This window comes from Henckelia pumila, chromosome 4 (genome assembly GCF_033568475.1).
Source record: "Henckelia pumila isolate YLH828 chromosome 4, ASM3356847v2, whole genome shotgun sequence".
In the NCBI taxonomy this organism is placed as follows: Eukaryota; Viridiplantae; Streptophyta; class Magnoliopsida; order Lamiales; family Gesneriaceae; genus Henckelia; species Henckelia pumila.
The window spans coordinates 160,877,121-160,948,922 of NC_133123.1; the positions used below are offsets into that span (position 1 = coordinate 160,877,121).

Here is a 71,802-nt window from a genome sequence, read left to right on the forward strand (position 1 = left end):
AGATTTTCTAGTGCAATCTATCAGAGGGATTAAATCTCTGTTCGTGGACCTGATTGAAGAACAGTTCGTCCATCAGTTCCTGGGAGATACAACAAGAGCAGAGTAATCTGTTGGTGTCCATAATCTCGATTCGAAATTGGAGGTAAAAATTTATAATTGTTATTTAATTTTTACACACACAATTTAATCGTAAAGTTTTGATACCCATTATGGAAACGTTCAATATAAAATTTTTAAACTTCCGCTGCACCGGGTATCAATTCTGATTGATCTGATCGCCGTTCTCCAACACGAATGGCGTAGTGAGTGCCGGGCTGGTCGGACTTTAATTTGACCACGAATGGCGTGGTAAGCGCCGAGCTGGTCGGGATTTAATTTGACCACGAATGGCATGGTGAGCACGAGCTGGTCGGGCTTTAATTTGAAAACGAATGGCGTGGTGAGCGCCGAGCTGGTCGAGCTTTAATTTGACCACGAATGGCGTGCGCCGAGCTGGTCGGGCTTTAATTTGACCACGAATGGCGTGGTGAGTGCCGAGCTGGTCGGGCTTTAATTTGAGCATGAATGGCGTGGTGAGTGCTGTGGGGACCTCGGGTTGCTAATCTCATCTTAGGGCAACTAATGATTAATTAAAAAATTAATCAAACAATTAAAAGATAATAAATCAAGAGCAGAAATTCTTTTTTTAAAAAAATTTTGGTCAGGATCGATCCTGGGAACTTCCAGGATCGATCCTGGGACTTTAGAAAAGTTTCTGCCCAGCATCATTTTGTGCCAGGATCGATCCTGTGAAATTTCAGGATCGATCCTGGAGCTCTGTTCTGAAAAAAAATAATGTTTCAGAAGAATTCTGGTGCTGTCAAATTCGTGCACCAACAATCTAATTCACCAAAAGCATGCTACAATATCTAGGAACATGCATATAATCATATATAACTACTTGAGCATATAATCATACAATTCTTACATCAAACAGATAACGTAAAAGACATTAAATCACAAGCTACACCAACGACATAAGTGAGCTTCAAGTCTCAATTCTTCTACTAGGTTTGATGTACTCTAATACATATTCGTTCAGCTATAAACCCGAGTTCTCACGTGCTAAATCTCACTCCCAAGCTGTAAATGTCATCTCAGACCAGCTCCTACCTCATCTGTTGTGATGCACACATACAAAACAAAACAACAGCCGGATAAACTCCGGTGAGAAATCATTCTCATTATAATCGACATATAAATGCGTTAAATAAATTCATATCTACTCTAAACATGTCAACTCAAGAATAGAGTAAAAATAACGCATATATCGACTCAAATTTCAAATTAATACTTCAATTTATATAGCGCGCTTATCTCAAGAATTGATTCTTATCACTTCATTGCCATCAAGATTCGTAAACGATCTTGACATGGATATCCATCTATCGTAGCCATTTCGGGCTAGAAAATAAGGTTAACCGCAACCTTGGCATAGAATCAATTCAATATACAATCATATCGACTCAAAATCAAAGATCCACTACCTGCGATGGATCGACAACATCAAATATAATCAAAACATCTCAAGTATGTGATTTTCGCGGGCCAACTCAAGAATAGTCGTTCTTGAGTTTCAAAGTCCCTAACTCGTGATGTCGTCATTATACCTTTCATTCTCGAGTTTGTCATGTTCCACCTCTGGATAGAAAGTACAACAACTCATAGCAAATCTGCTCATTCAATATCAATCAATTTTCAATCAAATTCACGTCAATCTTGATCACTTCTTCTTTGGTTTCAAGTTGAGGTTCTTGAGTCAATAGTCTCCTATTAAACTCTGAAACATAGCATAAAACATGCATATCAAACTTCATTCTATTCAATCATTTCAGAATCGAATCAAAATCATCAATATAAATTCAATCAACATCATTTCAAACTTCAACTTCTTCTTATTCGGTACAACTCGGAGTCGTGAATCGTTAGCCTTCGAAACTCATCTAAAACTGAGAAATAAAAATGCTATATCATCGATAACATTTCAAACAATGTCTTATATCAGTCATAGGCTATCAAAACGATCCAAAAACACGAATCGACGGCATAGCGATTAAAAATCGGTAACCGACGAAATATCGAATTCGAAGCTAACTTCTTTATCTTCTTACCAACTTCTAATCAAGTCATATCATTCATACTCCTCATATCAGCAGCTATAATCGTATGCTAACAATACAAATACATGCTGAAATACTCAGAAGTTCATATAACAATAAATCATCATTCTGGTCTCGACAACGAAACACATATAAGATCAAGAACATGAAACGATATCAAAGTACTGATCTCTGCCAAATTTCATTCTTCAAAACATGCCGAGATGATTAAATACTTACATCAAATTGAAGGCTTCGTCGCAAGAATTCCAGAATTCTTTTCGGAATCGAAATCGAACGATCGGATCAAAAGTTACGGGGTTTTGAACAAATCGAAATCAAAAGAAATGAGAAGTGTCGACTTGCTCTGTTCTCCTTCCCTTCCTTTCTTTTCTACTTGCACGTAAGTGTGCTGAGTAATCCATTTTCAATTTAGATAATTTCAAACAATATTGCAATTTAGTCCCTCAAGTCTTCATTAATTGCAATTCAGTCCTCGGCCTTCTTTTAATTCAATTTCAATCCTAAATAATTTAAGAATATTAGAATTAAAATCAAAACTCTAAATATTCCAAAAATTAAATAGACTTGGATTAAAATGAAATAAATTCAGATTAAATCAATAATCCTGGCCTTTTGCACTTTAGCCCTTCAAACTTTGATATTTGCAAATCAACCCCTGATCGGGTTTCATCTTCAAAATTAATTTTCTTTAATTGCCGAAATATGGAATTTAATCTCAAATTCCATAAATATGCAAATCGAATATTTATTCTTTTAATTTAAGAATTCTCGAAATTTAAAATCTCAAAATCCGAAAAATTCTACATTAAATATTTTCGGCTCGGAAATTAAATCTATAATTTCTTTCACTTCTTAAATCAATATTATCCCATAATATGGAATTTAATTCTCAAATCCCATAATTAATAATTCAATATTTTCGGGCCTTACAATTCCTCCCCTCTAAGAAATGATTTCGTCCTCGAAATCACATTCAATCGAACTATTCAATCTGATAGACTGAATGATTATCTGAAGTGATTCTCACTTCAATTATCCAATTCTAATCTTCGTATCTTATCTCTTCATCTCTTCCTTTGTACTTTAATTCACTGAAAAGAATTCTCTTTGAGCTGTTTCTTTCTTCAATCAAGGATTTGTCGACTAATCGACTTAAATCAGAATCTTTTCAATATCTTTCTCATCTGATGAAAGTACATAGGAAAAAAAATCGAATTGATACTTCCTTCACATAGATACATGGAACAAATCAGATCCATCATATCAAGCTGACCAAGAACATCATCAATTCTGTCTACCAATCAGTCAGAGAAATTCAACTTCATTGAAAACTTGTTTTTCTTTGAATATCATTCGATGTTCTGTATAGAACATATATCAATTCTCTTTGAGCTGTTTCTTTCTTCAATCAAGGATTTGTCGACTAATCGACTTAAATCAGAATCTTTTCAATATCTTTCTCATCTGATGAAAGTACATAGGAAAAAAAATCGAATTGATACTTCCTTCACATAGATACATGGAACAAATCAGATCCATCATATCAAGCTGACCAAGAACATCATCAATTCTGTCTACCAATCAGTCAGAGAAATTCAACTTCATTGAAAACTTGTTTTTCTTTGAATATCATTCGATGTTCTGTATAGAACATATATCAAGTCTACGCTGTCGTTCAGTTCATCGCTTCAAGATCAGTATTCAACTTCATATTTTGAATCTGTAAATTCAACTCTGCTCTTTCTCTATTCTGAATTGAATGATGTTTCAACAATAACTTTTCTACTTAACAAATCAGTTTCAGCTTCAAAAGTTATATCTATCATTCAATTACTAATTCTAATAATTCTTCTCTGTTTGCATTTCATACAGATTCATCTTCAACATCTTTGTGTCTCTCAAATCAAATCTGATCTGATATTGACAAATCATGTCTGGTCTGATGTCATATACCTCAATAGTATCATTTCAATACAAAGAAATCGGATTTCTTTTCATCATATCATCATAGCATTATCTCAAAATCAACTCGATAGCTGTTACAGGAATTATAATTATCAAGTGGCAACACATCAAGTCAAGTAATATCGAATCAGGTATTAAAGTTCTGAGAATATTCTCAACATCTGGAAAATCGACTCAGATAACCCATCAATCGAAGAATGGTATAATGCAATCACATATAACCAACTCTCAGAACATCAGTAAATCAATTGATGCCACATTCTGTCGAATAAATCTAAAGTCTTAATCCTGACAATAGATTTTAATCATTCCTGTAATTTCATCATATCTCTATCTTTTTCACAGATCTGAATAGATAGTTGTTATTCATATCTCATACAGTGTATTCTACAAATTTGATTAGTCTATTCGGACTATCTAGTAATCAGAGTATATGCTGTATTCACAGATTTCAAAGTATTCAAAGTTGTTGATAATTAGTATCATGACAGATAAAATTCATTTTCGAACTTCGATTCATCTTCTCTGACTATTCTTCCAATTCAACAATAATATTTTGTACCTTTACCTCAAAACGTACTCAAAGTCTTCTGATCATTTGTATTACAATTTCATAGTAAACCCAATGTTTCAATCTGAAACATTATTTCGTGGCTTACTGTTCTTATTGCAACGAATCTAATAACAATTCAGTGATTTGATCATACAAACAGATTATACAGTAATTTCAATAAATCATAACTACCACCTGTTTACTTCATCTATACTGTTTCATCATGGTAGTTTCGCAAAATATTCTTTCAAATCATAATCTCATTTCAATTTCTGGAGTTTCCAAACTATCACTTAACTCATCTGGTCAACGATTTTCAAATTCATCGGAAACTCTCTGTACGTTTAACTTCGAAAACGTACTAATTCTGTTACTTCTATTTGCTTTATCGTCTGATAAAACAATTATCAGATGAATATTGAATTCATTGTTGTGCAATTCTTCAAATTCTGATATCTCTTTTCGGAAATATCAGGCACAATCAAATAATCAATCATAATAAAATTCATTTATTCTGATTTGAGGCTTCAATTCATATCTCTATATTGCATTCTGTATTGAATTCTCATAACTTCAGTTTACTTTCTGTGTTTCTTTTATCTTCTGAACAGGTTTGGCTTACTTTCAATCGCAAATCATTCTGATTGGTGATATATTCGTCTCAATATTAAAAAAAAAGACACAGAAATCTGAAATCAATTCATCAGATGTCTATTTCATTTCTCATTTCTATCTCCAAATTACTGACAATTCATGTAATCTAACCCAAAAATTATGGATCATATTCAAATTCTTCTATCAGTTACAAGCCAAAAATCTTAAAATATGCTGAAATATCATTAAAGGATCAATAATTCTCAAAATCAAAAAAAATAAATCAAGATTGAGAAAGTCCCTCAATCAAGGTCATCCAAAAATCAAAACTTCTGGATAACAAACTCTGCACAGTGAAAACAACTCACTTGCATCTCATAACTCCGAATGAGTGAATAATTCAGGCGCCATGAATACTCAATATCAAATATTTCAAGAATCATATCTCCATTAATGTATCGATCCAGCATAATTAAAGAAAAGACTCAATTGCAACTGATTTTCATAACATCTTCTATCTTCTAAACCTCAACATCAATATTCAGTTCATAATCTCATCAAGTCGGTAATTCATAAATTCATCAATTCATCAATTCACTACTGAGTTCCAGTTCACAACTTAAACTAACATCGAAAAGCTAATTAGCATACTTATCAATGCTAATTAGCTCTTGAACATATCTAGTGCATCGAATATACTGATTTCGGAATATTTCTATAATCAAACATCATATAGTAAACCGAAATCACAGAATCTTAATTCGAGATTCTATATCATATCATCATATTCATAAGCACATTATGTTCTTACTGATCTAATTTCATCGCTTCTTCTCATTAATTCTTCTGCAAATCTGTATTCAATTATTGCATCATCATCCATCATGCAACATAAACAGATATCTCAAATACGAACACAATCATATTCAGTTTCATTTCTTCAAAGCAAGATCATGTTCAGTCTTATTTCATAAATTCAGTAGTTCTATTCTTCAGTTCCATTCACAAATTCTCTTTTCTGATACAAAGGTGATCATATCATAAGCTTTCAGCTATCATGAATCTATTGCACCAATAATAAACAGGTCAAAACAAAATAAATCTGTTATTTGCAATTTCATTCTCAGGTGCAATTTCATTATGATCCTCTGTATATTTCTGGAATAGAAATTGTAGCTAAATATGTGTCACACACTATGGCATGTCTACAATTTCATTCTTTCTGCCTCATCATTCAAATTCAGTTCTCTTAGCCTTATCTATGTCTTTCATAAAATGTTTCAATCGTCAACATTTAGTCAGACATAATCCTCGAATCCAAGCCACAACTAATAATTCAATGTTGAGCTTCTTCATCATCATCATCAACAATTCAAGAATTGTAGTAAACTTGAAAATCAAATAAGGCATTCTCCAAGATTCAAAATATTCAAAATATTCGACTTCTAATGGGTATATTTGTCTTTCTGATCATTTCTATCTGTTGTGGCAAAGAACTATAAACAAAAATCATGTTCTCAGCACTTACCAACAAATTAATATACCTCTGTTCTTTCATCATTTTCTCCGTCAAAATCTATCAGCTGGTTGCTAGGTCTTGAAGTTGGTAGACAGTCGATCTGATATAATATTCATCTGTATCTGTCAGGTATTTGAACAACTGATCAAGTACTTCAGGCCAACTTCTACCTGCAATACATCTATTCATTTGCTGATATTCTGTTCTGTTCAATCAGAGATACTTCTTTCAGCTGAGCAATAATACACTTCTGTTCAATCTGACCATACCATTCTGTTCAGTCTGGCCATACTATACTGTCCGTCTGGGGTGCTTACATCACCCAAAGAACACTCTTCTCTTCGATTCTGGGTGCTTACATCACCCGGGAAAATTCTTATAATAACATCGATAAGAATTCAAAAATTTACAAATCAGTAAATTAATCAGTTCAATTTCAAAAGTAAGATCAATAGCACATGCAATTTATTAAATCATCGAATCAAATACTGCATAATCATGCAATACTATAAATGCATGTGTCTCACTCTACCCCGCTCAGCTTCTATCTCAGTTCCAGAACCTAGTCTCTGATATCACCTGTTGTGGGGACCTCGGGTTGTTAATCTCATCTTAGGACAATTAATGATTAATTAAACAATTAATCAAACAATTAAAAGATAATAAATCAAGAGCAAAAATTCTTTTTTTAAAAAATTTTTGGTCAGGATCGATCCTGGGAACTTCTAGGATCGATCCTGGGACTTTAGAAAAGTTTCTGCCCAGCATCATTTTGTGCCAGGATCGATCCTGTGAAATTCCAGGATCGATCCTGGAGCTCTGTTCTAAAAAAAAATAATGTTTCAGAAGAATTCTGGTGCTGTCAAATTCATGCACCAACAATCTAATTCACCAAAAGCATGCTACAATATCTAGGAACATGCATATAATCATATGTAACGACTTGAGCATATAATCATACAATTCTTACATCAAACAAATAACGTAAAAGACATTAAATCACAAGCTACACCAACGACATAAGTGAGCTTCAAGTCTCAAGTCTTCTACTAGGTTTGATGTACTCTAATACATATTCGTTCAGCTATAAAACCGAGTCCTCACGTGCTAAATCTCGCTCCCAAGCTATCAATGTCATCTCAGACCAGCTCCTGCCCCATCTGTTGTGATGCACACATACAAAACAAAACAACAGCCGGATAAACTCCGGTGAGAAATCATTCTCAGTATAATCGACATATAAATGCGTTAAATAAATTCATATCTACTCTAAACATGTCAACTCAAGAATAGAGTAAAAATAACGCATATATCGACTCAAATTTCAAATTAATACTTCAATTTATATAGCGCGCTTATCTCAAGAATTGATTCTTATCACTTCATTGCCATCAAGATTCGTAAACGATATTGACATGGATATCCATCTATCGTAGCCATTTCGGGCTAGAAAATAAGGTTAACCGCAACCTTGGCATAGAATCAATTCAATATACAATCATATCGACTCAAAATCAAAGATCCACTACCTGCGATGGATCGAAAACATCAAATATAATCAAAACATCTCAAGTATGTGATTTTCGCGGGCCAACTCAAGAATAGTCGTTCTTGAGTTTCAAAGTCCCTAACTCGTGATGTCGTCATTATACCTTTCATTCTCGAGTTTGTCATGTTCCACCTCTGGATAGAAAGTACAACAACTCATAGCAAATCTGCTCATTCAATATCAATCAATTTTCAATCAAATTCACGTCAATCTTGATCACTTCTTCTTTGGTTTCAAGTTGAGGTTCTTGAGTTAATAGTCTCCTATTAAACTCTGAAACATAGCATACAACATGCATATCAAACTTCATTCTATTCAATCATTTCAGAATCGAATCAAAATCATCAATATAAATTCAATCAACATCATTTCAAACTTCAACTTCTTCTTATTCGGTACAACTCGGAGTCGTGAATCGTTAGCCTTCGAAACTCATCTAAAACTGAGAAATAAAAATGCTATATCATCGATAACATTTCAAACAATGTCTTATATCAGTCATAGGCTATCAAAACGATCCAAAAACACGAATCGACGGCATAGCGATTAAAAATCGGTAACCGACGAAATATCGAATTCGAAGCTAACTTCTTTATCTTCTTACCAACTTCTTATCAAGTCATATCATTCATACTCCTCATATCAGCAGCTATAATCGTATGCTAACAATACAAATACATGCTGAAATACTCAGAAGTTCATATAACAATAAATCATCGTTCTGGTCTCGACAACGAAACACATATAAGATCAAGAACATGAAACGATATCAAAGTACTGATCTCTGCCAAATTTCATTCTTCAAAATATGCCGAGATGATTAAATACTTACATCAAATTGAAGGCTTCGTCGCAAGAATTCCAGAATTCTTTTCGGAATCGAAATCGAATGATCGGATCAAAAGTTACGGGGTTTTGAACAAATCGAAATCAAAAGAAATGAGAAGTGTCGACTTGCTCTGTTCTCCTTCCCTTCCTTTCTTTTCTACTTGCACGTAAGTGTGCTGAGTAATCCATTTTCAATTTAGATAATTTCAAACAATATTGCAATTTAGTCCCTCAAGTCTTCATTAATTGCAATTCAGTCCTCGGCCTTCTTTTCATTCAATTTCAATCCTAAATAATTTAAGAATATTAGAATTAAAATCAAAACTCTAAATATTTCCAAATTAAATAGACTTGGATTAAAATGAAATAAATTCAGATTAAATCAATAATCCCGGCCTTTTGCACTTTAGCCCTTCAAACTTCGATATTTGCAAATCAACCCCTGATCGGGTTTCATCTTCAAAATTAATCTTATTTAATTGCCAAAATATGGAATTTAATCTCAAATTCCATAAATATGCAAATCGAATATTTATTCTTTTAATTTAAGAGTTTTCGGAATTTAATTCTCAAAATCCAGAAAATTCTACATTAAATATTTTCGGCTCGGAAATTAAATCTATAATTTCTTTCACTTCTTAAATCAATATTAGCCCATAATATGGAATTTAATTCTCAAAACCCATAATTAATACTTCAATATTTTCGGGCCTTACAAGTGCCGAACTGGTCGGGCTTTAATTTGACCACGAATGGCTGTTTGACAAAAATATGTCATTTTCTCATAAGTAATTTCTAACATAAATCTCAAAAATTAAGAAAAATAACAAAAAGGACTACTACTACTATCAAATTTAAAAAAAAAAAAAAATAACTCAAAACCCATTACTCCTAAGAGGTCGAGTAATTCCCCAAATCTGGTCGAGACTCTAAGAGTAATACTTCTTCAAGTGTTGAGAATTCCATGGCCTTTTCCCTCTCTTTCCTTGGGCGTTTTCCAAATAATAAGCGGCCACTCCTGCTTTCCCTATCACCTTGAAGGGTCCTTCATACTTTGCATCCAGCTTCCCTCTCTCTCTCTCCATGGTGTTGAATTTTCCTCATAACCAAGTCCCCTTCTTGAAAGGCTCGAGGGTAGACCCATTTGTTATAGGCTCGGGTCATTCTTTTGCGATAAGCTGCCAACCGAACTACTACTCTAGCTCGATTTTCTTCAATCAGATCCAAATCCATGGCCCTTAATTTATTGTTGTCAGGGCCGTAGGCTATTATTCGAGCGCTTTCTTGTCCAATCTCGGCGGGCAGAACTGCTTCAGTCCCATACACCATATTGTACGGTGTCTCGTTCGTCCCGATCCTTGTTGTAGTTCGGTAGGACCATAACAAATATTGAAGTTCATCCACCCATTTTCCCCGAGCTGAATCTAACCGGGTCTTGAGTGTTTGTACAATAGTTCTATTAGTAACTTCTACCTGCCCGTTACCTTGGGGATAAGTGACAGACGTAAAAACTTGTTCAATCTTCATCTGCTTGCACCAAGATTGGACCTTAGAACCATAGAATTGTCTTCCATTGTCTGATATGAGCCTGCGTGGTATTTCGAACCGGCAAACAATATTTTTCCATAAGAAATTTAGCACTTCCTTTTCCGTGATTTTTGCCAAGGGCTCAGCCTCGACCGACTTTGAAAAATAATCAACTGCTACTAATAAAAATTTTCTCTGACCCGTACTGACTGGGAAAGGTCCAACAATGTCCATTCCCCATTGATCGAAAGGACAAGAAGCCACTACTGCTTTCATAAATTCAGCGGGCTTCCATTGCAAATTAGCATGTCTTTGGCAATTATAGCATGAGTGGACCAGGGCAGATGCATCTTTCCTCATAGTGGGCCAGAAGAAACTGGCTAGGAGAGACTTCCGAGCTAGGGCTATACTGCCCAAGTGATTTCCACAACAACCTTCATGTATTTCTCGTAAGACATAGTTAGCTTCGTCCGGGCCGAGACACTTCAGAAGAGGTTGAGAGAATGACATCTTGAAAAGTATTTTATCAACCATCACAAAATGTAAGGCTCTTCTTTTAATTTCCCGGGCCTTCTTGTTGTCGTTCGGGAGCTCGTTCTTAGTTAGGTATTTGTGTATGTCATACCTCCAATCCCCTTCCAGTACATCCGCTATTATGTCATCTAGACTTTCAAGTTGAGATATCATTTCTTTTCCCTTCAGTCTAGGCTCAGATGGTTCCCCTACGAAACTCGCAAGACGGGCCAAGTGATCGGCCTTTGTATTTTCAGTCCTCGGGATCAATTCCATAATGAGTTCGGTAAAGTCTTCCTTGGCTTTGTCCAATGCTTGAGCATATTTTATCATCTTTTCATTCTTGGTTTTGAACTTCCCCTTACTCTGTTGTATGGCCAACTGTGAATCTGAATAAAGGGTAGCTCGGGATATACCAAGATTCCGAGCAGCCTTTAGTCCGAGCAAGAGTGCTTCATATTCTGCTTCATTATTAGATGCTCGAAAATCCAACCTTATTGAGATGTTAGTTTCCTCACCCCAAGGTGATACTATCACAATCCTGACCCCGCTTCCTGTATGACAAGATGATCCATCTACAAATATCTTCCAATGGTCTTCTTGTTCTAACTGGACAGTCTCTGCTAAGAAGTCAGCTAGGGCTTGAGCTTTGATAGCAGTTCGGGGCTCAAACTTTATATCATACTCAATTAACTCTGTAATCCACTTGATCAATCTTCCCGATGCATCTGGGTTGGCCGCAAATTTTCCCAAGGCGCTATTGGTAAGAACAGTGATCGGATGAGAGAGGAAATAGGGCCTTAGCTTTCTGGCTGTAATGACGAGGGCCAAAGCTAACTTTTCTCTTGTCATGTAGTTAATCTCTGCTCCTTTCAAGGCATAACTGACGAAATAGACAGGTAGATGATTCACCCCCTCCTTCCTGACCAGGACCGAGCTAGCAGCTCGGGGTATGACAGCTAGATACACAAAGAGCTCTTCTCCCTGTACTGGTTTGTTCAACACTGGTAGCTCTTTTAGATATGTTTTCAACTCTTGAAAAGATTTTTTGCTTTGTTCATCCCACTCAAATTTTTAGTTTTTCTGAGTACTTTGAAGAAAAGAAAGCTTTTGTCCGCCGATCTTGAGATGAACCGCGCCAGTGCGGCAATCCTTCCTGACAGCCGTTGGACTTCCTGAATTTTTTTGGGTGACTCCATAGAGATAATGACCTGAATTTTTTCCGGATTAGCTTCAATTCCTCTCCTGGTGACCATGTACCCCAGAAATTTCCCGGTTTGAACCCCAAATGTACACTTAATCGGATTCAACTTTAGTCGATAATCATGCAATGTCTGGAATGTCTGAGTCAGGTCGGCAATGAATTGTTTAGCTGTTCGGGTCTTGACCAGAATGTCATCCACGTACACTTAAATATTTTTGCCTATCTGTTGTTTGAACACTTTGTCCATCAATCTTTGATAAGTGGCCCCAGCATTCTTGAGCCCAAAAGGCATAACCACATAGCAATAAGTCCCCGCGAAAGTGACAAAACTCACTTTATTTTGATCTTTATTGGCCAAGGGGATTTTATGATACCCCTGATAGGCGTCCAGGAAGCACAACAACTCGTGCCCGGGCGTAGAATCTACCAGCTGGTCTATTCGGGGCAAGGGATAGCAATCCTTTGGACATGCTTTGTTCAGATCACGAAAATCTATGCACATGCACCACTTGCCCGAAGATTTGGGTACCAGTACTACATTTGATAACCAGGTCGGGAAATATACTTCTTGAATGTGTCCAGCTTTCAGAAGTTCCTCAACTTGTCATTGAATCACAACATTTTTTTCGGGCCCGAAGTGTCTTTTCTTTTGAATAATAGGGCGGTAATCCCGCATAACATTTAGCCTATGCTCCATTACTTCTCTTCGTACCCCCAAGAGATCAGATACAGACCATGCGAAGGCGTCTTTGTTCTCCATTAGACATTGTATTAATTGCTCTTTAAGAGAGGCTTCTAACGTCCGAGCTACCTTGACCGACCCAGTCGGAGGGCAAATCAAAAATTCTTCGCACTCTTCTTCGGCAGTAAGAGGGGTATCTTCTTCCAACAAATTTACTCGTTCCCGACCTACAGGTCCGGGTCGATCATCATGATTAATTTTGACTGCTTTTTGTTCTATCCGTACCTCTTCTACATAGCACTTTCGAGAAATCTTCTGATCTCCTTGAACCTCGCCCACTTCATTACCCATAGGAAATTTGATCTTTTGATATAGTGCTAAAGACACGGCCATGAATGTAGTCATGGCTGGTCTTTCCAAGATAACGTTATATGCTGATGGTGCATCCACGATAATAAAGCTGACAATCCGTGTTTTACTTGTATGGTCCTTGCCCAAAGTGAGCGGCAAATTGATCAATCCAGTAGGTCGGATGGCATGACCCGTGAACCCGAACAATGACGTCACCACTGGTTCTACTTTATATTCTCCCAAATCCATCTGATTTATTGTCTCTTGGAATAGTACATTGACTGAGCTCCCGGAATCCACAAAAATCTGGGCCACATCGTAATTGGCGACTAGAGCTCGAATAACCAGTGCGTCATTATGAGTAGTATCTGACAAGCCTTTAAGATCATCCGGGCCAAAGGAAAGGGTCGGGCCTGTCCTAACAACCTGGTCGGTTATCTCCATGTTGCTCAATTTTCGACTGCTTGTCTTTCTTGCCCTATTGGAATCTCCATCAGTCGGTCCCCCAGATATCATGTTCCTTCTTTAAAAGTAGCTTTGATCATAATCTAGATTGCTCCAATATGAATCCAAGACATTGTCTTTACTACTTCTGCTTTTAATTTCTGTAATTCCTCTCGAATTTCTTCAAAGGAAATTAACTGCATCTCAATTTGATTACTGGTTAATTCCATAGGGATTGTCATTTCTCTTCTGGATACCTTATAAATCAAATTATGTCTTCTTTGTCTTAGCTCTAGGTTTCCTAAGACTCTTTCAACTTGTCTTGCCGAAAATCCTTGGTACTTCTGTAATGTTGGATTTTCTCTCATAATCCTTTGGACCATATTATGAGATATCGTAGTTTGACTAAAGAACTCAGCCAAACTTTCATGTGTTTAATGCCGAAATACTTCCTCTTTACTCTGATTCTGATTCATCCTCAGAAACATCTTGACTAAACAATATCTCTTCTTCGTAAATGCTTTCATCTGAGGGGATATCCTCAAATTGATATACTTGGACTAGATCTTGAAATAAGACTGCATCATCCATATCTGATGTTGCTTCAAAGAGTTTCTCTTGATTCAAACCTTCGTTTGAAGTCATCTTTTGTAAAAAATCTTCTCCTCAACAAAGAAAAATATGAATTAACGAATAATATAAAGTCTGAATAATTAACCTAAAGCTTTGATACCATTTTTGCGGATAATTCAAGTACCATAATTGAGCACAAACATTGCATAAATGAAGTACATAAATGCATAAATTGGGTACAAGAATTAAACATTGGATTTGACCAAGTTTGGTGATCCTAGGGAGTTTTAAGAAAAATTTTTTATTGTAGGGATTTATAAAAAAGTTAGGTTTGAGTTTAGGGATTTATTCACAATTCACTCTAGATCTTTTCATTTTTCCATCGAATATTTTTTTTTTTGTTCCAAAAACTAAATGATATTTTTTGGGGCAACGTAGTGAAAAGTGTGTGATCGAATGATTTGTGACTTAAAATCTATTTGACGTGTTTGGATTTTGATCGTGATATGTTTTTATTCTTTACGAAATGCATCGTGTTACATATTTGTGCAATTTATAAATAAATAAAAATTTAATATTATGGTTATGTTTGTCTGGAATTAAATCTACAATAAATAAATTTTAGATAATAATTTTTTTGAAAGGTAAAATTTTAGATAACAATTGGACTGTGAACAAAGTTCACTATAATGTTATGTCAACAAATTTTATTACAAGTATTTATATATGAAAACAATCACTTTGGTTCGGTATAATTTTATCTAAAATTGAACCAAACTAGTTTTTCGATTTGATAGATTTTAAAATCATCTAAACTATACGAATGATTAAAAACCTATCCAAATCATGTGATTCGGTTCGATGGAAATTCGATAACCCTCAAGATATTTATTTATGAATCAAATATACAAATGTATAATGATAAGCAAAAACTACTAGACGATTTTACGAATTAATTTTCTATTCGATGCCACACATGAACATGTACGTATTAATTTCATGTCAAAAATATTATTTTTCAATATAAAAATGAATCGAGTTGATCCATCTTACGAATATAAATATCTTATATCGTATCACAGAAAATCTACTCATAATGAATAATATGACGCGATTTAAGTTACAAATACTATTAAAACAATTGAATTTTCTAAATTAGATCGATCGATGGACAAAATATATAAATGGCAATTTATTATTTTGGCACCACTCTAAATGCAAGTTGTTTGAGAGAAAACTAATTTAACCTTATTACAAAAGAATGAATGTATTATAATCGCCGTAGATGGCAATTTAAACTAGTCATTTTCAAGGTATAAATGTGCTCATTAAGCTGCTCCACGAATTTATAATTAAAAACAAATTAACAGACACAAAATACAATTGCACACGATGTGACATGGAAATTTTAGGCACCATGTGATTTTTCTTTTCAAAATATTTTTTTATTAAAAAAAGAAAATAATAATATGAGTTTTCACAGGGGCAATATTCCATGGGTATAAAAAAAATCCGATTTTTGATGCTTAATAACCAACCATATGTTATTTTCTGTGATGGACAAACTTTCTTTTTGTTTGCTTGTGTTTTCCTAATAAATTTTAGGAAAAATTTTGGTTCTCGTCCTCGATCTGCCTACCTACAATTTTGGTTATCTATGTTATCAAAATTTGATCTTAATCATGCATGCATCTTTCATTAATATTTGGTAATTTTATTTTTAAAAAAATTGTGCAAATGTGGAATTACATAAGTCGATACCACATTGGAAAAATGTATCAAAATTGCAAAAAACAAATAGTGAATTAATGTTGAAATTCGACAAAATATATATATAAAAATCCGTAAAAAGACAATTTTTATTGTTTGATATTGCATTGCTTTTGTAATGAAATTCTGCAATTTTAATAGTTCGGTTATAGAACTACCAAAAAACAAAATAGTTCGGTTATAGACTTATAGTTTAGAACTTTAGGCTTTGTTTGATATTACCCGGGAACAATTGGGTAGTCGGTGTGGACGATTTGCTCGGTTCGGTAATAGGAGCTCCGACAAGCAGAAGCCAAATGATCGGGTAGTAAGTGCTGTGTTTATACAGGTTTTGCACACACTCAAACAAAAGCGAGTTAGTGGGATGTCGAAAGATTTTCCAACGTGATCACTCTGATGCTTAAATCAAAAAAAAAAAATGTATACACTTGTTGTGTGGTATTAATAGGATTCCTGAATGGAGGGCTCCTCCAAAATTCTCGAAAAATGGCCACGACAGTTGATCGTGGTCCGTGTTATAGGCATACTTTGAGACGTGGCAACGTGAGGGGGACACGCTCTTGAATTGTAGGTGATATCGGTTTAAGGTATTTTGACTTAGTCTTCGAATCTCAGCAGGCTGTCTGATCACCTTTTTTCTACTTACCACCCTCCCAAGCCAGGTAGGGATGGCAACAGGACGGGTTTGGTCAAACCCGAGACCCGTCCCGCCGATCCGTGGACCCGCCCCTCCCCGCCTCGTAGACCTGGCGGGTCCAATCCGGGTTAGACCCGTTGGACCCGCCAAATTAAATATAATTTAAATTTTATTAAATGAAAAATTAAAAAAATTAACAAATCATCATTAAATTTATTTTTAAAATTTATATTAATAATATTTAGGACAAAAAAATATTTCTATAAGTTAAAATATATCATTTTTATTTAATTAATAATTAATAACAAAAGAAAAATCATAACAATATATTTTCATATTAAAAATATCATAATATATTTAAATTATTTAAATCCAAAAATATTATAAACTCAAATTAGGGATAAAATATTGATTATGTAATATAAATAATATAATTATATATTATTAATATATATATATATATACATGTATATTTTATATTTATATTAAAGTATATTTAATATATATATTTTTGGCGGGGCGGGTTCGGGGCGGGTCCGGCCAAATCTAGGACCCACATGTTGACCCGCTTGGTCGGGTCTAAATCCGCCCCGCCGGGTCGGGTTCAGTGCGGGCCGGGTTTAGACCCGACCCATTGTCATCCCTAAAACCAGGTATCTCTCCCTGCATTCGGGCCCTCGCCACCCTTTCTTTGGGGTACTCGGTGACCGGGGTCTAGGGTGTCAATTCGGGTGGGTCGGGTTGACGAAAATATTTTAAAAATTTATCAACCCGAACCCGAACCCGAACCCGAACCCGACTAACCTTATCAACCCGAACCAATTCGATTTTATTTTATTTAAATTTTTTAACAAAACAGTTAAATAAAAAATCGAAACACATAATAATATAGTAATATTTAATTTAATCACATAATAAGAAAATCTAAGCTTATATATAATTAAAATTTGAAAGTCTAGTTGTAGAAAATTTAAAATAAATTATTTTAAAAAATAAAAATTATACAAATTAAACATTAAATTACGAAAATCTATTATATCAATATACAATAAATTTTTTTTCAAACATACAATATATAAAAATGTAACAAATCTTTCTTAATTTTGTATAATAATAAAAAAAAATTGGATTAACCAACCCGATTAATTTTTTCGGGTTAGCTTTCAGGCCAACTCGATTCGACCCGAACCAAAATACCCTAACCCTAACTTGATATTTTTTCGATCGACTCATATCGAGTTGATGAATTGGGTTGAGTTTAAACACCCCTAGTCCCCTACTGAGTCCTCCACCTCTCATTCCCTGATTTCTCATATCGGCCCGGATTCGGTGATAACTTGAGATGTTCCCACGTATTAGTTTGGTTCCCTTTTCATGGAAATTTTAGTTCAAAAGTAAGTCAAATATTGTTTGAATATTTTTTACTTTCTTCTCAACAATATAATTAATCAATTCCTATAAAATTTATATTGTATCATAACATGCTCATGTAATACATTTTTGAATTCTTTAATAATAAAAGCTTAGGCTACGTTTAGACGTGTTTTTAAAAAACGTTTTTAATGTTTTATAAGTATAAAAAATTTAAAATTTGTGTTTGGATAAAAAAATTTAAAACCAACTCGAAAAATATTTTCTAAATGAACACTTTTAAAGAATATTTGAAAGATGTTTTTGTTTGTTTTTTGAAAAACGCGCGGCACACAACCACGAGAACCCTAATTTTTTTCTCCTTGTCTGTCGCGTCGCTGTCGTCTCCATGCATTTTCTCGGTATTCGCCGGCACTTTTTGTTGGTATATTTGTTGGAAAAAACTTGAATATGACAGAAAAAAACAAGAAAAGAATTCAACAGTTGAGGCTCATGTTGAACACGATTTCCTTAAGAATATTTTGCCCCGCACTTGGTGCTTACGGTGTTTGACAATCTTCTCCCAAGATACAACAAATTCTACTTGTGAATATAGCACTATATATCACAAGTTCTTACAATCAAAAATGATATGAACTCTCTTTTGTAAAAAAAAAAAAAGAAAAAGAAACAAAATATGTGAAGAATATATTTGAAAATCTGAGAATCTGATTATCTATATCAAAAATGATGTTTGATTCTCATATTTATATTGTTTATATGTAAAGACAAAACTTTTCACTCATGTGGTATGTATTTTGGTAAAAATAACTGACTAAAGTCACCAAAAGAAGTTAAAATATCAGAAAATTCAAAAAAAGGATGCAACTTTTCGTGTGGCCAGAAGCACCGGTGCAGGGGCGCAATTGCGCCACCCTTTCTTTCCTGGGCAAACGCCCAGACAGCATGACCAGTGCAGGGGAGAAATTTTCTGCGCCCCTGCACCTCAATCAAAATTATTTTTTTTCCCTTTTTTTCCCGAGCTTCTCAATCATTTTTCCTTTTTTGAACTTCCTATTGCTTAATTTCAATTCATTAAGTACAATCAAATTATCCAACAATCCCCCAAATGAATGAAATTAATGCATGAATGCACATGATGTCAAAGAGAGTTCACACGAAAATTCAGTGCATCAGGAGAGGTAGCTTGTGGCTTTGAACCTTCCGTAGGAGAATACTATAGGATTTACTAGGCCACGAAGTGAACATGATGTCTTGAACTTCTTGGCGGTTTGTCTAAACCCAGACAATAGTACCTACACAATGACTTTTCTTCATTTCTATTGTTTTCCGGTTGTGTCCGTTTTAGCCATGGAACACATCTTGGCTTCATAAATGTTTCATTGAGGCGGCCCGTCCTCACACTTACATAGGTGGTCTCCTATGAAAAGTATCCTACAGTACTTCGCCTTTTCCATGCAAGAAACCATTAAAAGTTCAAACTTAACCTCACTACATGTGTAGGCAACAACAGTCTACGTCCTAGGAATGAGTTGGAAAAAATTCCAAAGTGTTTACTCAAATTCTCATAATTTAGTTGTCACATTGAACCAAGATTTTGGGATCTCCAATCAACAAGGTTGGGTTACCACTATGAGAGCTTTATGTTGTAGACTTTAAGCCCATTTCTCTTGACAAGTTGTACACTTGATCTCTATTCAATGCTTTTGTAAGCAAATTTGCTAAGTTATCTTTTGATTTTACGTAATCAATTGTGATAACTCCATTTGAGATCAATTGTCGTACAGTATTGTGTCTTCGACGAATATGTCGAGACTTACCATTATACATAGCATTATGTGCCCTTGCAATTGCCGATTGATGTCACAATGTATCATAATTGCAGGCACTGGCTTTGACCAACAAGGAATATCCTCCAGAAAATTCCTAAGCCATCTGCTTCTTCTGCGTCTTTATCAAGTGCTATGAATTCAGATTTCATTGTTGATCTAGCGATGCAAGTTTGTTTGGATGACCTCCAAGAGACTGCGCCACCATCAATACTAAAAACATAGCCACTTGTGGATTTAAAGTCTTTGGTGTCAAAAATCCAATTTGCATCGATGTATCCTTCAAACACCGTAGGATATCTTGTGTAATGCAATCCATACTCCAGAGTGTGCCTTAGGTATCTAAGCACCCTTGTCAAAGCTTTCCAATGAACCTCATTTGGATTACTTGTGAATCGACTCAACTTGTTTACTGCACAAGCAATATCAGGTCGAGTACAATTCGTGATATACATGAGGCTTCCAATAATTCTGGAGTATTCCAATTGATAAATTGGTTCTCCATGATTATTATTCAAGTGGACTCTCATATCAAGAGGCGTCTTTATAGGGAAACAATCATAAGCATTAATTTTTTTCAAAAAACGGTCTCAACATAATGAGATTGAGACAGGACTATCGCCTCAGAAGCCCTAGAGATTTTAATCCCTAGTATTACATTGGCAATGCCCAAATCCTTCATATCAAAATGTTTCGTTAACATTTTCTTTGTTGATTTTTTCACTTCATGATTACTTTCCATTATAAGCATGTCATCAACATAAAGACATACTATGACATAAGAGTCTCTTGTGCCTTTAATGTAGACACACTTGTCACACTCGTTTATTTTAAATCCATTTGACAGCATTGTAGTATCAAAATTTTGATGTCATTTTTTAGGCTCTTGCTTCAGCCCATATAAGGATTTAACGAGTCGACACACCTTCTTTTCTTGACCCCGAACAACAAATCCTTCGGGTTGATCTATATAGATCTCTTCTTCCAACTCACCATTCAAGAATGCTGTTTTGACATCCATCTGGTGTATCTCAAGGTTATGCAATGACGCGATTGCAATGAGTACACGAATGGAGGTTATTCATGACACTGGTGAATAGGTATCGAAAAAATCAAGGCCTTCTTTTTGTCTATATCCTTTAGCCACCAATCTAGCCTTGTATTTTTTGACTGTTCCATCGACTTTGTACTTTCTTTTTAGGACTCATTAGCATCCCAAAGTCTTGGTTCCTGGTGGAAGATCAACCAAATCCCAAGTGTGATTATGCAAAATGGACTCCATTTTGATATTGATGGCTTCTTTCCAATATGGAGCCTCAGGGCTAGACAACGCATCTTGTAAAGTCTTTGGTTCATTTTCTAGAATGTAAGTAAGAAAATCTGGTCCAAAAGACTTTACGGTTCTAGCTCTTTTACTCCTTCGAGGTTCATCTTTATGGGCAGAACCTCCATTCACCATTTCTTTAGTTCTTTTACTAAAACTAGGATCATTATTTTCAGAATTGTCTGTCTGTTGACTAGGAAATTTTTCTTGAGTAATGTTTTTACTTGCCAAATCAATTAGACCTCTATTAGTATTCGGTTCATCTCCTTGAGAAGAACTTTCATTTGGCATTTTTTTTATTCTTTGACTATATGTGTCATATTCCCTCTTTTTGCAAGGAAATACGCTTTCAAAGAATACTGCATTTCTGGACTCAATAGTCATCTCATTGGTCATTCCAAAAGTTTTAGATTTGTGCACTATAAATCTATAGGCACTACTATTAAGTGCATATCCAATAAATATGCAGTCAACCAGTTTTGGTCCTATTCGCACTTGCTTTGGATTTGGTATTTCAACCTTTGCCAAGCACCCCCCACACTTTGATGTATTTTTAAGAAGGTTTGTGGCCTTTCCACAATTCATATGGTGACTTATCATTTTACTTGTGGGGAATCTTGTTCAGTATGTGATTGGCCGACAATATTGCTTCCCCCCACAAGTTTTGAGGTAAGCCCGAACTTATCAACATTGCGTTTATCATTTCTTTTAGAGTTCGATTTTTCCTTTCGGCAATCCCATTAAATTGAGGTGAATATGGAGCAGTAGTTTGATGTATAATTCCCAAGGATGAGCAAAACTCATCAAATGGAGCTCCATGTTCTCCTCCTCTATCACTGCGAATAATTTTTATTTGCTTACCAAGTTGATTTTCAACTTCGGTTTTATAAGTTTTGAACGCATCAAGTACTTCATCTTTACCTCTCAAAAGATATACATAACAGTACCTTGTGAAATAGTCTATGAATGTTATGTAGTATTTCTTTCCTCCTCTTGTTTGCAAAAATTTTAAATCCCCAATGTCGGAGTGAATCAATTCAAGAGGAGTTGTACATCTTTGAATAGAATGAAAAGGCGCTTTGGTCATTTTTGCTTCAACACATATTTTGCATTTATGTGTTGGATCAATTTTGTACTTTGGCAATAATTCCAAATTCATTAAACGTAGCAAAGTATTAAAATTTACGTGTCCTAAATGAACATGCCATAAATCAGAACACTCAACCAAGTAAATAAAATTATCAATTCTTTATTTCCATCAATCTTGAACCGCGATTACATTTAACTTGAAGAGCCTCTCATAGAGATACCCCTTTCCAACAAAATGACCATTCTTGGTCAGTACAAACTTATTCGATTCAAAAACCAGCCTAAATCCATGTTTCACTAGTGATGACCCCGACACCAGATTCTTTCTTATTTCAGGAACATGTAGCACTTCAGCAAGTGTCACTTACATTCCAGACGTCATCTTCAAGACGACTTTTCCAACCCCCACAATGTCCGATGTGGCAGAGTTTCCCATAAACAAATTTCTCCCAGAACTTGGAGTGTATGTGGAAAACATCTCCTTATCGGAGCATATGTGGCGGGTAGCACCCGTATCAACCTACCAATCGTTTGGGTTGTCCACCATATTCGTCTCAAATACAACTACAGTTAAATCAAGTTCAGAAAAATTAAAAGGTACCGACCTTTCTTGAACCATGTTTGTTTGTTCCTTCCTTTTCTTTGGGCGTCTACAATCTTTTGCCATATATTTTGGTTTTCCGCAGTTGTAACAATTTTCTTTAAACTTCTTTTGATACTTCGATGGTTGTTGTTCATTCAAAAATTTCCTCTTCTTCCCTTTGTTGCTCGATTCCACAATATTAACTTTAGCAGCCATCTTACTTGTCTTGTTCTCAGTAGCATGGTTATCTTCCTCAATCCTCAGTCTTGTGATCAGATCTTCGAGTTTCATTTCCTTTCTCTTGTGCTTCAAGTAATTTTTGAAGTCCTTCCACAAAGGAGGGAGTTTCTCGATCAATGCAGCAACTTGAAATGACTCACTTAGACTCATCCCTTCCGCATGAATCTCGTGCAGTAATACTTGTAGTTCCTGCACTTGACTCACTACAGATTTGGAGTCTACCATCTTGAAATCTAGGAAACGTCCCACAATGAATTTTTTAAGGCCAGCATCCTCCGCTTTGTATTTCTTTTCAAGCATCTCCCACAATTCCTTTGCAGCTTTGACTTGACAATACACATTGTATAATGCATTGTCTAGTCCATTCAAAATGTAGTTCTTGCAAAGGAAGTCGCTTTGGTTCCATGCGTCTGCTGCGGCCCTTCTACGAGGATCGACTTCATCTTCAGGAATGGAAGGAGGATCTTCTTTCAGAAATCTTGCCAGACTCAAAGTTGTGAGATAAAATAGCATCTTTTGTTGCCATATATCTTTTGAAGTCTGCACCATTAAATTTTTAAGTTTTTTCTCCATGTGTCGCAGGATTGTTCGTCGTTGTAGATGATGATGCCATCTTCAAGTTTGTTCAAAAAATCTTCTTAAGCTTGTTGTTATATTTGTTGGAAAAAACTTGAATATGGCAGAAGAAAACAGGAAAAAAAATTCAACAGTTGAGGCTCGTGTTGAACACAATATCCTTAAGAATATTTTGCCCCGCTCTTGGTGCTTACGGTGTTTGGCAATCTTCTCCCAAGATACAATAACTTCTACTTGTGAATATAGCACTATATATCACAAGTTCTTACAAACAGAAATGATGAACCCTCTTGTAACGCCATGTTTTATCTTAAATGAGTTTATTTGAGTTAATCAGAGATTACAGAGTTCTCGAGCCGGTTTGATTTTGATCAGGGTCCTTTTTGCAAATTTTGGAAATTTTAGGGACTAAAACGCAAATATTGATTTTTATATATTATCTACACATGGATTTTAATTGGAGAAGCCTTCATCTTCCTCTCCAACCGTGAGCCTCCATTAGAGCTGCCCCTTTTGAAGTTTTGAGCTTTCAGATTTCCTTCCGAGCTCGATCCGGCCGTTGGAATTTATTTCTGAAGGCAGATTATTGATCACTGCAGTGAGAGCTCCGTTATACCGTAAGTATTTCTCCGATCGGATATGTTTTGTTTTTCAGAGGTTGTTAGAATCGATTTAGATTCTAGTATGTTGTTCTTGGCGGAGTTCTGATCGTTTATTATCTGTCGGTTTTGAAATAGAGCGACGTTCGTAATTGTTATGATTTTTGGAAGCCATTTTCAAAAGTTTGAGTTTTGAGATTTGTTGGGTTTGTCTTGTTGTTGTTGTATTAGCATTAAATTGAGTTGATATCGGTATTGAACTGTTGTCTGCGTTGCCGGTTTGTTCAGTTATAGCCGTTATGCCGTCGGTTTGAGTTTTGGAGTTTCGAACCGTTTTAAGTTATGAACTTGGCTTGTAAGTTGATCGTGTCTTTTGATCAATCATATATTGTATTCGTACAGATTCGTTGGAGTTGTCGAGCCCTGTGTTAGCAGCATTTGATCGTCGAGAGTTGGACGAAGAACGGTAAAGAGATTTCCATGAATCGTTGATTGTTGTTTAGGTTGTATAGTCGTTGATACAATCTTTTGTTGTAGCTTTCCAGAAGTTGGAACTACTGCCTTGAGAGGTAAAAGCAGTCATCGTAGCGGGATAGCATACTCGGGACTGTTGGTTCTCGAGTTTCCCTTTTTAAATCACATATTGCATCGATACTTGTTCTAGCATGAGAAACTTGTATTTTGTTGATTGATTGAGTTTTGTTATGTGGCTTATGTTTATGTTTCTGTTATGCATTCATCTTGAGCCAATCTTATTTTCAGCGGGCAGAACCGCCCTTTTTGTTTAAGACGTTTGGGAACTATGATTGAGTGGCCTGGGACGTAGTCGTTTCGCCTAGTGCTAGCATACTCATTATGGTTGCTCAAAGTCTAGAGGAGTGGGATACGTGGCACCACCTCGATTGGGAGAGTCGGTGAGTTGTTACGTGATCTCATCCTCGTGATCCCAAAAGCACTGTAGCAATCCCTTGTTTATCAGAATCGATATCCTGGTTTTTAAAGACATGCATATCATTAACCTTGACTTGAATACGTTGTCTTGATAGCATGTTGTTTATTTATTATTTGATATGTTGCTTTTACTGGGATTATCATTCTCACCGGTTATCCGGCTGTTGCTTTGTTTTGTATGTGTACTTGGCAACAGGTGGGGCAGGACCAAGTCAGAAGAGGCATGGTTAGCTTCTAGGGAAAGGTGTAGAAGTGAGACTCGGTTTAGAAGTCGTGTCGGCATGTCTACCTAGTTTATGTTAAAACATGTTTAGATCTCGAACTTCGTTGTTTATGTTGTATCGATTATGCGAGCTCCTCGATTTCATGTTATTTCCATATGCATAGTTGATAGACTCTAGAACTTCATGTATTAATTGGAGATGGTATGTTTTGATGCATGATGGTATATTGAATGTGTGAGATTGAGTTCAGCTAGCTTCTGCTGTTCTTTTTGCCATGTTTCTGTCCTCGCTCAATCTGCAATATTTTGCAGATCGAGCGAGAGAATATGTTCAGTCCTCTATTTTAGGATTTTTGTGTTTCGCTCGATCCGCAAGATCTTGCGGATCGAGCGAGGGCTATTTTGCCTCGGACAGAGGCTTGAGATTTTTGGCTCGCTCGATCTGCAAGATCTTGCAGATCGAGCAAAGCACTGTTCATTTCAAAAAAAAAAAACTTATTGCTTTTAATCTTGGTTCTTGATTTACTAATTGTTTTTTAATACCAAGATTAGTTGTTTAGAACCGAGGTCTCACATTAAGTGGTATCAGAGAGTTAAGATTCTTGGTCGAACTAGAGTGAGCGGGTAGATCGAGTCTGCGTGTATTGGCTCCTCGCATGTGTTTGAATTATTTTAACTGTGTACTTAATTTCATGCGAGCATGATTTATTATTGAGAATTATTGAATTACATGGTTATGTGATTTAATTTATAAAGAATGATCTACTTGAGATATAACGGTTTCTGTTATCAACTAGTATCCGGTATTCCAAGCGGTTGTAAGGGCACTGATTGTAGCGATTGAGATATCTCGTGTCCTAACCTTTGATTATCAGATGGGTCCTCGTCGAGTGATAAACAAAAACGCACCGCCAGTTATCCCTGCAACTGAGCAAGCTATCACTGAAGTTGATCAGTTGGATGCTTCAGCAACGCCTATGGAAACCTTGCTGAAGAGGTTTCAGTCTTTCAATCCGCCGTTGTTGATGGGTTCAAAAAATCCAGTTAACTGCGAGAGTTGGTTGGATGATATTGATCAGCTATTCGATTCCATTGATTACAAAGATGACTGCAGAATCAGGTTAGTCATTCATCAGCTACGTGGGGTTGCTAAGAGCTGGTGGATCATGACAAAGAAAGCAATAGAGAATAGAGGTACGGAAGTCACTTGGACTCTTTTTAAATCTGAATTCTATAAGCGATTTTTCCCTATCTCATACCGTAAGGACAAGGGAGCAGAATTTGCCAATTTGAGACAAGGGAATCTGAACATCGAAGAGTATGTTGCCAAGTTTGATAGTCTGTTGCGTTTTGCACCACTAATTGCCGGAAATGAAGAAGCTAAGGCAGATCACTTCATAAATGGCTTGAATCCTGACATCTTCACTTTGGTGAACACTGCTAGGCCAGACAACTTTGCGGACGCCAAGAATCACGCAAAGGGAGCAGAAGCAGGCTTGTGGAGGCAAAGAGGTAATCAGGTAGCACCTCAGCAGCAGAGGCAGTATCAGAACCAACCATCTCAGTATCAGAATCAGCCACCGCAGCATCAAAACCAGCAGCAAAGGTATGAAGGTGGAAACAGTGGGGGAAACAGAAAGGATCAGTACAAGGCAAGAGGTCAACAGTTCAAAGACAGGGGAACAGTTCGTCCAGTTCCAGTGGTTCGAAGCAATTCGGTTCAGGACCGAGTTCTGGGTCATCATCCTTGTACTGCAGCAAGGGTGGAGGAAGACACTCATCGGATCAGTGTGTGGGAGTCTTTGGCAATTATAACACATGTCAGCAACCGGGACACCTCTCTAAGGTGTGCCCTCAATGTAACAGAGATAGAGCTCAGAGTGGGAGTTTGTCTAGACCTGCAGCTCAGCCTGAGAGGCAGTCTTCTGCAGTGCACTCTTTCTAGCCTCAGCAGCAGAACAGACAGGTGCGGCTTGAGCCTGATCCTCTGTCAGAGCAAAGACTCGTGCTTGCTGTCTCGGAGGCTGATTTGCAGCAAAATCAAAGTGGTAATGAATTGGCCTAGACCGACATCAGTACCTGAGATCCAAAGCTTCATGGGTTTAGCTGGTTACTACCGTCGTTTCATCGAGGGTTTCTTGTCTATTGCCAAGCCTATTACCCAGCTGACTCAGAAGAATTCGCCTTTTGTTTGGACTCCAGATTGTGAGGCTAGCTTTGTTGATCTGAAGAGGAGACTGACCAGTGCTCCAATTATTTCTATTCCGAAGGGTACTGGAGGTTTCACAGTCTATTGTGATGCTTCTAACCAAGGCTTGGGTTGTGTTCTCATGCAGCATAAGCATGTGATAGCGTATGAATCGAGGCAGCTGAAACCGCACGAGACTCGTTATCCAGTCCACGATCTTGAACTAGCTGCGATCGTCTTTGCACTGAAGATCTGGCGTCACTATCTTTATGGTGAGTCTTTCGAGATCTTTTCTGACCATAAGAGCCACAAGTACTTATTTTCGCAACTAGAGCTGAATATAAGGCAGAGAAGATGGTTAGATCTGTTGAAGGATTTTGACTGCGAAATCAAGTATTATCCCGAAAAGTCGAATGCAGTTGCAGATGCCTTGAGCCGAAAGCTTTGTTTTTTATCTCTTTCTACTATTGGTGTTTCTCAGTTGATCGATGATTGTTGCACTTCTGGTTTAGAGTTTGAAACAGATAGGGAGACTATCAGAGTGTTTGCTATTCAAGCCGAACCGGAGTTGTTTGTTGCAATCAGAGAAGCACAGAAGTCTGAGCCGAGCATTCAGGTTTCAGTAGAGAAAGTCAGATCTGGGCATTAGTCAGAGCGGAAAAGCGACGTAGCAAGGTTTGTATCTCGGTGTTTGAATTGTCAGCAGGTGAAAGCAGAGCGGAAGCGACCAGGAGGTCTTTTGCACAGTCTATCTGTTCCTGAATGGAAATGGGATCACATTTCTATAGATTTTGTCACAAAGCTACCACGATCCGTTCGAGGATGCGATGCTATTTGGGTAGTGATCGACCGATTGACGAAGTCTGCTTGTTTTATTCCGTACAGTATGACGTATCGTCATGATCAGATGGCTGAGTTGTATGTTAGCAATAAGTGAGATTTCATGGTGTGCCGAAGTCGATCGTTTCAGACAGAGATCCTAGATTCACTTCGCACTTCTGGCATAGTCTTCAGGAGGCACTTGGTACTCGATTGCATCTGAGTACAACTTATCATCCCCAGACCGATGGACAGTCAGAGCGGACTATCCAGACGTTAGAGGATATGCTGCGAGCGGTGGTGCTAGACTTTGGCACTAGTTGGCAGGATTCCTTGCTTCTTGTCGAGTTTTCTTACAACAACAGCTTCCAAGCGAGTATCGGTATGGCGCCTTTTGAGGCTTTGTACGGCAAGAAGTTCCGATCTCCGCTGTTTTGGGATGATTTGTCCGAGTCACCAGATTTGGGGCCGGAAATGCTTCGAGATATGGCAGAACAGGTTAAGATCATTCAGACCAGAATGAAGTCAGCTCAAGATAGACAGGCAAAGTATGCGAACGTCAGACGTAGACCTCTGAGTTTTGATCAGGGAGACCGTGTATTCCTTAAGATTTCTCCGTTCAGAGGCACTGTCAGATTCGGTAAGAGAGGGAAATTATCTCCGAGATTCATCGGGCCGTATGAGGTTCTCGAGAAGATAGGCGATCTTGCCTATAGGCTTGCACTTCCTCCATCTTTATCTGGTATTCATGACGTTTTTCACGTCTCTATGCTGCGAAAGTATCATCCAGATCCTTCACATATCCTTCAGCCCGACGAAGCCGAGTTAGACGAGACTCTGAGCTACTTTGAGTGACCGATTCAGATCCTTGATCGGAAGGAGAAGCAACTCAGAACCAAGTTGATTCCGTTGGTGAAAGTGCAGTGGAGCCGTCACGGAGTCGAGGAAGCGACTTGGGATACAGAATCTGACATAAGACAGCGATTTTCGGAGTTATTTGGATGACGTAAGTTCTTTTTACTGTCTTTAGTTCTTTATTCTATCTTATGAGTTGTGGTTCTCGTTGATTTCGATGATGAAATCTCTTCTTAGTGGGGGAGAATTGTAACGCCCTGTTTTATCTTAAATGAGTTTATTTGAGTTAATTAGAGATTACAGAGTTCTCGAGCCGGTTTGATTTTGTTCAGGGTTCTTTTTGCAAATTTTGGAAATTTCAGGGACTAAAATGCAAATATTGATTTTTATATATTATCTACACATGGATTTTAATTGGAGAAGCCTTCATCTTCCTCTCCAACCGTGAGCCTCCATTAGAGCCGCCCCTTTTGGAGTTTTGAGCTTTCAGATTTCCTTCCGAGCTCGATCCAGCCGTTGGAATTTATTTCTGAAGGCAGATTAGTGATCACTGCAGTGAGAGCTCCGTTATACCGTAAGTATTTCTCCGATCGGATATGTTTTGTTTTTCGAAGGTTGTTAGAATCGATTTAGATTCTAGTATGTTGTTCTTGGCGGAGTTCTGATCGTTTATTATCTGTCGGTTTTGAAATAGAGAGACGTTCGGAATTGTTATGATTTTTGGAAGCCATTTTCGAAAGTTTGAGTTTTGAGATTTGTTGGGTTTGTCTTGTTGTTGTTGTATTAGCATTGAATTGAGTTGATATCGGTATTGAACTGCTGTCTTCGTTGCCGGTTTGTTCAGTTATAGCCGTTATGCCGTCGGTTTGAGTTTTGGAGTTTCGAACCGTTTTAAGTTATGAACTTGGCTTGTAAGTTGATCGTGTCTTTTGATCAATCATCTCTTGTATTCGTACAGATTTGTTGGAGTTGTCGAGCCCTGTGTTAGCAGCATTTGATCGTCGAGAGTTGGACGAAGAACGGTAAAGAGATTTCCATGAATCGTTGATTGTTGTTTAGGTTGTATAGTCGTTGATACAATCTTTTGTTGTAGCTTTCCAGAAGTTGGAACTACTGCCTTGAGAGGTAAAAGCAGTCATCGTAGCGGGATAGCATACTCGGGACTGTTGGTTCTCGAGTTTCCCTTTTTAAATCACATATTGCATCGATACTTGTTCTAGCATGAGGAACTTGTATTTTGTTGATTGATTGAGTTTTGTTATGTGGCTTATGTTTATGTTTCTGTTATGCATTCATCTTGAGTCAATCTTGTTTTCAGCGGGCAGAACCGCCCTTTTTGTTTAAGACGTTTGGGAACTATGATTGAGTGGCCTGGTACGTAGTCATTTCGCCTAGTGCTAGCATACTCATTATGGTTGCTCAAAGTCTAGAGGAGTGGGATACGTGGCACCACCTCGATTGGGAGAGTCGGTGAGTTGTTACGTGATCTCATCCTCGGGATCCCAAAAGCACTGTAGCAATCCCTTGTTTATCAGAATCGATATCCTGGTTTTTAAAGACATGCATATCATTAACCTTGACTTGAATACGTTGTCTTGATAGCATGTTGTTTATTTATTGTTTGATATGTTGCTTTTACTGGGATTATCATTCTCACCGATTATCCGGCTGTTGTTTTGTTTTGTATGTGTACTTTGCAACAGGTGGGGCAGGACCATGTCAGAAGAGGCATGGTTAGCTTCGAGGGAAAGGTGTAGAAGTGAGACTCGGTTTAGAAGTCGTGTCGGCATGTCTACCTAGTTTATGTTAGAACATGTTTAGATCTTGAACTTCGTTGTTTATGTTGTATCGATTATGCGAGCTCCTCGATTTCATGTTATTTCCATATGCGTAGTTGATAGACTCTAGAACTTCATGTATTAATTGGAGATGGTATGTTTTGATGCATGATGGTATATTGAATGTGTGAGATTGAGTTCAGCTAGCTTCTGTTGTTCTTTTTGCCATGTTTCTGTCCTCGCTCGATCTGCAATATTTTGCAGATCGAGCGAGAGAATATGTTCAGTCCTCTGTTTTAGGATTTTTGTGTCTCGCTCGATTCGCAAGATCTTGGGATCGAGCGAGGGCTGTTTTGCCTCGGACAAAGGCTTGAGATTTTTGGCTCGCTCGATCTGCAAGATCTTGCAGATCGAGCGAAGCACTGTTCATTTCAAAAAAAAAAAATCTTATTTCTTTTAATCTTGGTTCTTGATTTACTAATTGTTGTTTAATACCGAGATTAGTTGTTTAGAACCGAGGTCTCACATTAAGTGGTATCAGAGAGTTAAGATTCTTGGTCGAACTAGAGTGAGCGGGTAGATCGAGTCTGCGTGTATTGGCTCCTCGCATGTGTTTGAATTATTTTAACTGTGTACTTAATTCCATGCGAGCATGATTTATTATTGAGAATTATTGAATTACATGGTTATGTGATTTAATTTATAAAGCATGATCTACTTGAGATATAACGGTTTCTGTTATCGACTAGTATCCGGTATTCCAAGCAGTTGTAAGGGCACTGATTGTAGCGATTGAGATATCTCGTGTCCTAACCTTTGATTATCAGATGGGTCCTCGTCGAGTGATAAACAAAAACGCACCGCCAGTTATCCCTGCAACTGAGCAAGCTATCACTGAAGTTGATCAGTTGGATGCTTCAGCAACGCCTATGGAAACCTTGCTGAAGAGGTTTCAGTCTTTCAATCCGCCGTTGTTGATGGGTTCAGAAAATACAGTTAACTGCGAGAGTTGGTTGGATGATATTGATCAGCTATTCGATTCCATTGATTACACAGATGACCGCAGAATCAGGTTAGTCATTCATCAGCTACGTGGGGTTGCTAAGAGCTGGTGGATCATGACAAAGAAAGCAATAGAGAATAGAGGTACGGAAGTCACTTGGACTCTTTTTAAATCTGAATTCTATAAGCGATTTTTCCCTATCTCATACCGTAAGGACAAGGGAGCAGAATTTGCCAATTTGAGACAAGGGAATCTGAACATCGAAGAGTACGTTGCCAAGTTTGATAGTCTGTTGCATTTTGCACCACTAATTGCCGGAAATGAAGAAGCTAAGGCAGATCACTTCAAAAATGGCTTGAATCCTGACATCTTCACTTTGGTGAACACTGCTAGGACAGACAACTTTGTGGATGCCATGAATCACGCAAAGGGAGCAGAAGCAGGCTTGTGGAGGCAAAGAGGTAATCAGGTAGCACCTCAGCAGCAGAGGCAGTATCAGAACCAACCATCTCAGTATCAGAATCAGCCACCGCAGCATCAAAACCAGCAGCAAAGGTATGAAGGTGGAAACAGTGGGGGAAACAAAAAGGATCAGTACAAAGCAAGAGGTAAACAGTTCAAAGACAGGGGAACAGTTCGTCCAGTTCCAGTGGTTCGAAGCAATTCGGTTCAGGACCGAGTTCTGGGTCATCATCCTTGTACTGCAGCAAGGGTGGAGGAAGACACTCACCGGATCAGTGTGTGGGAGTCTTTGGCAATTATAACACATGTCAGCAACCGGGACACTTCTCTAAGGTGTGCCCACAACGTAACAGAGATAGAGCTCAGAGTGGGAGTTCGTCTAGACCTGCAGTTCAGCCTGAGAGGCAGTCTTCTGCAGTGCACTCTTTCTAGCCTCAGCAGCAGAACAGACAGGTGCTGCTTGAGCCTGATCCTCTGTCAGAGCAAAGACTCGTGCTTGCTGTCTCGGAGGCTGATTTGCAGCAAAATCGAAGCGGTAATGAATTGGCCTAGACCGACATCAGTACCTGAGATCCGAAGCTTCATGGGTTTAGCTGGTTACTACCGTCGTTTCATCGAGGGTTTCTCATCTATTTCCAAGCCTATTACCCAGCTGACTCAGAAGAATGCGCCTTTTGTTTGGACTCCAGATTGTGAGGCTAGCTTTGTTGATCTGAAGAGGAGACTGACCAGTGCTCCAATTCTTTCTATTCCGAAGGGTACTGGAGGTTTCACAGTCTATTGTGATGCTTCTAACCGAGGCTTGGGTTGTGTTCTCATGCAGCATAAGCATGTGATAGCGTATGAATCGAGGCAGCTGAAACCGCACGAGACTCGTTATCCAGTCCACGATCTTGAACTAGCTGCGATCATCTTTGCACTGAAGATCTGGCGTCACTATCTTTATGGTGAGTCTTTCGAGATCTTTTCTGACCATAAGAGCCTCAAGTACTTATTTTCGCAAGCAGAGCTGAATATGAGGCAGAGAAGATGATTAGATCTGTTGAAGGATTTTGACTGCGAAATCAAGTATTATCCCGGAAAGTCGAATGCAGTTGTAGATGCCTTGAGCCGAAAGCTTTGTTCTTTATCTCTTTCTACTATTGGTGTTTCTCAGTTGATCGATGATTGTTGCACTTCTGGTTTAGAGTTTGAAACAGATAGGGAGACTATCAGAGTGTTTGCTATTCAAGCCGAACCGGAGTTGTTTGTTGCAATCAGAGAAGCACAGAAGTCTGAGCCGAGCATTCAGGTTTCAGTAGAGAAAGTCAGATCTGGGCATCAGTCAGAATTCCAGGTTAGAGATGACGTCTTGTTTGTGAATAACCGTATTGTTGTGCCTGATGTTGCGGAGTTGAGACAGCGTATTCTCCAAGAGGCTCATTGCAGTCGGTTCAGTATTCATCCTGGAGGTCGTAAGATGTACAACGATCTGAAGAGTCAGCTCTGGTGGAAGAGAATGAAGAGCGACGTAGCAAGGTTTGTATCTCAGTGTTTGAATTGTCAGCAGGTGAAAGCAGAGCGAAAGCGACCAGGAGGTTTTTTGCACAGTCTATCTGTTCCTGAATGGAAATGGGATCACATTTCTATGGATTTTGTCACAAAGCTACCACGATCCGTTCGAGGATGCGATGCTATTTGGGTAGTGATCGACCGATTGACGAAGTCTGCTTGTTTTATTTCGTACAGGATGACGTATCGTCATGATCAGATGACTGAGTTGTATGTTAGCAATAAGTGAGATTGCATGGTGTGCCGAAGTCGATCGTTTCAGACAGAGATCCTAGATTCACTTCGCACTTCTGGCATAGTCTTCAGGAGGCACTTGGTACTCGATTGCATCTGAGTACAACTTATCATCCCCAGACCGATGGACAGTCAGAGCGGACTATCCAGACGTTAGAGGATATGCTGCGAGCGGTGGTGCTAGACTTTGGCACTAGTTGGCAGGATTCCTTGCCTCTTGTCGAGTTTTCTTACAACAACAGCTTCCAAGCGAGTATCGGTATGGCGCCTTTTGAGGCTTTGTACGGAAAGAAGTGCCGATCTCCGCTGTTTTGGGATGATTTGTCCGAGTCACCAGATTTGGGGCCGGAAATGCTTCGAGATATGGCAGAACAGGTTAAGATCATTCAGACCAGAATGAAGTCAGCTCAAGATAGACAGGCGAAGTATGCAAACGTCAGACGTAGACCTCTGAGTTTTGATCAGGGAGACCGTGTATTCCTTAAGATTTCTCCGTTCAGAGGCACTGTCAGATTCGGTAAGAGAGGGAAATTATCTTCGAGATTCATCGGGCCGTACGAGGTTCTCGAGAAGATAGGCGATCTTGCCTACAGGCTTGCACTTCCTCCATCTTTATCTGGTATTCATGACATTTTTCACGTCTCTATGCTGCGAAAGTATCATCCAGATCCTTCACATATCCTTCAGCCCGACGAAGCCGAGTTAGACGAGACTCTGAGCTACTTTGAGTGACCGATTCAGATCCTTGATCGGAAGGAGAAGCAACTCAGAACCAAGTTGATTCCGTTGGTGAAAGTGCAGTGGAGCCGTCACGGAGTCGAGGAAGCGACTTGGGAGACAGAATCTGACATAAGACAGCGATTTCCGGAGTTATTCGGATGACGTAAGTTCTTTTTACTGTCTTTAGTTCTTTATTCTATCTTATGAGTTGTGGTTCTCGTTGATTTCGAGGAAGAAATATCTTTTTAGTGGGGGAGAATTGTAACACCCTGTTTTATCTTAAATGAGTTTATTTGAGTTAATTAGAGATTACAGAGTTCTCGAGCCGGTTTGATTTTGATCAGGGTTCTTTTTGCAAATTTTGGAAATTTCAGGGACTAAAATGCAAATATTGATTTTTATTTATTATCTACACATGGATTTTAATTGGATAAGCCTTCATCTTCCTCTCCAACCGTGAGCCTCCATTAGAGCCGCCCCTTTTGGAGTTTTGAGCTTTCAGATTCCTTCTGAGCTCGATCCGGCCGTTGGAATTTATTTCTGAAGGCAGATTAGTGATCACTGTAGTGAGAGCTCCGTTATACCGTAAGTATTTCTCCGATCGGATATGTTTTGTTTTTCGGAGGTTGTTAGAATCGATTTAGATTCTAGTATGTTGTTCTTGGCGGAGTTCTGATCGTTTATTATCTGTCGGTTTTGAAATAGAGCGACGTTCGGAATTGTTATGATTTTTGGAAGCCATTTTCGAAAGTTTGAGTTTTGAGATTTGTTGGGTTTGTCTTGTTGTTGTTGTATTAGCATTGAATTGAGTTGATATCGGTATTGAACTGCTGTCTGCGTTGCCGGTTTGTTCAGTTATAGCCGTTATGCCGTCGGTTTGAGTTTTGGAGTTTCGAACCGTTTTAAGTTATGAACTTGGCTTGTAAGTTGATCGTGTCTTTTGATCAATCATCTCTTGTATTCGTACAGATTCGTTGGAGTTGTCGAGCCCTGTGTTAGCAGCATTTGATCGTCGAGAGTTGGACGAAGAACGGTAAAGAGATTTCCATGAATCATTGATTGTTGTTTAGGTTGTATAGTCGTTGATACAATCTTTTGTTGTAGCTTTCCAGAAGTTGGAACTACTGCCTTGAGAGGTAAAAGCAGTCATCGTAGCGGGATAGCATACTCGGGATTGTTGGTTCTCGAGTTTCCCTTTTTAAATCACATATTGCATCGATACTTGTTCTAGCATGAGGAACTTGTATTTTGTTGATTGATTGAGTTTTGTTATGTGGCTTATGTTTATGTTTCTGTTATGCATTCATCTTGAGCCAATCTTGTTTTCAGCGGGCAGAACCGCCCTTTTTGTTTAAGACGTTTGGGAACTATGATTGAGTGGCCTGGGACGTAGTCGTTTCGCCTAGTGCTAGCATACTCATTATGGTTGCTCAAAGTCTAGAGGAGTGGGATACGTGGCACCACCTCGATTGGGAGAGTCGGTGAGTTGTTACGTGATCTCATCCTCGGGATCCCAAAAGCACTGTAGCAATCCCTTGTTTATCAGAATCGATATCCTGGTTTTTAAAGACATGCATATCATTAACCTTGACTTGAATACGTTGTCTTGATAGCATGTTGTTTATTTATTATTTGATATGTTGCTTTTACTGGGATTATCATTCTCACCGGTTATCCGGCTGTTGTTTTGTTTTGTATGTGTACTTGGCAACAGGTGGGGCAGGATCAAGTCAGAAGAGGCATGGTTAGCTTCGAGGGAAAGGTGTAGAAGTGAGACTCGGTTTAGAAGTCGTGTCAGCATGTCTACCTAGTTTATATTAGAACATGTTTAGATCTCGAACTTCGTTGTTTATGTTGTATCGATTATGCGAGCTCCTCGATTTCATGTTATTTCCATATGCGTAGTTGATAGACTCTAGAACTTTATGTATTAATTGGAGATGGTATGTTTTGATGCATGATGGTATATTGAATGTGTGAGATTGATTTCAGCTAGCTTCTGTTGTTCTTTTTGCCATGTTTCTGTCCTCGCTCGATCTGCAATATTTTGCAGATCGAGCGAGAGAATATGTTCAGTCCTCTGTTTTAGGATTTTTGTGTTTCGCTCGATCCGCAAGATCTTGCGGATCGAGCGAGGGCTGTTTTGCCTCGGACAGAGGCTTGAGATTTTTGGCTCGCTCGATCTGCAAGATCTTGCAGATCGAGCAAAGCACTGTTCATTTCAAAAAAAAAAAACTTATTGCTTTTAATCTTGGTTCTTGATTTACTAATTGTTTTTTAATACCAAAATTAGTTGTTTAGAACCGAGGTCTCACATTAAGTGGTATCAGAGAGTTAAGATTCTTGGTCGAACTAGAGTGAGCGGGTAGATCGAGTCTGCGTGTATTGGCTCCTCACATGTGTTTGAATTATTTTAACTGTGTACTTAATTCCATGCGAGCATGATTTATTATTGAGAATTATTGAATTACATGGTTATGTGATTTAATTTATAAAGCATGATCTACTTGAGATATAACGATTTCTGTTATCGACTAGTATCCGGTATTCCAAGCGGTTGTAAGGGCACTGATTGTACCGATTGAGATATCTCGTGTCCTAACCTTTGATTATCAGATGGGTCCTAGTCGAGTGATAAACAAAAATGCACCGCCAGTTATCCCTGCAACTGAGAAAGCTAGCACTGAAGTTGATCAGTTGGATGCTTCAGCAATGCCTATGGAAACCTTGCTGAAGAGGTTTCAGTCTTTCAATCCGCCGTTGTTGATGGGTTCAGAAAATCCAGTTAACTGCGAGAGTTGGTTGGATGATATTGATCAGCTATTCGATTCCATTGATTACACAGATGACCGCAGAATCAGGTTAGTCATTCATCAGCTACGTGGGGTTGCTAAGAGCTGGTGGATCATGACAAAGAAAGCAATAGAGAATAGAGGTACGGAAGTCACTTGGACTCTTTTTAAATCTGAATTCTATAAGCGATTTTTCCCTATCTCATACCGTAAGGACAAGGGAGCAGAATTTGCCAATTTGAGACAAGGGAATCTGAACATCAAAGAGTACGTTGCCAAGTTTGATAGTCTGTTGCGTTTTGCACCACTAATTGCCGGAAATGAAGAAGCTAAGGCAGATCACTTCATAAATGGCTTGAATCCTGACATCTTCACTTTGGTGAACACTGCTAGGCCAGACAACTTTGCGGATGCCATGAATCACGCAAAGGGAGCAGAAGCAGACTTGTGGAGGCAAAGAGGTAATCAGGTAGCACCTCAGCAGCAGAGGCAGTATCAGAACCAACCATCTCAGTATCAGAATCAGCCACCGCAGCATCAAAACCAGCAGCAAAGGTATGAAGGTGGAAACAGTGGGGGGAAACAGAAAGGATCAGTACAAGGCAAGAGGTAAACAGTTCAAAGACAGGGGAACAGTTCGTCCAGTTCCAGTGGTTCGAAGCAATTCGGTTCAGGACCGAGTTCTGGGTCATCATCCTTGTACTGCAGCAAGGGTGGAGGAAGACACTCACCGGATCAGTGTGTGGGAGTCTTTGGCAATTATAACACATGTCAGCAACCGGGACACTTCTCTAAGGTATGCCCTCAACGTAACAGAGATAGAGCTCAGAGTGGGAGTTCGTCTAGACTTGCAGCTCAGCCTGAGAGGCAGTCTTCTGCAGTGCACTCTTTCCAGCCTCAGCAGCATAACAGACAGGGAGGTAGTACCAGTGCAAATCAGCCTCCGAGACAGCAAGCACGAGTCTTTGCTCTGACAGAGGATCAGACTCAAGCAGCACCTGATGATGTTATAGCAGGTAACTGTTCGATTTTTGGTTATTTTGCTCATGTCTTGATAGATACAGGTGCTTTCCATTCTTTTATCTCTGAGAAATTCGTATTATTGCATGCTTTGCCAACTGAATTGTTGCCTACAGTAGTAGCTGTTACTTCACCTTTGGGTGGAGGAATTGTTTCTGTCATATTAGTCAGGAACTGTGAACTGTGTTTTGAAGGAAATTTGTTAGAATTCGACTGCATTGTACTTGGACTGTCAGATTTTGATTGTATTGTCGGGATAGATGCTTTAACCAAGTACAGGGCGACAGTCGATTGTTTCCAGAAAGTTGTCAGGTTCAGACCTGAAATGGCAGACGAGTGGAAATTCTTTGGTAAGGGTTCTCGATCTAGAATTCCTTTGATTTCAGTGTTATCTATGACTCGTTTGCTACAGAGAGGTGCAGAAGGATTTTTAGTTTATGCGGTTGATGTACTGAAATCTAGCCCAGCTTTGGTAGATTTACCGGTGGTTAGAGAATTTGCTGATGTGTTCCCGGAAGATGTTCCTGGTTTGCCACCTATTCGAGAAATTGAATTCAGCATTGACTTAGTGTCAGGTACTCAACCTATTTCAAAAGCTCCTTATCGTATGACACTTATTGAATTGAGAGAGTTGAAGGAGCAGCTTGAGGATTTGATTGCCAAGGGATACATCAGACCTAGTGTATCGCCTTGGGGTGCTCCTGTTCTATTAGTTCGGAAGAAGGATGGTTCTATGCGGCTCTGTATCGACTACCGTCAATTGCATCAGGCTACAGTCAAGAACAGTTATCCTTTACCCCAAATAGATGACTTGTTTGATCAACTGTAGGGTTCTTCTGTCTACTCTAAGATTGATCTGAGGTCAGGTTATCACCAGTTGAGAGTGTGAGAGGAAGACGTTCCTAAGACCGCATTCAGGACGAGGTATGGTCACTTTGAGTTTATAGTCATGCCGTTCGGTTTGACCAACGCTCCAGCAGTTTTTTATGGGTTTGATGAACCGCATCTTTCAACGTTATTTAGATGAGTTCATCATTATCTTTATCGATGATATTCTTATCTACTCGAAGAACCGTACTGACCATGCAGAGCACTTGAGGACCGTACTGCAGATTTTGCGAGTTGAGCAGTTGTTTGCCAAGCTGTCTAAGTGTGAATTCTGGTTAGATCAAGTTGTCTTTCTCGGTCATATTATTTCTGAAGATGGGATCTGTCGATCCCAGCAAAATCGAAGCGGTAATGAATTGGCCTAGACCGACATCAGTACCTGAGATCCGAAGCTTCATGGGTTTAGCTGGTTACTACCGTCGTTTCATCGAGGGTTTCTCGTCTATTGCCAAGCCTATTACCCAGCTGACTCAGAAGAATGCGCCTTTTGTTTGGACTCCAGATTGTGAGGCTAGCTTTGTTGATCTGAAGAGGAGACAGACCAGTGCTCCAATTCTTTCTATTCCGAAGGGTACTGGAGGTTTCACAGTCTATTGTGATGCTTCTAACCGAGGCTTGGGTTGTGTTCTCATGCAGCATAAGCATGTGATAGCGTATGAATCGAGGCAGTTGAAACCGCACGAGACTCGTTATCCAGTCCACGATCTTGAACTAGCTGCGATCGTCTTTGCACTGAAGATCTGGCGTCACTATCTTTATGGTGAGTCTTTCGAGATCTTTTCTGACCATAAGAGCCTCAAGTACTTATTTTCGCAAGCAGAGCTGAATATGAGGCAGAGAAGATGGTTAGATCTGTTGAAGGATTTTGACTGCGAAATCAAGTATTATCCCGGAAAGTCGAATGCAGTTGCAGATGCCTTGAGCCGAAAGCTTTGTTCTTTATCTCTTTCTACTATTGGTGTTTCTCAGTTGATCGATGATTGTTGCACTTCTGGTTTAGAGTTTGAAATAGATAGGGAGACTATCAGAGTGTTTGCTATTCAAGCCGAACCGGAGTTGTTTGTTGCAATCAGAGAAGCACAGAAGTCTGAGCCGAGCATTCAGGTTTCAGTAGAGAAAGTCAGATCTGGGCATCAGTCAGAATTCCAGGTTAGAGATGAAGTCTTGTTTGTGAATAACCGTATTGTTGTGCCTGATGTTGCGGAGTTGAGACAGCGTATTCTCCAAGAGGCTCATTGCAGTCGGTTCAGTATTCATCCTGGAGGTCGTAAGATGTACAACGATCTGAAGAGTCAGTTTTGGTGGAAGAGAATGAAGAGCGACGTAGCAAGGTTTGTATCTCGGTGTTTGAATTGTCAGCAGGTGAAAGCAGAGCGGAAGCGACCAGGAGGTCTTTTGCACAGTCTATCTGTTCCTGAATGAAAATGGGATCACATTTCTATGGATTTTGTCACAAAGCTACCACGATCCGTTCGAGGATGCGATGCTATTTGGGTAGTGATCGATCGATTGACAAAGTCTGCTTGTTTTATTCCGTACAGGATGACGTATCGTCATGATCAGATGGCTGAGTTGTATGTTAGCAATAAGTGAGATTGCATGGTGTGCCGAAGTCGATCGTTTCAGACAGAGATCCTAGATTCACTTCGCACTTCTAGCATAGTCTTCAGGAGGCACTTGGTACTCGATTGCATCTGAGTACAACTTATCATCCCCAGACCGATGGATAGTCAGAGCGGACTATCCAGACGTTAGAGGATATGCTGCGAGCGGTGGTGCTAGACTTTGGCACTAGTTGGCAGGATTCCTTGCCTCTTGTCGAGTTTTCTTACAACAACAGCTTCCAAGCGAGTATCGGTATGGCGCCTTTTGAGGCTTTGTACGGCAAGAAGTGCCGATCTTCGCTGTTTTGGGATGATTTGTTCGAGTCACCAGATTTGGGGCCGGAAATGCTTCGAGATATGGCAGAACAGGTTAAGATCATTCAGACCAGAATGAAGTCAGCTCAAGATAGACATGCGAAGTATGCGAACGTCAGACGTAGACCTCTGAGTTTTGATCAGGGAGACCGTGTATTCCTTAAGATTTCTCCGTTCAGAGGCACTGTCAGATTCGGTAAGAGAGGAAAATTATCTCCGAGATTCATCGGGCCGTACGAGGTTCTCGAGAAGATAGGCGATCTTGCCTACAGGCTTGCACTTCCTCCATCTTTATCTGGTATTCATGACGTTTTTCACGTCTCTATGCTGCGAAATTATCATCCAGATCCTTCACATATCCTTCAACCCGACGAAGCCGAGTTAGACGAGACTCTGAGCTACTTTGAGTGACCGATTCAGATCCTTGATCGGAAGGAGAAGCAACTCAGAACCAAGTTGATTCCGTTGGTGAAAGTGCAGTGGAGCCGTCACGGAGTCGAGAAAGCGACTTGGGAGACAGAATCTGACATAAGACGGCGATTTCCGGAGTTATTCGGATGACGTAAGTTCTTTTTACTGTCTTTAGTTCTTTATTCTATCTTATGAGTTGTGGTTCTCTTTGATTTCGAGGATGAAATCTCTTTTTAGTGGGGGAGAATTGTAACGCCCTGTTTTATCTTAAATGAGTTTATTTGAGTTAATTAGAGATTACAGAGTTCTCGAGCCGGTTTGATTTTGATCAGGGTTCTTTTTGCAAATTTTGGAAATTTTAGGGACTAAAACGCAAATATTGATTTTTATATATTATCTACACATGGATTTTAATTGGAGAAGCCTTCATCTTCCTCTCCAACCGTGAGCCTCCATTAGAGCCGCCCCTTTTGGAGTTTTGAGCTTTCAGATTTCCTTCCGAGCTCGATCCGGCCGTTGGAATTTATTTCTGAAGGCAGATTAGTGATCACTGCAGTGAGATCTCCGTTATACCGTAAGTATTTCTCCGATCGGATATGTTTTGTTTTTCGGAGGTTGTTAGAATCAATTTAGATTCTAGTATGTTGTTCTTGGCGGAGTTCTGATCGTTTATTATCTGTCGGTTTTGAAATAGAGCGACGTTCGGAATTGTTATGATTTTTGGAAGCCATTTTCGAAAGTTTGAGTTTTGAGATTTGTTGGGTTTGTCTTTTTGTTGTTGTATTAGCATTGAATTGAGTTGATATCGGTATTGAACTGCTGTCTGCGTTGCCGGTTTGTTTAGTTATAGCCGTTATGCCGTCGGTTTGAGTTTTGGAGTTTCGAACCGTTTTAAGTTATGAACTTGGCTTGTAAGTTGATCGTGTCTTTTGATCAATCATCTCTTGTATTCGTACAGATTTGTTGGAGTTGTCGAGCCCTGTGTTAGCAGCATTTGATCGTCGAGAGTTGGACGAAGAACGGTAAAGAGATTTCCATGAATCGTTGATTGTTGTTTAGGTTGTATAGTCGTTGATACAATCTTTTGTTGTAGCTTTCCAGAAGTTGGAACTACTGCCTTGAGAGGTAAAAGCAGTCATCGTAGCGGGATAGCATACTCGGGACTGTTGGTTCTCGAGTTTCCCTTTTTAAATCACATATTGCATCGATACTTGTTCTAGCATGAGGAACTTGTATTTTGTTGATTGATTGAGTTTTGTTATGTGGCTTATGTTTATGTTTCTGTTATGCATTCATCTTGAGCCAATCTTGTTTTTAGCGGGCAGAACCGCCCTTTTTGTTTAAGACGTTTGGGAACTATGATTGAGTGGCCTGGGACGTAGTCGTTTCGCCTAGTGCTAGCATACTCATTATGGTTGCTCAAAGTCTAAAGGAGTGGGATACGTGGCACCACCTCGATTGGGAGAGTCGGTGAGTTATTACGTGATCTCATCCTCGGGATCCCAAAAGCACTGCAGCAATTCCTTGTTTATCAGAATCGATATCCTGGTTTTTAAAGACATGCATATCATTAACCTTGACTTGAATACGTTGTCTTGATAGCATGTTGTTTATTTATTATTTGATATGTTGCTTTTACTGGGATTATCATTCTCACCGGTTATCCGGCTGTTGTTTTGTTTTGTATGTGTACTTGGCAACAGGTGGGGCAGGACCAAGTCAGAAGAGGCATGGTTAGCTTCGAGGGAAAGGTGTAGAAGTGAGACTCGGTTTAGAAGTCGTGTCGGCATGTCTACCTAGTTTATGTTAGAACATGTTTAGATCTCGAACTTCGTTGTTTATGTTGTATCGATTATGCGAGCTCCTCGATTTCATGTTATTTCCATATGCGTAGTTGATAGACTCTAGAACTTCATGTATTAATTGGAGATGGTATGTTTTGATGCATGATGGTATATTGAATGTGTGAGATTGAGTTCAGCTAGCTTCTGCTGTTCTTTTTGCCATGTTTCTGTCCTCGCTCGATCTGCAATATTTTGCAGATCGAGCGAGAGAATATGTTCAGTCCTCTGTTTTAGGATTTTTGTGTCTCGCTCGATCCGCAAGATCTTGCGGATCGAGCGAGGGCTGTTTTGCCTCGGACAGAGGCTTGAGATTTTTGGCTCGCTCGATCTGCAAGAAGCACTGTTCATTTCAAAAAAAAAATCTTATTGCTTTTAATCTTGGTTCTTGATTTACTAATTGTTGTTTAATACCGAGATTAGTTGTTTAGAACCGAGGTCTCACACCTCTTGTAATGGACTGGGCCTCTGCTCTGCCATCTCTAAGGCTCTGCTCTGCTCTGGCCCAGCCACACTCATGGCCTTCTCTCCACCTGGAAAAGAGAGTTTCATGCCCTCCCCAAGACTCGAACATGCACCACCAGGCTTTAAGTGCATATTATTTTGGAGTCTTGGTACCATTGAGGGATCTCCTCAATGATGTTTGATTCTCATATTTATATTGTTTATATGTAAAGACAAAACTTTTCACTCATGTGGTATGTCTTTTGATAAAAATAACTGACTAAAGTCACCAAAAAAAGTCAAAATATCAGAAAATTCGAAAAAAGGATGCAACTTTTCGTGTGGCCAGAAGCAACGGTGCAGAGGCGCAATATATTGCGCCCCTGCGCCACCCTTTCTTGCCTGGGCAAACGCCTAGGTAGCATGACCAGTGCAAGGGCGCAATTTTCTGCGCCCCTGCACCCCAATCAAAATTATTTTTTTTCCTTTTTTTTCCCGAGCTTCTCAATCATTTTTCCTTTTTCGAACTTCGAATTGCTTAATTTCAATTCATTAAGCACAATTAAATTTTTCAACACTTTTCTCGATGAATGAGTTACGAGTCAGTATCTTTGTGCATCTAATTTTGAGTATACATGTGTGCATTTTTCTTTAAACATGGTTGGACTGACTTGATTAAGTTCCGATCTGAACACTTTTGAATTGATTTTATTGATTTTTTTTGTCAATTTAAATTTTTGGATCTGTTAATTTAAAACTATGCTTTGGATTGTTTGGTATGCGGTTTATTTTTCAAATTAGGTTGTATTTGCTTCTATGTTTGATATGTTTTTCTATGCGAAAATTTGCAGGCGGTTGACTATGGCGCCACTACAACAAAAACTCCAAAAGATCCGTTGTCGTAGAGGGTTCACAATTGTTGTAATTGATGGCGTTGTTAAAAACACGTTCAACAACAACAGATTTTATCCGTTGTCTTTTCTCTTAAAAAACCGTTGTCTTTGAATGTGTCTTTTTTACAATAGGATCTTCAACAACAGTTTTAAACACCTATGACAATGGATAAAATCCGTTGTATTTTTTTATATAAAAAAACAAAAATAATGAAAATTAATAGATAAATTTTAAATATTATAAATCAATCAAAATTTAAAATTTCAAAAAATAAAATTAAAATATACAATTTCTCAGTATTATAAATCACTCGAAATTAAAATTTTAATGCAATACGCAGCGGAACACTTAAATATAAAATATACAACTTGCAGTAATTTACCGTGCTCCTCATTGTTCCTCGTGGCCAAGAGCAAGCGCCTCGATATTATCCTGTTTTTCTTGCTATCACACGCAGTATTTCCAGCCAACCGCAACACCTTCAATCACCAACCAAAATGTTGGATAAAGAAAACGAAATATACGATGGAAATCAACAAACAAAGCCCAGAAACTAGAGGCACAAAAAGAATACACCTCGGCAGCTAGATATTCGAGAATAGCAGTCATTTAGACAAGAGCTCTGGTTCCTGTATTGAGAGAGAGAACCGTTTATTGGAGAACAAAGAAAAAAGAACACACCTCGGCAGCTAAACAACCATAAAATCTTTCAATTATTGCACTAAACAATTCAACATTAATTATATGTTCATTGAAATATACCTCCAAGTCGACCAACAATACTACAATAGAGCCTAAAACATAAACCAATTTAGATCATCAATATAGTGCAATAAACGAGTCGAAAATAAATTAAACTCAAAACATTAAATTTTCAATTCCAGGCAGCCCACTGTACCTAAATCTAGCAGGTGTACATCTGCACACTTCAAAGTTTATTATATTAAACCAAATAAATTTCAGGGACATAAATAGAAGAAAATTACTTATATCTTTATGAATTATTGTGAATAAAGAAGCAGGAGAAAATACACAAAATGAGAAAAAAATAATACTAATTTATTTAAGGAATAAATTTATTGTGAGATAGTCAAACTCATAATAAGAAAAAATGAATAGTAATTTAACATAAATGTAATATATATTTTTTATGATCCATGAACCGGCCCGACCCAACCTACAATTGGGCCCATTGTGACCGTATAAAGCAAATTCTTGACCAAAATTTCTCCCATTATGTGAAAGCCGCCACCTCTTTGTTCGTCGATCACAAAATGAAGATTATTCTATGCTACAATGTGGTCAAATATCAATAATTCTATCTGAGTTAATTTTCATAAAAATATATGGTATTGAAATAGGAGGAGAAACTCTCATGTAGCATAGACTAACCCCGAAAATGAGGTAATTTATGCGTTTTTTCATTTGCTTCGTTTTGCTGGGATTTCACCGTTTGGGCTTACATATGAGGATTTTTTTGTTTGAACTTAGTAAGGGTTTCTTTATTGTGATTATTTTGGGCGATTTGCTGAAAACATTGGATTAGTATTTTGTTCGAAAATCAGTCTATGCTTTTTTTAACGTGTTGGATTTTCTTCTGCAGTTATTCTATGGACTGGCGTAAGGTATGTGATTTGTTCCTCACTAGCCCATGTGATTTTGAATCTTATAGATTTACCTATTACGATTAAATAACATTGGGCTCGTGAATCGGATCTTAAACTTGTTTACAGATGTGTGATAGATATCAGAAACGGAAACCAGTCAAACCCGATGGAGCAATGATCACGATTGTTGATGCTGGTAGATTGCGTGGATTCAGACCTCAGGCCAAACGAGCCTTGAAAGTTTACAAGAAGTCCAATGTTAGACAAGTTATATATATATATGTCTTATTATTTGATGTTTTTATATAATTATTATTATTATTATTATTATTATTATTATTTTCCCTTGGTTTAACCAGTCGACGAGGTTCAAGCTAGAGAAGATGTACAAGGTGAACTATATTGGAGCTCGATATCAATATATAACTTTCGGTGCACTAGAAGTTGAAAGCCTTGGAAGAACTCTTTTTCGGGGAGTTGTTCACGGTGATGATAAGTTTATGAACTTACCACCTCAGGCTTAGATCGTCCTTCGCCTGGTATGAAGAATTTTCTGTAGACACGATATTCTCTGTTTGTAAGTTTTGTCCCTAATTGTGTGTGATTGTTGAAGTTACTTTAATATTGTCTTGGTTGTAAATGGACCACCTTAATGTGATTGTTGGAGTTAAGCAGGAGGTGATCCCTTACCTCAATAACACAAAGAATTATTGATATTTCAATAAGCATCTCTTTCTCCCATGTATACCACCCTTCGCGCTATGATGTGATGTACGTATATCTATTGGTTAAAGTCCCTTTTTTTCCCAGATGTGAAATCTTTTTTTTTTTTTTTTTTTTGTTGTTGAGAGTGTGAAATTATTTCTCACGGGTCTTTATTTCTAAGGCAGATTCTTGTGGTGGTGCAAAACATGGCTGGAGTACTTTTATACTAATTAAAAGTTAGATTATCTATTATTAGGCTCGTTTTGGTGAGCGTATGTATAACTAACTTATCTTATTCAATTTCACGTTTTTCTCGTTAAAAGTTAGATTATTTATTATTAGGCTCGTTTTGGTAAGCGTTATTTATTATTCAATCGTATTTATTCATCTGTTAATTATTTATTTTACATTAATTAAATCATTAATTATTTATCTTGCATAAATTAAATCATTGAATTTAAATTACTATATTATATCTTATAAACAATATTGTTCATGTTTTATTTATTGTTAAAAAAACAAAATGATAATTTGTATTTTTATATAAAATTCAATCAAATCAAATAAACTAACTATAATCTATTAATCAAATCCAATATTATATACACTATCATTTATTAATTATTTTTTATTATATTATTTATTTATATATTATTTATCACAACATTCAAATCAAATGGATTTTTAATGTTAAGTTCGAGGTGAGGTCTATGGTGTGTTTTTACTTTGTGTTGCGCAGTTTATGTAATTAATAACGACCATCCATTTTGCACAAATATGATGCTTGGTTTCATATTTTTGAATTTAGGGCTTTATTTACTCCTAGACACGAAGATACGTAAATGAGACGGGATACCTTATGAAAAAAAATAGTTTTTCAATACAAAAGAGGAAGTCTTACTGAAAAATATAGTTTTAAAATTATAACAAATTTGTCACGTGATATAGGTAATTTAATGTTTTTATTATTTTATATGTGAACATTAATAATATAGAGTTTTTAAATTATAACAAATTTTGAATCGAAGTATTATTATATATATAATATTGATGAATATTTTCATGTTTTTATGCACAAAAAACTATTTAAAATTAAAAAATGACAATAATATATATACATAACGTGAATACTAGTTGACGTGGTTCATAAATTAAATGAACAAGATGTTACATCGGTTGATACTCACATAAGTGTTTACGTTGGGTGTTGAGGAGATCAATTATCACACACAAACATATAAATTAACTAAACATCTAGAGTTTAAAGAACGAAGAGAAACACTTCACAAAGAGATATACATGCTCCATACTAAGTGGAAATTTCAATTTTTATACGATAGTCATATAAATAAAAGTCGACAACTATCACAAGAAATACAAATAATTGATGAAACCACCAAACTTGAATAGCTTGGCTAATATCAGGCTCAACTAGCCAGCAAAAAATAACTATAATCAAATGTTACACCATTCAATATTATCAAATTTCACCGCTTGAACTTTCTCCACGTAAAAGTTATAAGAACAATTATGGGAAATCAAAGATGTTGATCGGTGGATTGATACATATTCATTTACTGTCGGGACTGAGTGTTTTTTTAGATATCACGGAAGGATTGGAAAGACACCTCAGAACATTTGGTTGAATTTCAAATAATGAATAATGTCTTGTCACCTATGAAGGATAATCAAACTAATTTTTGCTCAACAATTATACTACAAAGTATATATCAAAAAAAAAAATTATTCTACGAAGTATTATGAATGTTAAATATTGATTAGATTAAAAACCGGGGTTAAATTTAAAATTTATGGATTATGTAGTTTTCTATACTTGACCTTATTATTTAATTTTATATCAATTTACAGTTTTAATTAGGGTCTTGATTATATGACTTGAAAACCATATTCGATACCTATTGATGTGTGCTGAATAATAATCATTAATTTTAAATGTATTATCATTAATTAATTATTTTCTAAAAAATATTATTACTATATATTGTTATCATTATTTTATTAAACTCACTTCGTATTCCCAATTTTTCCATTAAACATGCATTCATAAACAAGTATTGAAATAATTTCAAGTACCAAAATATTGAACTAAACTGATAAGTTCAAACATATTGCTTTTTCGATTTAGGATTATATATTATTGAAACCAAAATTTAAATTTTTCGAGAATATGCATTGCACAATTTGTAATAAATAATAGAAAATAACATGCTTATATAATTTTAAATTGAAAAGGTAACATTCATGAACTTATCATTTGGTTCAATATTTTGGTATTTTTAGATATTTAAATCCTTATTTATGAATCATGTTTCATGGAGAAGTTGAAAACAGGAAGTGATTTGATAAAATAATGATAACGAGATAAAATAATAATTTTTTTAGAAATAAATTAATTTAAAATTTAAAATAAAAAATAAAAACAAATTAAATTAAAAATGTTTGGTATTTATCATGCACTTATCATTTTGATTTAATATTTTGGTACTTTTAGGTATTTAAATCTCGTTATGAATGCATTTTTAATGGAAAAGTTAGAAACAAGAAGAAAGTTTAATAAAATAATTATAACAAGATAAAATCATAATATTTTTTAAAAAGCAATTATATAATCATAATAAATTTAAATTAAAAATAAAATTAATAAAATAAAAAATATTTGCTAAATATTTTATAATTAAATTTTAATAAAAATTATGTATTATGGGTTGAATAGATTTAAAAATTATTTTCACAGGGATAAAATATGAATTTTTAATATTTCACAGGGGTATTTGGTGCAAAAAAAAATCAAAATCTTTGCCCAGTCGCATGAGGGGCGCGTGCGCAACAATCCCTTATTTGAAGGGGCGAGTGTGCTAAATTTTTAAAAGGTCAGGGTTGAAGATGCCTATTAAAATTTTACATGGAAGAAGTGCGCATTTTTAATATTTCACAGAGGTGTTTGGTGCAAATAACTGAGTTAGTTTGTGTTAAATATACTTTGTTGTGTGTGTATGGTTTGTCAAAGTAGTCGAACTTGCTTGTTATGCCGAACAGATGGATCCACTCTCAATATATACATAATCATTAGATGTGGTGAAATATATCTATTTAGAGATAAATCCAACCCGGGTATAATTCTCAAATGTTATCCTTAAAGTTTCCCCATGTTCCCAATTTTATCCTTTTAATTTACCGTGTGCTGATTTTATCACTCATGTTTTTTATTTTTGTCCCAATATCGTCCCTCATGTTACCTAAACCTTAATTTTTGTCGGAAAATACATTAGAGATTCACAATCGATAATCTATTTCCACAATCCCTAAATTCATTGATCTATTCTCACCCAAAGTCAATCATCTATTGTAATCCGAACCCTAATTCCCGAACCAAAGAAGGGGAAGAGGAGGAAAGTTCTTGGATGCACTCAATTCAGCCTTCTGTGGAGGATGAGCTGCACAAACTCAGGAAGAAGATACAGAAGTTAGAAGAAGAGGGTCCCAAAATGGCCTGGTCTGTCAAGATCCCGGGTTGTCCTTTTTCACAGGAGGTGATAGAGGAGCCCTTGCCATCCCATTACAAGTCGGCCAAAATCCGAGAATATGATGGGAGCACTGACCCAGAAGAGCACTTGGCTCGGTTTGAGAATGTGGCTATGCTACATTGATACGGAGACAAGATTAAGTGCAAAGTCTTCTTAACCACTTTGGTGGATTCTGCCCAAAGGTGGTTTGAAAAGTTGGAGCCGCAGAGCATTCGATCATTTGCAGATTTCAAGCAAGTGTTCTTGCAGCACTTTAGCAGCAGCAAGAGGTATAAAAAAACGGCATATAGCTTATTTGAAGCAAAGCAAGCAGGAGAAGAGTCTTTGAGAGCTTACATTAAAAGGTTCAATAAGACTGCTTTAGAGGTCCCGACCTATGCCCAGGAGACTAAGATCACTGCCTTTACTCAAGGTCTTCGGGAGGGGGAATTTTTCAAGTCATTAGTGAAAAAATCACCTCGAACTTTTGAAGACTTATTGGCTCGGGCCGAGAAATACATTAACATGGAGGAGGCCCAGAGGCAAAAGAAGGAGGTGACTCGGAGAGAGGGAGTTCGGGAATAGGGAAAAAGCAGGGAAAGTCAGGACCGCATGGGGCGGTTATCCCGGTATGCACCACACAGAATAATTCAGGATAGAGCTGTGCATGTATGTGAAGTAGGGGCTGAAGCTCAAACCCCTGTTCCTAGGGAAAAATCTTTGAAGTATTGTGCTTTTCATCAGGAAGGCACACATGACACCAATGAATGTCGAACTCTACAGCAGAGACAACTGCAACCCTATATCCGGGATGGCAAACCGGTTCAAAAAAGGCCCCGGGGTCCGCCTTGGATCCAGGGGTCCCAGGCGCCGGTTCCTCCCAGAACTGGCATTTGTTTCCCGAGAGGGAGGGAAACAAGAGGCAGGTCCCCGAAAGGAGGATAGAAAAGCAGGAGAGGGGCCAGCTAAAGGGGTTATCAACATGATTTCTGGGGGATCTACTGACGGAGATTCGAACAGAGCCAGAAAGTCATGGAGCCGGAGGGAGAGTTTGGGAGTGGAGGAAGGAAGGCGGGATTCAGGGCCAGTCATCACATTTGGACCTCGGGACTTGGAAGGGGTAAACATGCCACATAACGACGCCTTGCTTATACAGGCCCGTATTGCTAACTACGATGTATGAAGAGTGTTCATAAACTCGGGAAGCTCGGTGAATATCATTTTTCAAGAAGCATTCGAGCAAATGGATCTGCAGGGGTATGAGTTGAGCCCAGTAAAAATAGCCTTGTATGGATTTGTCGGGCACACCGTACAGCCTCAAGGGGAAATGTTATTGCCCGTAACCTTGGGGTCGGGAGATGTGAAGAAGACGGTCATGACGAGGTTTACGCTGGTCGAAGCACCATCTTCTTACAACGTCATCTTGGGGAGGCCGGCTATGAATGCCTTCAGAGCTGTGGCTTCAGCATATCATCAGAAGATTAAATTCCCTATGGGGGATAAGGTGGGGGAAATCAGAGGAGATCAGCCCTCTTCTAGAAAATGTTATGCCGAGACGATCAAAGTAGATTACAAGAGGGCAAGATAGACCGGAAAGGAGGGAGGAAGGGAAGTTTGTGCAGTGGAAGAAGCTAAAGGCGAGTACGATGAAGTGGAGCTGGTACTCGGGCAAAAAGGGAAATCTGTCAAGATTGCCAAGGGCTTGGAAACAAATTTGGCTGAGCAATTGAAAAGCTGCCTCATCCGGAATAGGGATGTGTTTGCCTGGGCTCAAGACGATTTTATAGGAGTTTCATCTCACGTTGTAGAGCATAAACTCAACATCACCCCTGGTTCCAGGCCTGTGCTACAAAAGAAAAGACATTTCGGGGCCGAGAAAAACAAAGTGATCGCCGAGAAGGTCCAGGAGCTATTACAGGCCGGGCACATTAAGGAAGTACAATTTCCCACCTGGCTGTCCAATGTAGTGCTGGTACCGAAGGCCACAGGGAAATGGCGGATGTGCGTGGACTTCCGGGATCTAAATAAGGCTTGTCCCAAGGATTGTTATCCTTTACCCCGGATTGACCAGTTGGTGGATTCCATATCCGGATGTGAATTGTTGTGTTTCATGGATGCATACCAGGTCTATCATCAAATTCCTTTGGCCCGGGAGGATCAAGACAAAGTCAGCTTTATCACATCGGGAGGTACTTTTTGTTACGTGGTCATGCCATTTGGTTTAAAAAATGCAGGGGCCACGTATCAAAGGATGATGGACAAAGTGTTCCGGGAACAGATGGGTCGGAACGTGGAAGTATATGTGGATGATATATTAGTGAAATCCCGGACCCGGGATTGTTTTATACCCGACCTGGAGGAAACTTTTGCCACAGTTCGGCGATATGGAATCAAGTTGAATCCAGCCAAATGTATGTTCGGAGTAAAAAGTGGCAAATTTCTGGGGTTTATGGTGACTGAACGAGGGATAGAGGTCAATCCAGAAAAGGTGAGGCTGTTGCAGGAAATGCCTTCACCAACATCAATCAAGTAGGTACAGCGATTGACCGGGAGAATTACAGCCCTGGCCCGGTTTATCGCTCGGTCAGCTCATCGCAGCTATCACTTTTTCCAAGTATTGCGCAAGGCCCAGAGGTTTGGTTGGACTGAGCAGTGCGAGCAGGCCTTTCAAGAATTGAAGGAACATCTGGCTAGCTTGCCTATCTTGGTTAAGCCAGAGCCGGGGGAAAGGTTGTGGATATATCTGTCTACTACAGAGAGGGCGATCAGCACTGTTTTCATAAAGAAGGAAAAAGGAGATCAGAGGCATGTCTACTATGTTAGTCATTTTTTGAAGGGGGCGGAAGTTAGATATATAGAGATTGAAAAGATGGCTCTGGCTTTGGTAATAACAGCCCAGAAATTGAGACCTTATTTCCAGTCTCACCCGGTAACTGTCCTTATTAACAGCCACCTAGGGCGGATCATGACTCACCCAGATGCCTCGAGGAGACTTGTGAAATGGACAGTAGAATTAGGGGAATATGATATTGAATACCAGCCGCGTAAGGCCATCAAAGCCCAGGCCTTATCCGATTATTTGACAGAGGTGGCCACTTTTGGTCAGGAAGAAGTATGGAGCTAGTGGGGTCGGAGGAAGTGGTGTGGGGGTCATCCTGGTTTCACCTACCCAGGAGAAAATCAAAATAGCTGTAAAGTTGGGTTTCCAGGCCTCAAACAATGAAGCTGAGTATGAGGCTGTGATAGCTGGGATGATACAGGCTCAGGAAGTCGGGGTAAGTCATATTATAATATATTCTGACTCACAATTGGTTGTCCAGCAAGTAAAGAAAACCTTTTGCACCCGAGAGGAGAAATTGATAAATTACTGTAAAGTAATTGAAGAGCTCGGGGCTGGTTTCGTTACTTGGAGCATAGAGCAGATACCCCGGGAATAAAATATGGAAGCAGACGCCTTGGCTAAAAGAGCTATCACTGGGAAAAATGATGAGCAAGAATCTTTGATACAAAGGGAAACGGTGGCTGCCATAGAATCCCTGGAGCCGGTCATCCGAGAAGATACATGGATGGCCCCGATAGTCAAGTACCTTACCAATGGGGATCTTTTCAACAGACAAAGGACAAGCCCGGAACATACGGAGACAGGCACCCAGGTTTGCTATCTTGGGGGGTAGGTTATATAGGCGTTCCTATCAGGGCCCTTTGCTCAAATGCTTGGTGGAAGGGGAAACAGAATATGTCCTGCGGGAGGTGCACGAGGGATGCTGTGAAAACCATGGAGGGTCTATGAGTCTGGCCCGTAGGGTATTGCTATCAGGATACTGGTGGCCCACTTTGCAGACTGATGCATCCAAAATTGCCCGGTCTTGTGAAGGATGTCAGAGGTTTGGTAATGTGCAGCATAGCCCGGCAAGTAATTTGAATCCGGTATGGGCCTCGTGCCCCTTTGATCAATGGGGTCTGGACATAGTAGGGCCTTTCCCACAAACCAGGGCACAGAAGAAATTCTTGTTGGTAGCCGTTGATTATTTTTCAAAATGGGTGGAGGCGGAGCCTTTGGCAAAAATAACAGAAGGCGAGGTGATGAAGTTTTTGTGGAAGAATATAGTTTGCCGGTTTGGGCTCCTGAGGAAGTTAGTCTCGGATAACGGCAGACAATTTCAGGGGCAGAAATTGGCAGATTGGTGTGCAGAGATGGACATTAAGCAGGCCTTCACCTCGGTCGCCTACCCTCAAAGTAACGGTCAAACAGAGGTAACCAACCGTACTATTGTTCGATCTTTGCAGGCTCGCTTGCATGGAATGGGGAAAGACTGGGTAGAGGAGATTCCGAGTGTGCTGTGGGCCTATCGCACCACTCCTCATACTGCCACCCAAGAGTCACCTTTTAGCTTGGTATATGGTTCGGAGGCTATTCTGCCAGTAGAGATTGGACAGCCTTCAGCTCGGATTAGGGCATATAAGGATACCGAAGAAGGAACCCGGGCACAAGAGTTGGATCTCATTAAAGAGCGAAGGGAGAAAGCAGCTCGCAGAATGGAGGTCTATAGAGCTCGGGTGATGAGAGCCTATAATCAAAAAGTCAAGCCTCGAGAATTCCAAGAAGGAGAGTTTGTGTTGAAAAGAGTTAATTCAGCAAGGGAAGTGGGGAAGTTAGATGCCCGATGGGAGGGGCCATACAAACTTGTCAGAAAGGTCGGTGCCAATACTTGGTACCTACAAGATAGTCAGGGACGCCCCCTCAAACGACCATGGAATGCTTTACACTTGAAGAAATATTTTGTGTAATTTTTGTATTTAATGTTTATTAATGAAGGAGTTTATTCATTCAAGAAGGTCTTCCATTATATAAGCCCGGGAGATTCCAGGCCCCGGCACCTGTCTTAAGCCCAAGGCATATATAAGACCTTGGCATTATATAAGCCCGGGAGATTCCACGCCCCGGCACCCGTCTTAAGCCCAAGGCATATATAAGCCATTGGCATTATATAAGCCCGGGAGGTTCCAGGCCCCGGCACCCATCTTATGCCCAAGGCATATATAAGCCCGTGAGGTTTCAGGCCCCGGCACCTGTCTTAAGCCCAAGGCATATATAAGCCCTTGGCATTATATAAGCCCGGGAGATTCCACGCCCCGGCACCCGTCTTAAGCCCAAGGCATATATAAGCCCTTAGCATTATATAAGCCCGAGAGGTTCCAGGCCCCGGCACCCGTCTTAAGCCCAAGGCAAATATAAGCCCTTGGCATTATATAAGCCCGGGAGGTTCCAGGCCCCGGCACCTGTCTTAAGCCCAAGGCATATATAAGCCCTTGGCATTATATAAGCCCGAGAGATTCCACGCCCCGGTACCCGTCTTAAGCCCAAGGCATATATAAGCCCTTGGCATTATATAAGCCCGGGAGGTTTCAGGCCCCGACACCCGTCTTAAGCCCAAGGCATATATAAGCCCTTGGCATTATATAAGCCCGGGAGGTTCCAGGCCTCGGCACCTATCTTAAGCCCAAGTCATATATAAGCCCTTGGCATTATATTAGCCCGTGAGATTCCACGCCCCGGCACCCGTCTTAAGCCCAAGGCATATATAAGCCCTTGGCATTATATAAGCCCGGGAGGTTACAAGCCCCGGCACCCGTCTTAAGCCTAAGGCATATATAAGCCCTTGGCATTATATAAGCCCGGGAAGTTCCACGCCCCGACACCCGTATTAAGCCCAAGACATATATAAGCCCTTGGCATTATATAAGCCCGGGAGGTTCCAGGCCCCGGCACCCGTCTTAAGCCCAAGGCATATATAAGCCCTTGGCATTATATAAGCCCGGGAGGTTCCAGGCCCCGGCACCTGTCTTAAGCCCAAGGCATATATAAGCCCTTGGCATTATATAAGCCCGAGAGATTCCACGCCCCGGCACCCGTCTTAAGCCCAAGGCATATATAAGCCCTTGGCATTATATAAGCCCGGGAGGTTTCAGGCCCCGGCACCCGTCTTAAGCCCAAGGCATATATAAGCCCTTGGCATTATATAAGCCCAGGAGGTTCCAGGCCCCGGCACCTATCTTAAGCCCAAGGCATATATAAGCCCTTGGCATTATATAAGCCCGTGAGATTCCATGCCCCGGCACCCGTCTTAAGCCCAAGGCATATATAAGCCCTTGGAATTATATAAGCCCGGGAGGTTCCAGGCCCCGGCACCCGTCTTAAGCCTAAGGCATATATAAGCCCTTGGCATTATATAAGCCCGGGAAGTTCCACGCCCCGACACCTGTATTAAGCCCAAGGCATATATAAGCACTTGGCATTATATAAGCCCGGGAGGTTCCAGGCCCCGACATCCATCTTAAGCTCAAGGCATATATAAGCCCTTGGCATTATATAAACCCGGGAGATTCTACGCCCCGGCACCCATTTAAGCCCAAGTCATATATAAGCCCTTGGCATTATCTAAGCCCGGGAGGTTCCTTGCCCCGGCACCCAGTTGAACCCAATGCAGGACAAGCCTTGTTCTGTTATGTCGGGGAAAGATTCAAATATTCAATACATCATACAATGAAGAAATTGTAAGTAACATTGATGATAAAGCAATTACAAAAGGTGGGGCTTCCACGGCCCAATTACAAAAAAGTAATTCAAATTGCGGGGTTATCAGAAGGGCCCCCATCTTCAGTTGTCTGAGTTCCTTTAGTAGGGGCAGCCTTTGCACCTTCAGCTCCTTTGGCACTAGGGAGGGAGTCAATGGCCTTGTCCAAATCCGGAAAATTTTTTTTACCAGAGAACCATAGGCCGGCTTCCTTGAATTGATCTTGGCATTTGTAAAAACCGACTTGGAAAAAGGTGTACGACTTGTCCACCACTGCTTCTTGAAACTCAGCAGAAGATAGGAAAGACGCTTTAAGCTCTTCTTCTGACTTCAGGCGGGTTTCCAGAGCCGATACTGCCTTCTCAGCCTTATCCTTGGCAATGGCCGCCTCAGCCTGAGCCTCTGCAGCTCGGTTCTCAGCCGCCCTCAACTTAGCCGTAGTAGTGATTAAGGCATCTCGAGCTTGCCCCAGATCAGCTTCAAAGCGAGCACGATCTAGTTGAGCAGATTGAAGAGCTTGCTCAGTTGTCTCCAAGGCGGAGCGGAGGCTGGACGCTGCTTGGTCATGAGTATGCTTCGTCATCACCAAATCCTGTTCCAGTTTTTTGTTTAGCTCAGTAGTAGCCCGGGACCTCTCCGCCTCCACATGCGCCCGGTCTGTCTCGATCCGACCAAAATGGGTCATGTCTTCATAGCTGTCCACCAGCATATGCAGCCCCTGAAAACATGGGTATTAGAAAGTGAAACATCATTCAAGCCATGCATAACAGACTCACAGATATAATCCGGTTGGTGCCCTCGAAGTATTTGACATTCGGGCCCTGATGATAGAGATGAAGCTGCTCCGCAGGGGTTAGGAGATCCTTCAGCATCCATACTCCTCGGCCAGAGGCCCCGGCTTAGAATATGTTTTCCTTGGCACCCAAGGGACTAGAGCCCTGTGCAGCTTGGTAAAAGGGCGCCAAGGGCCGAAAAGAGGGAGAAAGGGGAGCCCCCTCTTTAGGGTCGCTTAGAACGAACATCTCTGGTTCCTCCACAGCTTTTATCTTACGGATCAAGCGGGAGGAGGGTTTAGCAGTAGGGGAGGTCGGCTCGTCACCTAGCCCGGCCCCCAAAGAAGGAACCATATACGGCATAATCACAGCCGGTGAAACGACAAGCCCGGGACCAGTTAAGGAGACTGGATGCTCTTGGGCCTGGCCCGCATGGGCCCGGCATTCTTCAGCAAGTTGGAGGACCCTTGCTTTCCTGACCGCCTCCGCAGCCTTGGCTTCTTCTTTTCTTTGAGCGGCTACCTTCTCAGCTGCCCGTTTCTCGGCAAAGGCCTGCTTCATTAGTCTTGATTTCTTCTTTTTCTTGGGAGCCGGCTCTTCTGTATAAAGAAATAAGGAGAGCTGACATATTAGAAACATCATGTAAAAAGGAAACAAGCACGAAACGATAATAAAGCATACCAGGAGCCGGGTCCGGGACTTCATACTCGTCAATTATCCGGTCTACCGGATCAATTACCCGGGCACCCAGCCCATAGGCAATCAAACTCTTCTCTTCCAGGAGAGGGGCTGAAGGAAATTTCTGGTTTTCAAGCAGTTCTTGGGAACGGAGGTATGGTTCTTCTACCTTGTAACCTCTAGGGAGTTCGGGTTGAAGAGGAAGGGCTGTCAAGAATTGGGTGGGTCTGGTTCGGGCATCGGGTAGCTGAACATAGAAGAATCTTTCCTTCCACCCCTTCCAAGAAGAGGGGGTGTCATCTAAGAAATGGGCATTTTGCCGGGCATTCAAAGAAAATGTCATCTCCGTAAAATGGTAGGCATAGTAGTAGTGGAAAACGAGAGGGGTGATGGCCAAATTGTTAGTTTTGAAAAGAATCTATGTGGCAGCCATCATACGGAAGGCATTCGGATGGAACTGATTCAGAGGAACCTTGTAAAAAGCAGCAATTTTATAGTAGAACGGATGGACAGGAAAATGCAGCCCATTCCTGAGTTGTTCCCTGAAAAAGGTGTAAAACCCCTCGGGAGGTTGGTCAGCCCGGCCCAGGGGCCCGGGAATAAGAATAAAATATGCAGGTGGGATGTTACCCATAGCCCGAAGCTCCTCTATGGATTCTAGGTGTAGGGTACTGGTAAGTTGGGAGAACCAGGGACCTTCAGGGTTCGGTTGGGGCAAAGTTAGAAGAGGGCCAGAAGCAGAAACTTTAGCCTTGCCTTTATCCTTGGAAGTCCCGGTTTGAGCCTTCTTCGGACGAGACGAGGAGGGGGCTAGCTTCGACTGAACACCGAAAGTGACAGGGGGTGGGGAATCATGGCGTAGAGCCGCCGATTCTATGCTACCGGAGCCACGGGCATTGGCACCAGAGGTTGACGATGTCGATTCAGACATTTTCGCGAAGAAAAACAAGGGGAATGTAGTAGGGAGTGGATGGAAAACTTACAAGAAGATGAGTACACGCGAACGGAGGTTGAAGAAATCGCTGAGGGGTAGCAGCCGGAAAAATTGCAGAAGGAGGTAAATGTGAGAAGAGGAAGAAAGTGAACTGTGGAAGAGGAGATGGCTTATATATACAGATTCATGGTGAATCTAGGCCGTAGATTTAGAGAGGATCGAATGGTGGGGGTGAGCTTCAGAAGTTGAACCGGGAAGGGTAATGATGGTGCGGGCAGGTGAAAGGACAGGTAACGTCCACTGACCCCTACCCGTCTTTTCAAATTTCTAGGGCTGACGTCAACCCTACCACATTTTTGAAAATTTGAACATATATTTCTCTTGAAGATAAATACATCAGGAGTGGTGATACCCTGGTAAGCCAGGGGTAGCAGGGCTATGCAGAGCCAAGGGTAGCAGGGCTGTTAGTCAGGACAGCGAGCAAGGCTCTAGCCCGACTATTTTAGGGAGGAGTGGTGATACCCTGGTAAGCCAGGGGTAGCAGGGCTATGCAGAGCCAGGGGTAGCAGGGCTGTTAATCAGGACAGTGAGTGAGACTCTAGCCCGACTATTTTAGGGAGGAGTGGTGATACCCTGGTAAGCCAGGGGTAGCAGGGCTATGCAGAGCCAGGGGTAACAGGGCTGTTAGTCAGGACAGTGAGTGAGACTCTAGCCCGACTATTTTAGGAAGAAGTGGTGATACCCTGCAGATCCAGGGGTAGCAGGGCTGTATAAAGGCAGTCCGGGAGATTCAGGATCCCGAGAAGACCAGGTCTTCGTGACTTAGACAAAGCCCATTTCTCAAGGGCATGATCCCCACGATTGCCATAATCCCTGGCCTTCCGGCTCCATCATGCGTGACAGGTAAACGTGGGCAACTCTTGCACCCACGACCCAGATCGTGGTCACTACCCTGGAAATGCGGAGTGACTCTCTCACTCCAAGGCCTATAAATATCTGGCCACAGGTATTCATAGAGGTATGTTCATCTAAAATTCCAAAGCACTATACTCATTTTTCCTAAAAGCCCACTCTATTTCTAAGTCTGACTTAAGCATCGGAGTGGCCCCGCCGGAAAAACCTTCCGGCGTCCCACTAACGTGCTTTCATTCCTTTCCCTTGTGTGCAGATCATCTCGATCAGGGAGGGACATATCACATTTTACCCATACTAGCCCAGTCATCACGTCAGGCCCACTTCACTACTCTGACAACCCGGGCCCCGGTTTAGCAAACCATCATCAGAATCCAACTTTCGCGACATGAAAATGGATAATTCCAGGATTCCGGTTTCTTGATTAAGTTCATGTAACTCTAAGTCGCTCAGAAGAATTCAGAACTTTGTGAGTAAGATAATTTGGTCAGGAAAAATCGGGAAAATAGACTCGGTGAACGTTTTTTTTTTAAAAAAAATGACCTTTTACAATATAGAAAATAGAGCCATACGGTCATATGTCTAGAAGAAGGGTAAATTAAATTTTAGAAGGTCAGGAAAAATCGGGAAAATAGACTGGGTCAACGTTTTTTTTTTAAAAAAAAATGACCTTTTACAATATAGAAAATAGAGCCATACGGTCATATGTCTAGAAGAAGGGTAAATTAAATTTTAGAAAATTGGCCCAAATGCCAACTGAAAATCGATTTAATTCGGTTCCCTTTGTTTGCCTTTTTATGGATCAAATTTGAGATAAGACCAAGTAAACTGATTATATGATTTTTGTTCCTAAAATAACAGAACCTAATTTTCAAATAAATCCATACGACGATCATTTTGGTTTATTAAAAACTTATTGTTGTTTTTTTTTTTTATGATTTCAAAAGTTTTTAACATTTATTTTGACATTTTGGCAGGTTGTTGTATTTTATGTTTTCTTATTTAAAAAAAAAACCCCAAGTTTCTCCCGACTCCGATTACTAGTTCCTGTAATCCTGCCTAGAATTTGGGTTCTAAAAAAAAAAGGGATTATTTTGACATTTTGGCAGATTTTTGTATTTTATTTTTTCTTATAAAAAAACCCAAGTTTCTCCGACTCCGATACTCGTTCCTTCCCAGAATTTGGGTTCTTGTAAATTCCGAATGCATGTTTAGCTTCAGCATATTTTCAAGAATCTGCACTTCCCATGGCTGGCCTGGAGGAATTGAAGAGGAAGCTAGTGCCACTGTTTGATGCAGAAAAAGGGTTCCCATCTGACTCAATAATCGACCCTTCAGATTCTTGCATGGTAAAGCTTCGATTTTTACTCCCCATAATTTTCAAGATTGTATCTTTTTGTTAGTTTTAATTTAATGCTCTGTCTGTGGGTTTTCTTGTTTTATTTGAACTTGCTGGATCAGCTATCCGATGGTGGGGCAGTTAATTTGCTGAGCAAATCGTACAATATATACAACATCAATGAGCTTGGGTTGCAGAAATGCGCATCATCCGCGTTTTTCGCAGATGATTCTGAGAAAACATACAGGTGTGCCTCGCATGAGATGAGGATCTTTGGGTGCATTGGTAGTGGTGCGAGCAGTGTTGTTCAGAGGGCAATTCATATTCCAAATCATAGGATCATTGCCCTCAAGAAGATTAATATTTTTGAAAAGGTTTACATTTTTGCATCATTTGTTACTCTTTTTTCTTGAATTTGGTTGTGTTCTTGAGGCATTGATTGGAATGAATTTGATTGTCTGTTTCTTTATGTTCATTGTTGATTTCCAATTTCCAAATGTGATACTGTTGACTTCAATGTTGTGTTGAAAAACTAGGAATGATAACTGAGAAGTATAATGCTCTCTTCATAAGTGGATCTGTTTATCTGAATTTTACAAGCCTACAAAAGTTTTGAACTAGAGGAATGCTTGCCAGATGATCATACCGTGCAGCTAACTATTTTGTTCTTGTTAGCCATCTTGTTGCTATATATATGCGAGAAAACAGAGCAAATTTTAATAAACGGTGTGCACGATAATGATTTGCTATTAAAACAAGGGATAAATAATAACTATATATTAAAAGAGGAAAGTGAGAAGTGGTGAAGAAGAGTGGAGATGTATCTAAATATAATCCGTACTAATATTGTGTAGTGTTTTAGAATAACTAACTTTGGCATTGTTAAGAGTGTGGAAAAAATATTCCTCCACCTTTTAAATAAATATTTATGACAACAGCTTATAGTGATGAATTATTCAAATTTATTTATTTATCCAACAAATCTCATAAAATCTATTCCTAAATGATCTTGTTTCACTCACTTCAATATTAAAATTATTTATGGTTTATTTAAATTTAATTTCTCACGTGTCTCATTCATATATTGTAAGTTAATTTTATATTTTTAAAGATCACAGTAAATTATATGTGTGTGATGTGTATGCAAGCAGATGGTAATATATGGAAGAAGAGTACATTAGTTATAATTATGTCTAATGTGATAATGTGCATTTCTTATTAGGAGAAAAGGCAACAACTTCTAACTGAAATAAGAACATTATGTGAAGCACCATGTCATCAAGGTCTTGTCCAGTTTTATGGTGCTTTCTACACTCCAGACTCTGGGCAGATTAGCATAGCTTTAGAGTATATGGATGGTGGATCTTTGGCAGATATCCTCCGTGTTCGGAAGAGCATACCAGAGCCAATACTTTCCTCTATGGTGAAAGAACTTTTGCTCGTAAGATGGTTTCTTAAGTTTCAGTTTTATTAGTAAGCAAAATTTTGGGTTCATGAATTCTCGTTTCTGATTTTTTTTTTCCTGATTTCATTTATTTGATAAGGGACTAAGTTACTTGCACGGAGATAGACATTTAGTTCATAGAGATATCAAACCTGCAAATTTGCTCGTAAATCTGAAAGGAGAGTCAAAGATTACAGATTTTGGCATTAGCGCGGGACTAGAGGATTCAATGGCAATGGTTTGTTCCGCAATTTCGTAAAAGCATATATCTCAATCATCTCAGTAATGTTATTGTTCCTGGCGCTTATTTGTTATGTTATTAGTGTGCAACTTTTGTTGGAACTGTTACATACATGTCTCCTGAGCGAATACGAAATGAAAGTTACTCTTATCCTGCTGATATTTGGAGCCTTGGGCTTGCACTCTTCGAGTGTGCTGCGGGTGAATTTCCATACTCTGCTAATGAAGGCCCTGTTAATCTCATGTTGCAGGTAAACATTTTTGACACGCTGCCGCTCATTCATTAATTTCATTTATGAAATTTTCGTGTAATTATTTTTCTCATGAAGCCAATTAATTTTGTAACGTTCAATTCCATTTTAGTCACTTAGATGCTATTAAGTTAACTAGAACCGTTTTGCTTCTACCAAGGTCGATTTAGACAAAAGTTAATTATGCCTCTTTTTTTCAACTTTTTAACCATTTGACCTTGAAACTATTTTGAACATGTTAACGCACTATATTAGTCGCTAAAAGTGCATTACAATCCATGTTATGCCGCAAAATAAGTGCTAAGAAAGTTGATGTGTTTGAACAGCTATTTAAGTTATGTTCACCCTGTTTCTGTCATTCTGAGATATTGTGCTATGCATCTATCTTGTCTTGGGTTCTAACAACTATTTATATTGAAGATTTTGGACGATAAATCTCCATCTCTGTCAAAGGAAATATTTTCGCCAGAGTTATGTTCATTTGTTGATGCTTGCCTCCAGAAAGATCCAGTTGCCAGGCCAACAGCTGAGCAGGTGAGAAAGAGTAGAGTTCTTGTCTGTAATCGCATCGGGGTTAATCATGCTTGGCTGTTGGTTCCATCAGTTTCAGTTGTATTTGGTAATGGGTCGATTATCTTTTAAGTTTTTGTCCCGTCATTGAATTTTGAACAAGTGTTGGTTTCATACTGAATGCGCATTTTTTACTGTGAGGTAACACATTTAATGTGGTACTATAAATTTTATTGGCAACTTTAGAGCATGTTTACTAAGGATCCCAATTATTTAATCAATTTTACAGTACTTCTCTGAGCTGTGTTATAAAATTTCAACTTTCAGTTCTTTTTCCTTCTGTTTATTTTGAGAAACCAGAAGTCCAACCTGCATTAGCAAGCAAACTAAGGATTCTGTGAATAGAATATGGCCTTTGTGAAAATTGTTCATTGCTTTTTGACCAGTTTTTTATGAGATTGTGATTTTTGATTGCTTCTTGTTTAGTATTTTCTAGATTTTGATTGTTTTGTTCAGCCACACTTGCAATCTTACAATATAACCCCCGATCAATATTGTGCTTGTAATGCAGCTGCTATCACACCCGTTTGTTACCAAGTACGAGGATGCTGAGGTCAACTTGGGTGCTTTTGTCCGAGGTATATTTGATCCAATTGAACGGATGAAAGATCTTGCAGATGTGAGTTAAACTCTCAGTTTTGGATTTCCTCTAGTTATGGTGGTTGTATTTTTGTTTACGGCTCATAGATGGACAAAATGGAGAGAAAAGCATTTGGTACAGCTTGGACTAATTTTAAAATTTCAAGTGTGCCCTTGATAAAAACCCAAGTTTCAATTAAATTGTCAATCTAGATAGAAATTTTTCTCACAAAAGAAAGTGTGCCTGCCCACCTGAGTGTCTAATGAATCTTATGCAAATGGGAAAACAAGATCAATTTTCTATTGGCGATACATATTGATTGTGCTTGATATATGCTTTGTGTTATGTTTTTGTCTCAAACAGATGTTAACAATACACTATTACTTGCTTTTCGATGGGTCCGACGATCTTTGGCATCACGTAAAGACTATATATCAAGAGAAATCAATTTTCAGGTACCAAACATTTTACTTCACCATTCCAATAAAATTTCCATGCAATTTCGTTTAGAGTGTTGCTAGAATGCTGCAGTGTTTCGTAAAGAAGGCGGACGTAGAAAAGGGCAATGAGCGGTCTTATATTCAATTGAGCAAGTTTCAAATTTTATGTGATGCACTGTCAGTTTATAATAAGTTACCCCACTCAACAAAAAATGCTTGGTCCATCCCCCTCTCAAATGTAGCGTAAATGAAGCCATTGTTGTTTCCAGTTTTGGTGGGACAGAATACGTTGGTCCAGACAACATCCTTACAACGTTGACAAGTATTCGGAAGACATTGGCTGGTGAATGGCCTCCTGAGAAGTTAGTGCATGTCGTGGAGAAGCTTCAATGCCGCGCTCATGGTCAAAATGGAGTTGCAATCCGTGTCACAGGGTCGTTTATTGTTGGAAATCAGTTCCTGATATGTGGAGATGGCGTGCAAGTGGAGGGTTTGCCAAATTTTCAGGACCTTTCAATTGACATACCTAGTAAGCGCATGGGGACATTTCAAGAGCAGTTTACTGTAGAAGCATCAGACATGATCGGCCGATATTTCATAGCCAAACAAGAACTTTACATCGTTCAATAGTATGAAACTGCATCAGCATTAACCGAAGATCTACCTTTCTTTTATCCGTTCTTTGTTGCGAGGAAGCTTGTCCTTGATTTCTATTTGACCGTGGAAGGCATGACTTCTGGGTATAGCATTAGCTCTTTTATGGTTGATTCGTATGTATTTATAATTTAACCTTAATTCCACACGTTGTTATACTTGATAGTTCCCGGTGTTGTACTAAGTAGTAAAGAGGTTGTATATTGTAATTAGGGAACTTGGAATTATTAACCCAGTGATTATCAATATGATCTTGTTTCTGGTTCTAATTTAAAGTAAAGTTATAATTTTAAACTTAAGCGAGATCAGTACCAGTGATAAAGAGTGTTTTCAAGTTTTACTATAATTTTAGTTATTTTTAAGTCAAAAACATTAAACAAAATGATGGGATTGTCATAAATATAAAATTTAATATATATTTCAAATTCCAGACAACAAATATATATTTATAAAAATATTATTTTCATTGTTTATTGAAACAATAAGATATCTTCTATTTTAAAAAACGGTTGTTTAATCAAATTTGAAAGTATTAATTAAAACTTAAATGAATTTATACTTAGCTTAAACAAGCTTTCTAACATGTGTTCTCGGTGGTTTGTATATCAACAGCTGAAATGCGAGGAGTTAATCTGACTCGAAGGTTTTCACACTTTTCAGTTGTCATAAGGCAGATGATAGTTATATATATTGCATAAATGTACATTCTAATAGAGTGGATCTAACTACCAAGGCTTTTAAAACTCATACTTTTTAAAAAATCTTTCCTTGACCATCTTAGACTGCATTTGGATTGAAAAAATTAACTTTGAGGGGATAGTACGAAATAAATCCAGGTTAAGATCAACTTGAAAATTCCACCATAATGACTCAAAAAAAATTATTTGAGATTTGGAATTCTTGGTCAAGTTGATTTACCAAACAAACCAATAAATGAGCCACATATTGGCACACCAATTGCAAACTGCCTGAATAGCTAATAATCATGATTAGTTATGTACCATCAAGAATCTGAACTACGCATGTTATAGTATCGAGCCAGTTGTGTAGCTGTTCCATCTTCGTGGACGCCATCTATCAGTTCATACTTCCTAAAATTTGCTTTCAAGGTTTCGTTCTGTTGGGCTGCGAGCTTTTCTTCCTCTTTTAGTTGTTCCTACATTATTATGATTAAAAGAACGTCATAATCTGCAAATATATTTAGTACAAGCAGATACTGAAGTTCCTCGTTTAACCAGTGAAAAAAGGAAGTCTTTACCATAAGCAAGAATGATGCTTCTGCAGCATGAGTCTTCACGAGTTTCTTGATTTTCTGAGCAACCTCAAAATTAGGATCTTTAGGATCTATCCAACGACATAGTATTCTCCTTCCTGGTTTTCTGGGACGATCATCGAACATCTCCAATTTAGCAGGCCGAGCTCTAACCGGTCTTGGCATTCCCAATATCATGAAAGGATAGACTTCCATCGCTCCTATAATTTCTTCAGCCTGCTTTGGATTTTTCATTTCCACTAAAGCAGCTTTTGGAAAATTTTTGGGTTGAAGATAGTTTGGAATGAAATGAACACTCAGCACTTCACCAAACTGATCAAAAGCAGCTTTCACAACGGTTTCGGTTGCCCCTGGCGACATGTTATCAATGTACATCGTCCTTCTCACCTTCTCCAAGAAGGAAGCATAAATTTCTTCGGCATCCATGAGCAAACAATCAAATGTCCCTAAAAACTTATCAGCCTCAATCAGAAGTACTTGATAGAAAAAATTTCATGATATAACAGTAGCATATAAAGTTATTATCTAAGACACTGCTTGGTTTGGAAGATAAACAATTGATTGATTATTCATCCTTACTTTATTCAATGCTTGGATCAAGTTTTACAGAGGACTAGTGTCATGCACCATTATCTTAATCAAGTATGTTGACTTAGTATCCTTACATTATACATCTTTCATCATTCTATCAATGAGCCTAACGGTGCGTAACTGGAGATGAGAGAAATCCCATCTTCCAAAGCCCAAACAAACTGGCACTATAATACGCAGAAAAACTTGGCCAAGTATTTTTCTAAAAAACGATTATAAACGAATATACTTGTATTAAATTATATTGTTCTATACAGCTGTAAACGAATCAAGCTAAGAATAAGGATCCAATTAAACATACCACAAAACTCACAAGACTTTTTCCACTGAAAAAAACTAAATAAAAAATTATTAAAAAAATTTATACGTAATCACCATAAAATTGTTAAAAAAAGATTAAATCACAGTAAATTCAGATTATAAAACAATGCTCGGAGGGGAGATTCGAAGAACCAGATTTTCAATCAGCCAAATATCCGAATGGTTTGGTCGACTTCAAGCTACAATAAACAACAACTCGTTGGGGAAGGAGATGGTCAGAATGCAGAACTCAGAACCCAAAAGATAGGGCGGGAAAGAGGCAAATCCGGTGGGAGAAGCGGCAGCAGCTATTCAGATTTGAGTTCTCAGATTCAAGAACTCGAATGATTGAGCGATGAAGAAGTTAAAACAATCGGATATGCGTCTGTGTGAGATTTGGGAAATCATTAGGGTTTGAGAACAGAGGAGGAAAGGAATAAGGATGTATCTTTGAGTTAGAAAATATATTTTCTAATAATAAATAATATAATATGAAAAATATATAAAAATATTATATAAAAGCTAGCGAAGAAAATAATTTGGGGAGGGAAAAAATTAGAATAGACTTGCTCGAATTCGATAATTTCAATTCATTTACATCTTTATTCTTGACAAAACTCAAAATTATGAATGACAATATAAAATTATGAGTATTCATTCTAATTCTTGTCAATATTCAAAATTATGAATGACATAAACCGACTTAGGGTGGTTGCAACATTGGATTTTTTTTATAAAAAAAATAAAATTGAAACATATAGGTGTTGCAGCTTGCAGGTTCTATTTTCGAAGCTCAAGCTGGCTTCATCATTCATAGTTAATTATAAAAAAACATTTTTTATTTAACTTTTAAGGCCCCCATGCAATTGATTTTTTTTAATATATATTATTAATTAAAATTTTTGGAAAAATTGATTAATGAGACTCGTAAAACAATTATTTTTTGGGTTTAGGATTATGAATTATAAACATTTTGTTTTAAGATGAGAATGATGTGTTATGATGAGTCCATGATAAATTTGAGTTTTTTGGTTCAAGACTGTGAATACCCTTAATTTCCTTGAGCCCTCTTAGTAGCATCTTGCGCAAGACTTGCATCAAGCAGAAATTGGTGATCTAGACACATGCAGGGTACCTTGATGCATCAAATCACTCACTTCACTTTTTTTTAGAGTACAAGTATAATATTATAAGCAGTGTTTTTATAATCGAACCGGTGATCGAACCGGTCTACCTAAAAAAAATGGTTCAACCGATCGAACCGTTTTAACCGGACGGTCGAACCGAAAAATCGTTTATATAATATAATCTAATAAATAATATATTTTAAATTTTAAAAACTCAAAAATATATATATATAGACAAAAATATATATATATATTTGTCATAGTTTGAAAGCTAAATAAATATGTAAATATATTCAAAATGTCAATTATAGTTCTAAATTATTTAAATAATTAATTATCTAATTTTTAAAAAATCAATTATCATTAAAATAATTTTTTAATGAAGTACAAATTCCAAATAATCATGTATATATATAAAAAATAATATTAAATTTAAAGTTTTAAAAATAAAAAATTTTAAAATTTAAAAAAAATAAAAAAAATTCGAAAAACCAGTTCAATTGGTTTCTAGTGAAGTTCCGGACCGAAACGAACCGACCGATTATCAATTACAATAATAATGTAATGAAATACTCAGATGCAGTCAATCACTCACACCAATTTTTTTTTTTAAGAATGCCAGTCACCCACTTTTACCATGTTATAGAAAGACTATACGTGATTTGAGTGGAGTTACGGTGTGGGACGAAATGGAAATAGCTAGCTTTCACATGGTCATCATGTTTAGGAGTGCAAATGAACCGAACCTGTTCGTGAGTTTTACGAGCCCGCTCGATAAATATTTGATTCGTATTCGAGCTTATCGAACTCGAGCCGAATTCGAACATGTTCGAACATTTTTTCGAGTCGAGCTCGAGCCGAAATTACTCCGTTCGATAGTTCGCGAATAGTTCGCGAGCCTTAATATTTAATTAATATAATATAATTATATAATAATATATATACATTTCGAGCTTTCGAACAATAATATCCGAATAGTTCACGAATAGGTTCGAATATTTCGAACCGAACTCGAACTCGAACTTCATTTCGAGCCGAACTCGAGCCAAAATATTTGAAATTATCGAACTTCGAATCGAGCTCGAACTCGAATATACTTTTATCGAGCCGAATTCGAACCTTAAAATTTTACCATTATTCGGCTCGATTCGGTTCGTTTGCACCCCTAATCATGTTACGTAAATGGACCTCATATAAGAGCTATTTTCACGGGATTATCATGTTTTCTATTTTATAAGAAACAATTCATCTAGTACTTTTTTTTCGAGTACAAATTCATCTAGTACTTGACGCAAATGGGTTGAAATCGAGTTGAAATAAAATTCATTTTTTTTAATCGCATGTTTTGAATATATATGTCCTTAATTAATTAAGCAATGTTATTCTTCTAAGTGCAAATTGCTCAAAAATCCCCAATGCAAACATGTTTTGCTCTGCACTCCCTAGCCACTTTTTTGTACCACATTTTTTGTTAATTTGTACCACATTTTGTATGATTTTGTACCACATATTATATTGTTTTGTACCACATTTTATGACTAGGAAAGCAAAACATGTTTGCATTTGGGGATTTTTGAGCAAATTTTCCTTCTTCTAACATTATATTACGATAAATTGTTTTCTTATCGTGATCATGCAATAATAAAACAACAATATAACCAATTTCAAACCACATTGGATCCAATTTTGAGATCGGATTGGATCCAACTCCACATCATAGTAGCCCGTCAAAATTTGTTTTTTTAAAAAATTATTGTTAAAAAATTAAAAGAAATTTTAAAATTCTTAGTTTTAATAAGTTTTTTTTTAA

General features: G+C 38.5%; 5 protein-coding genes across 6 annotated transcripts; 2 read left to right on the plus strand and 3 right to left on the minus strand.

The window, feature by feature from the left end:
• Positions 1–10,217: 10,217 nt before the first annotated feature.
• LOC140862231 (uncharacterized) lies at positions 10,218–12,466 on the minus strand. The gene is made up of 2 exons (XM_073265238.1): positions 12,302–12,466; positions 10,218–12,194 (listed from the first exon to the last, which is right to left on the minus strand). Exons 1-2 carry the CDS (start codon positions 12,464–12,466, stop codon positions 10,218–10,220), a joined length of 2,142 nt encoding a protein of 713 aa, XP_073121339.1.
• Positions 12,467–20,115: 7,649 nt separating this feature from the next.
• On the minus strand, positions 20,116–20,921 carry LOC140862232 (secreted RxLR effector protein 161-like). Its single transcript, XM_073265239.1, has 2 exons — positions 20,730–20,921; positions 20,116–20,613 (listed from the first exon to the last, which is right to left on the minus strand). The coding sequence occupies exons 1-2, from the start codon at positions 20,919–20,921 to the stop codon at positions 20,116–20,118; spliced, it is 690 nt and encodes a 229-aa protein (XP_073121340.1).
• A 25,850-nt stretch (positions 20,922–46,771) lies between these two features.
• LOC140894325 (uncharacterized) lies at positions 46,772–47,781 on the plus strand. 2 transcript variants are annotated; one of them, XM_073302823.1, is made up of 4 exons: positions 46,772–46,879; positions 47,079–47,100; positions 47,209–47,340; positions 47,442–47,781. In XM_073302823.1, the coding sequence occupies exons 1-4, from the start codon at positions 46,875–46,877 to the stop codon at positions 47,604–47,606; spliced, it is 324 nt and encodes a 107-aa protein (XP_073158924.1). In that variant the 5' UTR covers positions 46,772–46,874; the 3' UTR covers positions 47,607–47,781. The 2 variants fall into 2 exon arrangements, 1 of the variants encoding a protein (XP_073158924.1); XR_012153783.1 differs by lacking the exon at positions 46,772–46,879 and adding an exon at positions 46,882–46,965.
• A 14,283-nt stretch (positions 47,782–62,064) lies between these two features.
• LOC140863684 (mitogen-activated protein kinase kinase 3) lies at positions 62,065–66,957 on the plus strand. The gene is made up of 9 exons (XM_073267278.1): positions 62,065–62,532; positions 62,645–62,896; positions 63,745–63,963; positions 64,067–64,204; positions 64,290–64,457; positions 64,878–64,991; positions 65,539–65,646; positions 65,971–66,062; positions 66,317–66,957. The coding sequence occupies exons 1-9, from the start codon at positions 62,431–62,433 to the stop codon at positions 66,675–66,677; spliced, it is 1,554 nt and encodes a 517-aa protein (XP_073123379.1). The 5' UTR covers positions 62,065–62,430; the 3' UTR covers positions 66,678–66,957.
• A 607-nt stretch (positions 66,958–67,564) lies between these two features.
• LOC140865812 (ASI1-immunoprecipitated protein 1) lies at positions 67,565–69,326 on the minus strand. Its single transcript, XM_073270585.1, has 3 exons — positions 69,019–69,326; positions 67,960–68,420; positions 67,565–67,857 (listed from the first exon to the last, which is right to left on the minus strand). The coding sequence occupies exons 2-3, from the start codon at positions 68,398–68,400 to the stop codon at positions 67,705–67,707; spliced, it is 594 nt and encodes a 197-aa protein (XP_073126686.1). The 5' UTR covers positions 68,401–68,420; positions 69,019–69,326; the 3' UTR covers positions 67,565–67,704.
• Between the last annotated feature and the right edge of the window lie 2,476 nt (positions 69,327–71,802).

Coding starts and splice junctions, on each gene's coding strand:
- LOC140862231 (XM_073265238.1), bottom strand. CDS start 12,466: ATGGTCACCAGGAGAGGAATTGAAGCTAATCCGGAAAAAATTCAGGTC. Junction 12,195..12,301: donor AAAGCTTTCTTTTCTTCAAA/GTACTCAGAAAA, acceptor AAACCAGTACAG/GGAGAAGAGCTCTTTGTGTA.
- LOC140862232 (XM_073265239.1), bottom strand. CDS start 20,921: ATGCTGTCAAATGGATTTAAAATAAACGAGTGTGACAAGTGTGTCTAC. Junction 20,614..20,729: donor AGGATTTGGGCATTGCCAAT/GTAATACTAGGG, acceptor TTCCCTATAAAG/ACGCCTCTTGATATGAGAGT.
- LOC140894325 (XM_073302823.1), top strand. Junction 47,101..47,208: donor ATTCTATGGACTGGCGTAAG/GTATGTGATTTG, acceptor ACTTGTTTACAG/ATGTGTGATAGATATCAGAA. Junction 47,341..47,441: donor AAGTTTACAAGAAGTCCAAT/GTTAGACAAGTT, acceptor TGGTTTAACCAG/TCGACGAGGTTCAAGCTAGA.
- LOC140863684 (XM_073267278.1), top strand. CDS start 62,431: ATGGCTGGCCTGGAGGAATTGAAGAGGAAGCTAGTGCCACTGTTTGAT. Junction 62,533..62,644: donor ACCCTTCAGATTCTTGCATG/GTAAAGCTTCGA, acceptor TTGCTGGATCAG/CTATCCGATGGTGGGGCAGT. Junction 62,897..63,744: donor AGATTAATATTTTTGAAAAG/GTTTACATTTTT, acceptor ATTTCTTATTAG/GAGAAAAGGCAACAACTTCT.
- LOC140865812 (XM_073270585.1), bottom strand. CDS start 68,400: ATGGATGCCGAAGAAATTTATGCTTCCTTCTTGGAGAAGGTGAGAAGG. Junction 67,858..67,959: donor AAGCATCATTCTTGCTTATG/GTAAAGACTTCC, acceptor ATAATAATGTAG/GAACAACTAAAAGAGGAAGA.